Source organism: Leptidea sinapis, chromosome 3 (assembly GCF_905404315.1).
Source record: "Leptidea sinapis chromosome 3, ilLepSina1.1, whole genome shotgun sequence".
Lineage (NCBI taxonomy): Eukaryota > Metazoa > Arthropoda > Insecta > Lepidoptera > Pieridae > Leptidea > Leptidea sinapis.
The window spans coordinates 4396854-4468942 of record NC_066267.1 but is presented as its reverse complement, the minus strand read 5'-3'; the positions used below and the strand labels follow the sequence as shown (position 1 = coordinate 4468942).

The 72089-nt window shown below is 33.7% G+C and overlaps 1 protein-coding gene across 2 annotated transcripts; it reads left to right on the top strand.

Annotated features, from left to right (window-relative positions):
* The first annotated feature begins 36506 nt into the window (after positions 1-36506).
* LOC126979427 (cytochrome P450 6B7-like) lies at positions 36507-48042 on the top strand. Of its 2 annotated transcripts, XM_050828731.1 has the most exons (3): positions 36507-36586; positions 44966-45927; positions 47805-48042. In XM_050828731.1, exons 2-3 carry the CDS (start codon positions 45012-45014, stop codon positions 47960-47962), a joined length of 1074 nt encoding a protein of 357 aa, XP_050684688.1. In that variant the 5' UTR covers positions 36507-36586; positions 44966-45011; the 3' UTR covers positions 47963-48042. The 2 variants fall into 2 exon arrangements, with proteins under 2 accessions (XP_050684688.1, XP_050684687.1); XM_050828730.1 differs by lacking the exon at positions 36507-36586 and having other exon boundaries at positions 44543-45927.
* Positions 48043-72089: the final 24047 nt, after the last annotated feature.

Below are 72089 nucleotides of genomic sequence, written 5' to 3'. Positions count from 1 at the left end.
GGAGGGTGGGGTCCCTGACTTCTTCGCTGTAATAAGAACAAGAATCGCGACATTTTGGAGTCGATTGCGCAGCTCAAAAAATAAAATCCTCACGGCTATATCTGACGATATCAGGAGCCCTATATATAAACGATGGATATCTGTTCACATGGAGAATAACAAAAAATAAAATGGACATGTAATTAATATTATGAATTTTTATATTTTTATATTTTGGACACCACACCCTTATACAGTGATGGTTTTCTAGTTTTTAAGTTTACTTTTAATTATAATAAATAATTAATGTTAACTATGGGACGTAATTGGCCTGAAATAAAAGAATTATTATTATTATTATTATTTATCAAGGGGAGTGCTCTGAAGAGCTGTTTTACCTGATTTCTATCGCCGAATTCCACCTTCCCACGACACGTCACAAGTTAGGACATCATCCCCGCCATCTGGATGTGTGGCGGTCCTCCATAGTGCGGTTTTCAAGGAGCTTTCTTCCACGTTCTACAAAGCTTTGGAATGAACTTCCTTGTGCGGTGTTTCCGGGACGATACGACATGGGTACCTTCAAAAAAAGCGCGGAAATCTTCCTTAAAGGCTGGCAACGCTCCTGTGATTCCTCTGGTGTTGCAAGAGAATGAGGGCGGCGGTGATCACTTAACACCAGGCGACCCTGACGCACGTTTGTCCTCCTTTTCCATAGAAAAAAAAACTATGGTCAACATTGGCACAAGACCAACAAACAGTGACCATCGCGCTTCTCGGGGTAATTTTTCACTTCAGACATTGGTTCTACCTACTTAAGTATCTTAGTAAGAGACCAGCATTATTAGTAAGATATCAAACAAAATCAAATTTTCGTCGTAAGTAATATTGTGGTTCAAATCTTTTTGTAAAGATAGTAAAGTCATGGTCCTTATACAATGATAACATTTGCTTTTAGTAATTGACGATCTATTCTTATTTATCGATTTTAATAACCATTTTAGTGCATTCATGTCATAAATGAAATATTTATTTTTTAAATAAGGGACGAGACGAGCAGGACATTCAGCTGATCGTTATTGATACCCCTTGCACATTACAATGCAGTGCCGCTCAGGATTCTCGAAAAACCCAAAAATTCTGAGCGGCACTTCAATTGCAATCGTCATCTTGAGACATAAGATGTTAAGTCTCATTTGCCCAGTTATTTCACTAGCTACGGCGGCGTTCAGACCGAAACAAAGCAGCACTAATGTTCACACATTACTGCTTCAGGGCAAATTATAGGCGCCGTTGTGGTACTCACAAAACTAGCCGGCATCCTGTGCAAAGCACCCTCTCACTGGTAGATGTAGAATATTTTCAAATAATCCAGTATGTTCTATTCTCCAGATAATTTTTGTATTTTCGTGGCCGCGATGCAACAGTAAAGAAGTTGGGTTAAAGTAAGCGAATTGTGAAAACAGTGATTCTCTTTCATTCAACTTTACAGTTTGCCAACTTGCAGAATATTTGAAGTTTTATAGTACAGGAGATGGCTCAATATGGTTTCACAAACTCTTGAAACTATAGTGAGGTTTCTCTTTAAGTGTGTCTAATAATACATCTGGGCACATATTATAGTATGTTTATTAAGCTCAATAATGGATTGGGGTGTTAAAGAAAACAGAGGCTCAGTGATTGCCTTGCAGGAAGTGGGATCAAAGGCCTACAATAAAGCCAAAGGTATAAAATTCACATTTCAATCCTGTATTCAATAAATTTTTAGAAACTAATATTTTATTCTCGATCTTTACCGTATTATTCAGTATAACAACTGGATCAATATAATAAAGTGTTGATGGTACGTACGACCTGAGAGAATAGCGTGAAATTAAAATAGCGCGACCACTACTTGCGTGTTTTACTTGCATTTGCTTCATTTTGTAGGATGTACCTTTTTCACTCTCCATTGTCAGTACCAGTAGTAAATTGAGCTACATTACTTCAGGACTGATGTATCTTAATTATAAAAATTTTATTACAAGTCCACAACAAGTATAAAACATGAGATCATATACATGTAGTCAACTAGTAGTTGAAAATTTCATCAGACAAGTTTCATACAAATTTTGTCTGTGACAAGTTTAATATTTTTGTATTTTGCAAACATTGCATACAACTTGTATCTGAAATATGCATGAAACTTGTCAAATACATGTATAATACCTTGGTGTAAACGAGGGGTAAGGTAGGCTTATTGGTCACACTATAATTGTTAACGGTATACTGTCAACAGAATTGTTGCACAAACTATATGATTATAGACTTAAATGGTATACGACGATTCTCTAAAAATTTTAAACGACCAAGCGACTGCTTTAGAAAAATCTTCAGCTTAATATGTTTGGTACAAAATCAGGGAAATCAGAATAAATAATGGCAATAATTAAGAAATCGAAAAATTTCCCTACAATACATTAAGGAGGAGAATATTTTATAGAATGTACACACATAAGGAGTATTCTAACACTCTCACGAGTCAAAACAAACTACTAGGCCAAACAAGTAGTCAACATTAGGTGACCCTGACGTTTTTTTAGTTTTTTTTTTTATATAAGAGGGGGCAAACGGGCATGAGGCTCACGGGATGGGGAGGGGTGAGGCAACCGCACATGGACATCCGCAACATCAGGTGTCACGAAATGCGTTGCCGGCCTTTGAGGTGGGAGTATGCTCTTTCCTTGAAGGTCCCTAAGTCGTATCGGTTCGGAAAACCGCGGCCGGTTATTGATTCCATAATAATACCAGACGTCAACGTGATGCGAAATATCGTTATATTCATTTAATGTTACCAAAAAAATATAGAAATTAATCATATCAATATTAGTATTAAAGCATTGTTCTGATTAACCGTAATGTTTTGCAAAGCATGAAAACAAAACGGACGTCATAGAAATTGGGCCAAGAAAAACACGGCACAGCAAAATTGCGGAAATTAGAGCAAAAAAGGATGCCACCTACAGGAAAGTATTTTTTATCAATACATTATTAATTAAATCTAATGGGGTATGGGCCATCCGACTTAGGATCAAGTGGGTCGAGCTTACGTACAAACCTATATACACAGGTTATATATACCCATAATAGTATGACGGGTAATCTAACACTACACTACATTTTATAATAACACAGTCATCGTCTCGTCTTTTAGTTTCATTATCATCATCAGCCGGAAGACGTCCACTGCTGGACAAAGGCCTCCTCCAAAGATCTCCACGATGATAGGTCCTGTGCTGCCCTTATTCAACGTAACATATTTAGTATAACATAATAACACAGTAACTAGAACTAAAATTAAAATCATTAGTACTTATTGAACCGATATAATGATTCACGAGAATTACATCAAAGTGAATCGATTAAGGTAAAGATATATGAACAATTAGGATTATAACAATATTATTCATTCAGTTCCTGAAGCGTGTCAGATTGTGATACTGTATCATAACATAATATCACAATTTAAATATAATTCTCCCCATATTGAATCGGGTTTCTTTCAGATAATTTGCATTTCAAAGTCTTCAAAAATTTTGTATTAAATTTGATATGAGATATCATATATTCTTATTATCCTATATTCACTGGAGTTGCCAGATTCACCTTAAAGAAAATTGATTAAAGGTTTAAGTGTTTTAATCAACTAAAACATTGGTACCAACAAATTCGTTAGTGGAAAAATAAAAGTCACTAAGATCACAAACCTGTTATAATAAACACAGTTCACAATTATTTATTATTTAGTGAAACAAACAGTCTACAGTCTACTTCGTTCTAACTTGAAATGATAACTTTATACATATCTCGTCGTTCAGATACTTTCATGGATTTTTTTATTCTATCAATTATTCAATTATAATAATTACAAGAAATTCTGAATAATTCTTTTAAAATAATACAGTAATAAAACAACAAACACAAAGTTTTAATACAATCAAATAGTTAGCGGGTCTTCTTAATCCTGAGAACGATATATTCAAAATTTATATGAAATCCGTCAAGAGTGCCGGATTCGCGAAGAAATGAAATTAGCTGCTATCTTAAGCTGAAAATTTAATGTCTTTTTTCTTTGGATAATCTTTATGTCACATCCTATTTTGAATAAAAATATTTGAATTTGAATTTGAAAGAAATTCTATGACTTAAATCACACTATGAATTAAACCAGTGGGAGGCTCCTTTGCACAGGAAGCTGGCTAGATTATAACCGCGCTTATTTCTGCCGTGAAGCAGTAATGGTAATGTGTAAACATTACTGTGTTTCGGTCTGAAGGGCACCGTAGCTAGTGAAATTACTGGGCAAATGAGACTTAACATCTTACGTCTCAAGGTGACGAGCGCAATTGTAGTGATGCTCAGAATTTTTGGGTTTTACAAGAATCCTGAGCGGTACTGCATTGTAATGGGTAGGATGTATCAATTGCCATCAGCAGAACGTCCTGCTCGTCTCGTCTTTTAGTTTCATAAAAAAAAAACACGGTGCCCACTGAAAATCGAGTCAAGTGTCGAGGCTCGACGTATACTGAGTTGGCCTCCGATTGGCAACACTAAAGTGATTGCACTGCTCCTCAATGTTACTGTTTTCATATTCCCCTTTTAAAATTCCACTAGGTCTATATTAATTATTCTTAAATATTGTTATTATATACATTATGTTGAAATTACTTATTTTGTTAAAGGTTCCTTTTTTAATGATATTAATTTCGACCTAATACATCCTGCAGTGTAATTATGTTGCTAATAAAGTTTATTATAATTATTGTTATATTATTATAATATTATTCGGTTTTCTACTTATTTAAATTTTTATTCACAAATTGGCGCGATAAATTAATAATGTAATAATAATCAAATTAAATTACATTCTTACAGTTATATCTATGATTACATCTATTATAATAAATATTGCTTATAGTTAGCATTATGTACATAGATAAGAAAAAAAAAAAAAAAAATATATATATATATACTTTTTATTTGTATTAATGACTGTTGTTATGTACTGTCATCATCATTATTGATTGGAACCCTTTCTTGGGTATATGCCTCCTCCAGCTTGTTCCATGCCTCTCTGTCCATTGCTATCTTTTTCAATACATGTCCTGCTGTCACTTGAATGTCTTCTATCCACCTTTTCCTAGGACGTCCTATTTTCCTTTTTCCTATTGGCCCTTCCCACATAGTTGCCTCTGAGGTCCATCTATTGTCTCTACATCTTGCTATATGTCCAGCCCACTTCCACTTCTGTTTCAGAGCGTAATGTAAGTTATCTTAGTTCATCTTAAATTACGTCCATCAATTAATAATGTATTGAACTATAAATAAAGAAGGATAAATAAGCAGAAATAAATAAAAATTATTCGTTTATTGTTTACAACCTTGCAAGAAAAAGAAAACGCAGATAATTGAAATTGCTTATTTATAATGAAAGTGGCGTCTTTTGTTAGGAAAACAGAAAAGTTGTATAACCAATTACTTACAACATCTTTTATTATTTTTCTACGACTTGTGTTACGAAAAATATGTTAATCAAACTCATTTATTATTATCATACGTACATAATATAGTCTACAAGTCTAAACTCTGGTTGAGGCTGGAAATGAGTCGCTAAATTAACAATACTACCGACAAATGCTAAAACGTCAAATTATTACAATTGTAGCATCTGTGAATGTTGAGAATTCTTTGATTTTGAATTAATGATTTATTTATGTAATTTTGGGTGTGTTGAAAAATTCAACAGCTATGATTTTTGTAGATGTTTGCTTATTATCAAAGTTTACTAGAGTTTATCATTATTGTTTACTGAAACTTAGTTGAGTGTAAACTAAGCATAATCTTTCATTCCATATTTATAGTCATTTGACAGCTAAAACTATGCTGAGCTTAAACCAACACTGCCCAATGCTAAAGTCAAGTACCTACCTTTTCCATTACAGCCACATAATTTTGCCTGAGTAAAGTTGAACTCCTTCCCACAAGCACACAGCCGGTCTGAGGTTCGAGTCTCCTTAGGAGACGCCCCGCGACTGTTGTTGCGTAGTCTTTGCGGCCTCCACGGCCCACGTCCTACTTCGCTGTGAAAGCCAGGGCTGCTAACAGCACAGAGGAGGTTTTAGTCGGTATGGGGCGTCCGCTTACGCGGACACTCGAGTCCGACATATTACGCCCCGTTCCGGGGCGTAAATACGTACCAGTATTTCCTCCTCTCAAAAAAAAAAAAAAAAAAACCTGAGTAAAGTTTGAGCTAAGTCCAAGTACGCTGTATAAATCTCAGTCTCAGCTACAAGCTACCATTCAATGAATGAAATATGTTATTTCATTTTTATTACGTGAAACTTCTTTAAATAGCAAATAACAAATACGTAATGGTAAAAATAAACTTATTGGGAAAGGGGATTGACCACCGAAGTATTGGCGTTAGTTTCAATTTGGTTAGTTTCATGATGTGTCTTCATGAAACTAATTACAAAAATTACACAGTAAAGTTAAAGATAAAGGTACAGATGTCGCCTCCGATAATAATTTGTTACAACTTTGTCCGTTCACGCGCGGTTATCACTAATTGACACGTACTCTTGGTACTCTTGAGTCTTCTCAAAATTCGAATCAAATAATGTCCTTCATCGCCTATTTTTGAATGTTGTCTAATAACTATTACATAATTTTTTATATGGCCCTTTGACAAAGGATTAAATTACATCACAAACCAAACGAAATGTAAATCCAATAACAATACTTAATTATATTTTATACTCACAGTAATAGTGAAGCTTAGATTCCATTTAATTGCATCAAAACACGTATTGACGTTAAAAATCTAGTTATAAGTAAGAAACTTGCCCGATTTGACGGATCATATCCCTATTCAAATATTGACGAACAACTATCTCACTATTCACTATGAAAGTAGTTTATTTTCTTTCAATTTATTTTAAAACTCACTAAGTTCACTTTTTACATAACAATTTTAACAGTTTATTGGCAAGTTATTTCGCTTTAAAACATTGAATTATAAATGTGTACTTATCTTATACTTTGAACTTAACAATGGAAAATATAAAAAATCGATTTACCTAAACTTTCTTAAATTTATATGTATCATTGTTGATTAGCATTGGACAACATGAGTTATTCAGTGCTACCCAACAGCGTACTCCATTTTTAAATTTTAATGTGTGCATGTAGGTGTAGTAGTGTTGCCACTAATGCTTGGCTAACCAAGTGGCGTATAAAAGAATGCGCCCCGAAGTCTCACCATAGCACATTTCCCCTAAGACGCAAAACTTGTCCTCCGGTCAACCTAGGCTCCGACACTCTATTTTAGATACCTGTGTTAAATACCTCGGATTTTATCTGGACCGTAGGATGGTATGGAAAGACCATATAAAAAACCTTAGATTAAAAAAACCTACCTATCAAATTTAGGGTATATTGCTCCATTATAAAACTGGTCTGATCTGGACATATGGAATCCAACTGTGTTCGACAGCCAGCAAATCCAACATGATGTACTTCCAGAGAGCTCAAAACAGTATCCTAAGGGTACTTTCATCGGCGCCTTGGTACGCTCGAGACGCGGAAATCCCTGAGTATCTGGAAATCCCAACCATATTTGATGAAATAAAACGATACTCAATCAACTATATCGCTCATCTGACAACTAATCCAAGCCCGCTGTCCAGTATGCCCTTGCAGCAAAATCTAATTAGAACACTCAAGAGAGCCATTGTGCTACCTAACTAAGGAGAGATGGGGCAGTGTCTCTGCCTCGCCAAACCTCATCCTCTTGAAACTCACCTGATTATAGTCTTGAGGACTGATCGCAGGTCTAAATGGAAAAAATGTACTAATGTAGTAGGTGTAAGTGTATTTGTGTGTGGGTATTTGGACCTATAAAGAGGGCACCGTCTTTAATCGTGTGCTTTTCATGTCAGACTGATTAAAAGAACTTTCACTTCATGATAAGAATTGATCAGAATAACAAAGAACAAGATGCTATTTAAATGTGCCTTAAGCACCTGCCAAATTCTGCCTTTTATATTTTTCTTTGCCAACCAATTCTGATGTGTTGGTAACTAATTACTTGTTTCGAAAATACATCATACATTTAAATGCAGGGTAAACTAAGGTTACTTATTGCAACGGCTCGTAAAATTTCACCTGATGCTAAGGTAAAACCTACACTTATATTCTAGGAAATATTTTTTTTAATTTTTGAATTTATTTACTAAGCATTGTAGTTAATACAACTTGAAGGACTTCCCTTTTAAGTTCGCACAACCTGTGTTAGGGAAGACCGCTCTTTCCACCGGATAAGATTGAAAGAATAGTTAACCAAACATAAAATACCTAAATAAACTAATCTGATACATAAAATAAAATATTAATAAATAGTTTTAATATTTAGTATGTACATTTGAAGGTAGTTTAATATAGTAGTCTTATATTAAGGATTGGTCTCCGCTTCGCTTCCAATTAGATACCGCAGACGTAGTCGCAAAGTGCGGCAACTAATACTGTATCCAAATGGGCGTACTCGAACCAGTCTCGAATAATGTGTGACGTTGACGTGCCACGTTCTGTTAAACTTTGCTAATAATTGAAACGAAAATGCTGGGTTGCGTAGTAAAACTTTGTAAAAACAATAGTACAAGAAATAAGAATGAAACTGGGATCACATATGATCAGTATTTTGTATTTTATTAATTTCAATGTATGATAACACGACGCATGTTAACGCAAACGCAATGTTACAATTTGAAAGATGCCATTAAGTGTCAAGATGCCACGCACAAAAGAATCTAATAGTTGCCGTAATAAAAAAGCTATTGTTCTTATCTATTTTATTTTTAATATTAAGTACTTAATTCAAATAATTGCCATGATTTGGAATGATGATATTATTATGCTACTTACTTCATTCTACGCCATAGTCGAAGAGCTTTTTAGCCGAAGGCTAGGAGCTAATTAAAAGTAGCCGCATGTTATTAATTCAGTAAATGCGACGAGGTCATCCAATTTTTAGCAATAGATTTATCTTTAAAAAGTTAAATTAGTGATATTTTAAAGTATTTATTTTGAAATATAACAAAAATAAAACGAAAACATAAATTTCAATCATGTGTTAAGCTTAAATATAAAAAATCGAATCTTACCAGTTTGGTTATATATTATTAGGACCCCATTTTACAATAAACAGCAACTTGCAATGAACATAGAACAAAACTTTGTTAAAATCACATTTTGAACGACATTGTCGCATTCATGATCTAAAAACTAAACTCCCGAAGCAAATTCTCGAACTTTTAATAGAGTCAGCACATACGTATGTGAATGTTGTCTATGATCTAAACTTTTTTGTTAACATTTGCTTCGTCAACATACTCTTAGTAATTGAACTTTCAGTTAAGAGTAACAGGATCCAAATTCGCGTGATATCATTCTTAATTTTCTTTTATAGATAGTAAAGTCAAACTTTATCACAATATCTATCTATTCTCTGCATATAACTTTAATTGTTACAAATAATTTGAGATAAATATTATCTGACATAAAGTTCATTAATAAAAAATGTTTTTCCGTCTGCAAACCTATAATGATTGGTTCGATAGATCTTGATGTAAATAAGTTTACAGTAAGAATTTTGATGGAAGAGGATGACAAGCAAACGTCACCTGAAATTAAGTGATCACCGCCACATTCTAGAACAACACCAAATGAATCAGTGGAACGTATCTAGCCTTTTAGAAAAGTGTACGAGCTTTTTGGATCGTAGATATATCATTTTATTATTAATTTAAATAAAATTAAGTTTTGGTTGGAAGTGGAAGAAGATCTACTGAAATCAGCATTTTAGATTAAGTACTACACATGCAGTTGGTGAGAACTATCCAAGCAAGCAAGACTCCATTATTTGGATGGATCTATGCTTTGTAGAGCGCTAAAATACCAGCAGGCTTGAATAAATGCTGTGCTCTGTTTTTTCACTTCCAGATCATGTCATTGGTAATCGTCCGACATTTCGAGCATTTTTGTCATATATTGCGTGGTGTTTGAGTTTGAATGGGCTTTTTAGTAGTAATCGCGTGCAAAATTGAGTCTTCTGGGGGTTGAATTTACCAAGGTCAATTTTACCTCATTCCGAGACCTTCTCAAGAGAATGCATAACAAGCAATGTAAAAGACACAGTTTTAGGGAACTCCAGCTCTCCAATGGACTTCGGATTCAAACAATTCCGAAAATGGCCAGTATGCTGCGTGCCTTGAGCCATACACGATCGAATTCCTTCAGTTTGACCAGACTAACTATCAGCTCTTCTTCCTTGTGACTAACCAACGTATGAGCTACAATGGATGGCGATAGCCATACCATCAGTCGGTGATCTACTATATTACTATTACTACCTACTGTACATATGCTTACCATGATTTTGTAGAGGAGTTGTTAGCCGGATCTGAATTAAACAGAGCTCGATGAACAGTTTCTTGTCGAAATTGTACTTCCAGCCTAGAGATATGACACTGGGTGAAGTTTGGCGTTGTCTTTCCTACTGCTATGAGTCGAGTTGGAGGCAAAAAAGTGCCCAGAAGATGGGCCGTCTCTTATAATGTATGGGTTGGGTTGTCTTCTGAAGAGCTTTCGATAACACCCAGAATTTACATGTTGCAGACGGGTATATTAAAAGCTGCTCACTGATTTTGACGATGTGCTTAGACTATGTACGCACCGTTAGCAGCTTAAATATTCTGAAGGCACAGTTGTATTTCATCTATGAAACTTTGCAGTTCGGATGATTTGTGCAAACCCTGTTTTTTTGTCGTCTATTGCTTTCACTGACGCTTCGATCCAGACATCTTACACCGATCGACGGAAACAATATTTTAACATTACCCAAGTTTAGCCATTTTAAATTTGTTGGTCGACCAACCGGTTCAATGTTTTCTGTTTGTAGTGTTTACGAGTATGAATTGATTTAAATAGTAACCTGATACTGAAATATATTCAATATAAATAAAAATATTAAATACAAACTTTCAAACCAATGATTTAATTAAGTATTACTAAATGTAAATGTAACAAAGTTTATGTTCGGTACATTAAGAATTAAAATGTAGGAACAGAGGTGCAATTAAAAACAGGTATTAATTGATTACCAGAGGGCATTAGCCCAAACTATGTTAATGTTTGTTTTAAATAACGTAAATAAAAAAAAAAATGTTAATCTAGATAGCTAGCAACTTTAGCATAAGTATAATACCACTTTTTCGAATACAAATCACAAATATTTATATAGTATAACTAAAGAGGAGAACTTGAGCCGTGGATTCGTTAACCTCAAAACACCCCGGGCACCAATTTATGCGTCTATCTAATCACGTGCCGAAACAACCTGAATTTATATTATATTAGATACATAGTCGCTAAAATAGATTGCACAGCCTTGTTTTCGAGCTCAATTATATTGATGCCAGCTAGATTATAGGTACCACAACGGCGCCTATATCTGACGTGAAGCAATGGTGTGTAAACAGGTTCGGTCTTAACATATTATGGCTCAAGGTGGCGAGCGCAATTATTGTAGTGCCGCTCAGAATTTTTGGGGTTTTTCAAGAATCCTGGAGACTGCATTGTAAAAGGCTGTGCGTATGATTTACCATCAGCTGCACGTCCTGCTCGTCTCGTCCTTTATTGTCATAAATAAAGTATATATTGTAAAACTTACTTCTCTATTTAAGTCTCTCTGGCATCTGATAGTTTTTACTATTTATTTATTTATTTGGAAATCCAACAGAAGAACACTAATTCAAAATAAACTTTAAAATTAAAATAGCTTGAGGATTAAAACGCGTGTAATTTTAATTGCATTAGATATTTGTGTAAAATTTTAGTAGTATTTAATTTAACCCAACGTTTCGTGACCTTCGCAGAGCAAGTTTACAAGAGGACTCCCCCTGTCCCCCTATGAAATGTAACTTTTACGCAACTGCCTAATGTATAAATGAAATTCCACGAGTTTTAATACCTACTTAAGAAAGTTGTTTATTTAAATGTGTACCACTCGCGTTAGTCAACAAAATACACTAAAAACGCCATTTTTAACATTAAACAATACTAAAATATATCTTCAGTGTTCAGATATCCTAAACAATGACTTATCGCACTTCAATGTTTGTCAAATTAAAATAAATAAATTGTAAAATAATGTAAATATTTTGTTTTCAATTAATATTTATGTATTGAATAAATGAATTTTACTTCAGTTTTTTTAACTTAACTTTTTAAAGAAGATTTTGTCTCAGACTGAAAATGCCAGCCTCTTAATGGTTCAATAAAAATAGCTTATATTTTATCGCCTATCTAAACCTATCTTAAACAAATTATAAATACTTGTAGCTTCCTGCGAAAGAGGAAAATTCAATATAAAATTGCAGGCTCCTGTTTCACATAAATTAATTTGGAATTTGAGAGAAAAATTTCTTTCAGCCTAATTTCGCATTACAATCTTCTATAACAATATCAGTCTTCAGACCGTATTTTGTACTTAAAAGGTGAGGTAGCTTTACCCATTAGATAAGAAAATTTTTTGAGTGAAATATATCCGGATCAAAGACTCAAAGCTGTAATACTGTCAATCCTGGATATATTATACATTTTCAAAACAAACAGCTATACTTAAGTACAGTATGTTAAGTATAGCTACTCAGCTATACTTGGTTTTATACTTTTAAGCCCTTTAGTAGGTGATTTTTTCCTGCAATTTCCCCATTTTTTCTTGCAATTTTAGCATGAAACGGTAATCTAATGAAAATAAGGGACGAGATAAGCAGGACGTTCAGTTGATGGTAATTGATATGCCCTGCCCATTACAATGCAGTGCCGCTCAGGATTCTTGAAATAACCCAAAAATTCAGTGCGGCACTACAACTGCGTTCGTCACCTTGAGACGTAAGATGTTAAGTCTCATTTGCCCAGTAATGCTCACACATTACTAATTCACGTCAGAAATAGGCGCCGTTGTTGTACCCATAATCTAGCCGGCATCCTGTAAAAAGGAGCCTCCCACTGGTAAAGTGAAACTTAAACATATGGAAGAATTAAAAAAGGAAATCATCACACTTTTCTGTTACTCTGGACTTTGATAATTATGATTATAATCATGTTCATAATCTTAGTAAAAATAATACTTGCTGATTTCAATGAATTCATTCACATTTACTGCAGATACTTATTAATTGTAAGCTTCACTTCTTTCGTGTGTACACTATTACATACATCATTTTTTTATAAACGATGCGGAACTCGAACCCGCAACCTCTCTTATATATCTTGTATCATAATTTTTCATAACACCTAAGTTGTTGTGGCTATAAAAATATTGATATTTTATATAAAATTGCCCTGCTAGGTTATACCTACGAATATAATATAATATAATTTAGAGGCATTACAAGTTTACACTACATAATACACTAGTGTTCTTTAAAGCAAAGTTTATACTTAAGTTATTAAGAAAAGTTATTCTGAGACATTGGTCTTGTAAGCTTTCCACTTTCTTTCACTGCTATTGTAAATTTAAAGATTATAAATTGCTTAATTCTGTTTTGGTTATTCGATACAGCTAACTACTTCGAAACTTTAATTATTTATTGGTAATTTAAATTTCTTGTTTCAATACCCAAACCTTGTGTTTAATATCAGAAAGTTTAAAGCAACTAAATTAAGAGCAATTGCACGAACATTGTGGAATATAGATTACCAGTTTCTTATTGTCATATTTTTATGCTCCGTTACTATCCAGATGATCCTATCTCACCAGGTACCACTGTGTCTTCTTTTTATTTGACGCTTCGATGCCTCCGAAGTGACAAGACAGTTTGGGCCATGGTAATCACATCCCGGTAGATATCCCTTATGTATGTTCGTTTTTACTACTCTTCCTTAAAAAAATAATTAAACAAAAATTTACCTAATTTTTATGTATTTATTTTATTTTAATGGATAAGGAGGACAAACGAGCGTACGGGTTACCTGGTGTTAAGTGATCACTGCCGCCCACATTCTCTTGCACCACCAGAGAATCACAGGAGCGTTGCCGGCCTTTAAGGAAGGAAATGTACGCGCTTTTTTTGAAAGTACCCATGTCGTATCGTCCCTATCGTAATTAATTAGACTAAACTACCTATTATAAAATCTTAGATATTTTAAACGTCTAGATAGAGTATCTTGAGAGAATTAAATTAATGAAGAAACGTTGGAGTTCAAAAAAAAAGCTATAAACCATCTAGGACGAATTTCGCATTGAATGGTGGTAGTTTAATGTCGATACGATCAGTGGTTTAGGCGTGATTGAGCCTCAAACATAGACCATTTTCATTATATATAGTAGTAATAAAAATAATCAATATCTTATCTATCTCTAACAAAACACTTTATTTGAGTTGTTCTGTTTATTCTATTTTTACAACAAATTTCATTGGTATATAAATAATTCAATTCTTCCAGCCTAATGAAAACGCCGCCAAAATTTGCCTCAATTGAAGTAATTCACTAACTTTTGATGACACGTGATTAGTCGGTGTCGTTTGTCATTTCGGCAGCTCATTGAAACTTTGGTGACCAGAACCGGATTTGAATTTGAAGCTGTCGCTTGTTACTTTCATTTGAATAATATGATGAATGAATCATTTGTGAAATAGACTTGTTTGAAATAGAAATAGCTTTATTAACAATTTATCGCCACACATTTATTTTATCAATAGAAAAAATATATTAAACTACTTAATCAAAATGGATAAAGAAATAGTTTAAACATAGTAAAAAAAACAGCACTATATTATTGAGAATTAGAATAATAATATATAAGTCAAACACTGTGCGGCTCGTAATTCACATATGTGGACGGAGTGGTCAAAAGCGGAAATATTGACTTCAGAACTTTGTTCGTCTAGTTAGGGGATAAACTGCCAAACTATACCTAATTTTACAAAAGTTATACATCTGCCTATTTCTACATATGGTACTTATGACACCAATAACGTTTTAACTAATTTTATATCTTAATAAAATAGTGTTGTTAAACCCGCAGTGTGAAGGCGAGAAAAAAAACAATTTCCATCCTTAATCATTCGTTATCTAAACTATCGACAATGTCGATATCATGAGAATAGAAATTGACACATCACTTATATCAATTACCAACAGGGTGTAGTAAAACCCTTTGGTGTGACCACGATGAAAAAAATACTCGTAGTCACACTGGTGTGACCACGAGACGTGAATGGTAATTCATTACTAAAATGATACTACCAACATTTCGCTGGTTTTCAGCAGCCCCTCTAGACAGTTGTTCTCCATTGTAATTAATCTAAAATATATTTCTTATATAATTTATTGATATATTTGAGACAAATTATGGCGGTAAATTATTCTAGCGCTTGGTGCCATTGTATAGAAAACTTCCCGTGAACGCTGCAGATTGATGTCTAGGCGCAGTGTTTAGGGATTATATCTGCGAGTCAGACTTATTTTTTATATTCGTTGCACTGCGTTGTCCTTACCATCCCAGTTTATTATACAAATAATAAGGTATTTTCATATGTTTCTATTCTAAGTTGGTGACTCACAAATCAATACAGTAATAAATGCCCGGTAATAATCAAGAAGTACTTACACTGTGGCCTTTCCTTCCGCCTGCGATGTCTAGATGTTCACATAAACTTAGGCTGAAATGTAATAAAAATAATAAGACATTTCTACAACCCATAATGGATTGCCTATCACGGACTGCTACCAACATGTAAATAAATAATCGCTTGGTGGAATCTGTGATATCCAGAGTATAATATTATTATACGATGTAATAAATGGTGTAAAATAAAAATAATTCTGATTCATATTACTAAACTTGGTCAGTAAGAAGGAAATCGTTAAACTAGTTGACCGTACTTAAAGACCACTCAGAGGCTCTCCTTTTAGCAGCTAATGGATCAGATGTTACGTGACGCCTGTCTTATTATTAGAAGAAACATTGACATTACAACAAGACACTCAAATGGCTAAAGAAGAAATGTATAAAAGATAGCGCATAATGCAAAGGCAAGAAAGAAGATTAGCTAAAAGATTTATATTCGACATCTTCTTCGTATATCTACTATTACATATTATGTTTCAAAAGAACAGTTTTTTGGTATGGATATTCAAAAAAATTATGTTATCATCCAAATTGAAATATTAAATCATTATTTCATTAAATGCTTACATAATTAGCAGCTTTATAAATTAGTTCATCAACAAACCTGTTAGATACCTACATATTACTTTGACAAGGTATAGAGGAGTGGTCTTTTTCTTTGTTTTATAGAACAAAATGGTATTCATTGGATCAGAAATAAAAAATTTAACATCGCAGACTCAAAACATTATCAAGTCAAAATAAGACCTTGTTACTTTTACTTCTATGCTACTGTATGTGGGTGTCATTTCATCTTGTTCAATAACATTTGTGAGGTTGCCAAGAGCAATTCTTAGAAAATGTGCTTTGTTATTCTTGGCTGCAAAATGGAAGAATTCTATGTCCTATGTCTGAATCTATTTTAAAATATCAAAATACATTTTGTTTACAATATAAACAGAACTATTTCAATAACATAAACAATTTTTTTATAACATTACATAGACGATATTGTTTTTATGAATTTGTCCATAATATTTCATAACATCAAGAATTTTTTCGTAAAATATGCTCCCTGCTGTTATAATAAAATTGTTTCACAGCAGAACTGTCAATTAATTCTATCATAGAAAATACATATAAAAAACCAGTGGGTTTTTTAAAAATATATAACGTATATTTGAACATAATCCTAATAATTTATTATATTTTAAAGTAATAACCCTCACTTCTAGGATTAATACACAAATAAAATTTGAAAACAAAATTTTATGAACGACGCAGGGCTCGAACCCTGGATTAAGAATTATCACTTTAAAAACATAAAAGATTGTTTAGCAAGAGCAACAAGAGCGACATCTCAAGTCAATTTCTCAATATGCAATATTGGGGTTGAGCAGGTTATCAACTGAAAGTGGATCCTGAACATGAAACCACAACGTGAGAGTTGAACAAAGCATACAAGATTTTATGACGATACGTCACTCGAACGGTTAGCTCAGTTGGCAGAACACTCGGACGCCACGCGGTCGTGGGCTCGAGTCCCACACCGTTCATAAAATTTTGTTTTCAAATTTTATTTGTATAAATCTAATAAATTGAATTATTAAAAAAAAAGAGCAGTTAAACTTAATTCTGAATAAATATTTTAAAATCTTTGCACCTACCTATACATAATATTCTATTTGATTATGGAAGAGGGAGAGAAACGAGTTTACAGTTGACCTGAAAAATAATTGTATCAAAATATATGGCAACATTTAAATTTGTGCCTTTGGTAGTACTGTAGGTTTTAATGCTCTCACTTTTTCTTTTATTTAAGCTCCATATATAATATATGGCAACAGTTAAATTTGTGCCTTTGGAAGTACTGTAGGTTTTAATGCTCTCACTTTTTCTTTTATTTAAGCCCCATATATAATATATGGCAACATTTAAATTTGTGCCTTTGGAAGTACTGTAGGTTTTAATGCTCTCACTTTTTCTGTTATTTAAGCCCCATATATAATATATGGCAACATTTAAATTTGTGCCTTTGGAAGTACTGTAGGTTTTAATGCTCTCACTTTTTCTGTTATTTAAGCCCCATATATAATATATGGCAACATTTAAATTTGTGCCTTTGGAAGTACTGTAGGTTTTAATGCTCTCACTTTTTCTTTTATTTAAGCCCCATATATAATATATGGCAACATTTAAATTTGTGCCTTTGGTAGTACTGTAGGTTTTAATGCTCTCACTTTTTCTTTTATTTAAGCTCCATATATAATATATGGCAACAGTTAAATTTGTGCCTTTGGAAGTACTGTAGGTTTTAATGCTCTCACTTTTTCTTTTATTTAAGCCCCATATATAATATATGGCAACATTTAAATTTGTGCCTTTGGAAGTACTGTAGGTTTTAATGCTCTCACTTTTTCTGTTATTTAAGCCCCATATATAATATATGGCAACATTTAAATTTGTGCCTTTGGAAGTACTGTAGGTTTTAATGCTCTCACTTTTTCTGTTATTTAAGCCCCATATATAATATATGGCAACATTTAAATTTGTGCCTTTGGAAGTACTGTAGGTTTTAATGCTCTCACTTTTTCTTTTATTTAAGCCCCATATATAATATATGGCAACATTTAAATTTGTGCCTTTGGTAGTACTGTAGGTTTTAATGCTCTCACTTTTTCTTTTATTTAAGCTCCATATATAATATATGGCAACAGTTAAATTTGTGCCTTTGGAAGTACTGTAGGTTTTAATGCTCTCACTTTTTCTTTTATTTAAGCCCCATATATAATATATGGCAACATTTAAATTTGTGCCTTTGGAAGTACTGTAGGTTTTAATGCTCTCACTCTTTCTGTTATTTAAGCCCCATATATAATATATGGCAACATTTAAATTTGTGCCTTTGGAAGTACTGTAGGTTTTAATGCTCTCACTTTTTCTGTTATTTAAGCCCCATATATAATATATGGCAACATTTAAATTTGTGCCTTTGGAAGTACTGTAGGTTTTAATGCTCTCACTTTTTCTTTTATTTAAGCCCCATATATAATATATGGCAACATTTAAATTTGTGCCTTTGGAAGTACTGTAGGTTTTAATGCTCTCACTTTTTCTGTTATTTAAGCCCCATATATAATATATGGCAACATTTAAATTTGTGCCTTTGGAAGTACTGTAGGTTTTAATGCTCTCACTTTTTCTTTTATTTAAGCCCCATATATAATATATGGCAACATTTAAATTTGTGCCTTTGGAAGTACTGTAGGTTTTAATGCTCTCACTTTTTCTGTTATTTAAGCCCCATATATAATATATGGCAACATTTAAATTTGTGCCTTTGGAAGTACTGTAGGTTTTAATGCTCTCACTTTTTCTGTTATTTAAGCCCCATATATAATATATGGCAACATTTAAATTTGTGCCTTTGGAAGTACTGTAGGTTTTAATGCTCTCACTTTTTCTTTTATTTAAGCCCCATATATAATATATGGCAACATTTAAATTTGTGCCTTTGGAAGTACTGTAGGTTTTAATGCTCTCACTTTTTCTTTTATTTAAGCCCCATATATAATATATGGCAACATTTAAATTAATGCCTTTGGAAGTACTGTAGGTTTTAATGCTCTCACTTTTTCTTTTAATTCACGAATATCAATTATTAAGGTCGTCGAAAAAATAATTACTTTTAACTAGGCCAAACCAATTGAATGTGACAGCTTTGGTCTCTTTAAATGTACCCCCGGCTTTAATTGCAATTTGCAATAGCAAATGTCTAAGCCTGACTAGACTAGTGACAATGAACATTTGATCCCTTTTAAGGGACCGCAGGGCTTACGAGGTTAAGACATTTCTTTGAGGAAAGAGAAGTTGCATCGAAACAGCAAATTTCGTATCATTTTTCAGTTTTATCAGTTTTAATACCCCACAATCATTGCTAGTAGGTATGTTTTATTTTAAAAGGTAACGGCAACACTCAGCCTCAGCTTTTTCTTACAAATAATATCCATAGTAAAGTTGTACAGTCACATTGGAAAGCTTGGTAAAGTTTCGTATTTAAAAAAAAATTAAGAAAAAAACAACCGACTTCACAAACACTATTCCAGAACAATACATATAATATGCTCTAAAAAGTATAAAAATAATTACGTATTTTTATACAATATAATTAATTCATCTAACTCTAGTTACGATTATTGTAATTTTTGGAGTCGGTGTCATCAAAGATAGGTTTGTAACTGCATACATATTTATAGGTGAGATGTGCTTGAGTCGTGAGGAGGCGAGAGGCGAGAGCGGATCGCGACGGAAGGACACCGATTCCAAAAATAACAATAATCGTAACTAGACTTAGATTAATTAATTAGGTTGTATAAAATACGCAATTATTTTTATACTTTATAGTGCACATTATATCTATTGTTCTGGAATAGTGTTTTTGAAGTCGGTTGTTATCTTCTTAAATTTTATTTAATTTTTTATTTTTAGTGAATTGCAAGTACACTAACTTTCAAATTTGTCTAAATATGTGTAGATATACTAAATTTTTCAATGCAGCAATGAACGTAAGCGCTTTCCAATTTGATTACAGACAGTTAGAAATACTGCCACAGATGCCGCACCCTTACTGTAAGTCGTTAAGGAGTCCCATTGATCATCATATTCGACTACGACAATTACTTGACCATAACTATGTTATGGTAGATGACTTAAATATACGTATAGCATAAAAAAAATCGGCCGAGTATCTAGTTAATTTGCTCCTAAGAATTGAAAATTTCCGTTACTTTGTCATGGATTCCGTAATCAGAATCTAACCAAACTCTCACCAAACTATATTTGAAGTATATCCTTTCCAATAAAAAAAGAACCATCGAAATCGCTTCGCGCGATATTGAGTTATTCGTAAATTTATCATCCACTTTGCTATACGTATGTATAGCAAAATCGGTTCAGCCAGCCGAAAGTTTTTAGGTATCAAACATAAAAATAAACCGACGAATTGAGAAACTCCTCCTTTTTTGAAGCCGGTTAAAATATAGAAATGATCCTTTTTCATATATTATATTGGATCTTCTTTTAGTCTCTTGACTAAAGTTATACTCAAGTGATTTAGAATCTTTAATTTCACCTGCCTCATTTATTATTTGAGCATCTGAGTAGTCAATAAACTTTTGAATGACGATTAAAATAAATCGATAAATAAATTTTACTGCTATGGTCGCATCACTTCTTTTTTACGCTTCTTGTTCCATCTAATTTGTAATGGGGTACAGCAGATATTAAATCCTAATATATTAGTGTGTTCTATGTTATCGTTTTAAAGTTCAAAGTTCAAAGTTCTATAACGGCTAATTCAATTTTCAGAAAAATAACAGATGAACCAGGGAGTGATTCTGTTGTTGTTTTGTTGTACTTTTTATCGCTTTACTACAGTAAGTTTTTTTTGCATCAAAAATAGCACCCGGGTAGCTCGTTAGTAATACAGATAAAATAACTTTCGGTGCTATAAAAATATGAATGTGTATTTAAGTACCAGTTATTTGTCAGACTCTCGAGTAGAAACGTAAAATAGGTCAAAAGCGTTTTACACTGGCAGTTCTCTCCAATATATTTGAAAATGATATTGATCAATTTATATTGATAGAAAGTATGAAATTTTAAAGAATATAGTGATCTAAACGTAAATCGTACGAAATTTACATTATTATAATGGCATGTCGTATCCATCTACTATCATATCTTATATATAAAATTCTCGTGTCCCGGTGTTTTTACCAAACTTCTCCGAAACCGTATATTTATGTGTATATCGGGCAGGTCTGAGAATCGGCAAATTTCTCTTTATCACACCCTAAATGATAAGGGTCACTCACCTCAAAATTTTTAAGCTATTGCATAGCTTCTATTGCGGGCCTTGAGCGTGGAGACCGAATCCAGAAATTCCGTAAAGAAAATAACCTAACACTTACTTACTAGATGTATATAGATATTTCGCCACGGTCAATTCAGTTGCCGTGGAACAGCGGTTATCACGTATGCTTTTTGTGCAGAAGGTCCCAGGTTCGAGCCTGGGGTACGTCTTCATTTTTATTTAATTTCTTTATATTTTTATCACGTTTTTTTATTTTTTATTATTATGACAAGCATTTTTATTTAATTTCACCAGTCCCGTTGTCTGTCTGTAATCAAATCTTGCAAGTTAAATTTTACTCACTGCCCGTTTGCTTTTTTTTTAATTATTTTTATTAAAAACAATACTGCATAAATAAAATAAATAAATAATTATAATTGCATAAGTTGATGAAAAATGCTATGCAATAGCTTTACCGCGGCAGTCCCCGAGTGCCACACGTCTTTTTTTTTAGTTTTCCATCCACAGTTACGCAATAGAGTTGCAAGATGGAAATCGAATATAATAATTATTTTAGTACTATAACTTTTATGTACGATATATTTTGTAAGTCTGAGAATCGGTCGTCATCTATTTATTATACCCTAAAAATTTTAATTATTGAATTTTTTATTACTTTTACGGCTATACAACGTTTAACTAATCAGATAGTTTTAATATAGAACATGATGCTTTTATTTATTAAAAATTACAAATTATTTATGTTAATTAAAAAAAATAATAAAGCGTGATCTAGCTGTACCCACTACTTTATCAGCGTTTAAATCAATCTTTGAATATGAATATAATGTTTTACTATGGTGTATTGTAGACTGGTTTCGAGAATAAAGGGCATTTATTTTCTCTATATTGATTCCTCTAGAATTATTTGTGGTGTCATTTCTAATATAGTAGATACTACTACGGCTTCGGAAACAAATGGCACTCTGAGAAAGAAGAAGTGGCGCAAGAAACTCTCCTGGTATTATTTTTTTGCGCTCCTTTTAATAAAAATATACAACATTGTACTGTCGTTGCTATTGCTATAAAATTATTATAATCTAGTCCCAGGCTGTTCCATCACTTAGATATTCAGCTGTGGAGTAATAGGATTTACGACAAAGCTATTTTTTAATAAAACATTTGAAATTATTTATAGATAATGCCTGAATAGTGGCTGGGACTTTATTATATAAGTTTATACATTTAATACGATGCATAACATGGATGCGTGAAGCCAAAATAAATGCTAGTTTGCCTCTAAAATTTAAGTTGAATTTCCAGAAAGAGAAGATAGAAGCTATTTGCATGTTTCCCATAGAATAAGAGGCCATTTTGCCTTTACATGATTTTGGGTAACCTAAACTATGCTGTGTGTAACTGCTAGTGGGAGGCTCCTTTGCACAGGATAGGCATCCGGCTAGATTATGGGTATAACAACGGCACCTCTTTCTGCCGTTAAGAAGTAATGTGTAAGCATTATTGTGTCTCGGTCTGAAGAGCGTCGTAGGTAGTGAAATTACTGTGCAAATAAGACTTAAAATGTTTTGTCTCAAGGTGACGAACGCAGTTTTAGTGCAACTCAGGGTTATAGGGTTTTTCAAGAATCCTGAGTGGCACTGCATTGTAATGGGCAGCTGAACTCCCTGCTCGTCTCGTCACTTAATGTCATAAAAAAATGCTCAAATGGACTCGCTTTACATAGACAATTTCAAACTTAAAACAATATATTAGGTCCTTACATATGAAATTGGCGTTTTGTATGGGAGGAACAAAAAGTCGAATATTTTTAAATATAATATATTTAATTAATCAAAGTATGAACCATTGTTTTCTATGCACTTTTGCCATCTCATAGGTAGTTCATTGATCCCTTTACTAAAAAAACCAGTTGGACGGAAATCAATAAAATCTGTGAAGGCGATTTGGACTAACCCATCAGAGTTAAATTTTTTCCCTTGCAAGAAGTTGTCCAAATTTCGTAAAAAATGGTAATCTGTTGGAGCAAGGTCTGGGGAGTACGGAGGATGTCTTAAACATTGCAATTGAAGCTCTTCTAATTTGGTAGCCGTCTGTTGTGCAGTGTGTGGTCTAGCGTTGTCGTGAAGAAGCAGGGGCGTGGAGCGATTGACCAGCCTAGGTTGTTTAGCCGCTGGCTTTTCCATCATGGTTTGCAATTGCTGATAATAGACATCAGCCGTAATAGTCTAACCAGATTTGAGAAAACTGCAATGAACAATACCGGCACTAGTCCACCAAACGCTTACAAGTAACTTTTTGGGGTTAATTTTCGCTTGGGGCAGGATTTGGCTGGCTGGCCAGGATCCAACCATTGCGCTGAGCGCTTCCGATTATCGTAAAGAATTAATTTTTCATCACAGGTAATGATTCGGTTTAAAATACCTTCATTATTGTGCCAGTTCAGTAATGTAACGCAGCAGTCGACGCGCGTTTGCCGGTTTGCTTCAGTCAATTCGTGAGGTACCCACCTTTCAAGCTTTTTAAGCTTCTCAATTTGCTTCAAGTGAATTAAAACAGTTTTATCACTAACACCGCAGCCTGCAGCTAACTCGGACGTGGTTTGTGATGGATCCGCTTCCACAATAGCCTTCAATACTTCATTATCAACTTGGGTCTCAGGCCGTCCACGGGGCTTGTTCTGCAGGTCGAAATTTCCAGAACGAAAACGTTGGAACCAAAAACGAACTGTGTTTTATTTTGCAACATGACCGCCATACACATCATTCACCCTTCGAGTCGTTTCCGCAGCACTATTGCCACGGCGGAACTCGTACTCGTAAATAATGCGATACTTTAAGTTTTCCATTTTGTAAAATGAGTGACGCAAACAGAAAAAAACAAATGAATGACGGTCATCGAAGCACAAATACATGAGTAAATAGCTGTGCAAATTTGAATTTGGAATTCCTTACCAAAGAGGAGAACATCGTGATTAAAGTGGCCAGTACGAAATACGCCAATTTACGCAGAAAGCCGAAAGTATTTAGTACTAAGTTGATACAAAAACAAATTCACACTTTTGTATTAAACACGTGACAATACATTTTACGACACATTAATATCGTATTACGTGGATCGAGGTAAAACAACCGACAACATTAACACGAAATACACAAATAACAATTAAATTATAATTTAATGTAACTGTATTCTATTTCATGCAGTTAAGTGTGAAAATTATTACACGAAACTCTATACATTTTAAGCTTAAAATGGAGCTACGGATCAGACTCTTACCAAGTATCAGATTTCGTCTATAACTTACTAAGCAGCATCTGTTTATGTCTTAGCATAAATATGAAGGGTAATAATGAATACATAATATTTTTGGAAGTGTAAATTGCTAAAAAAATGTTTTATACACATAGTATAATATATGACGCGATAGTTAAAAAAGACGTGTGGCACTCGGGGACTGCCGCGGTAAAGCTAATTCATTGCATTTCTTATCAACTTATGCAATTATAATTATTTATGTATTTTATTTATGCAATTATTTTTTTGATAAAATTAATTTAAAAAAAAAGAAAACGAGTAGTGAGTAAAATTTAACTTGCAAGATTTGATTACAGACTGACAACGGGACAGGTGAAACTAAATAAAAATGCTTGTCATAATAATAAAAAATTAAAAAAGGTGATAAAAAATAGTAAAGAAATTAAAAAAAATCAAGATTTTCCCCGGGCTCGAACCTGGGACCTTCTGCACATAGAGCATACGTGATAACCGCTGTTCTATGGCAAATGTAATAGCCGTTGCGAAATATCTATATACATCTAGTAAGTAAGTGTTAGGCTATTTTCGTTACGCAATTTCTGGATTCGGTCTCCACGCTCAAGGCCCGCGATAGAAGCTATGCAATAGCTTAAAAAATGTTTATCTGGGTAAAACCTGTGAAATGAGTCTCGTGGCCTTCCCTCTAAAATAATTATTAACTGAAATTATTAACGCATTAATAATAAATACTTAACACTCTATTGATAATAATAAAATAAAACTCAAAAATCTTAATTAATTACCCAATTACAAATAGTATACAGGGTGGTTTTTTGAGAAGGGCGGTGATGGCCAAGTCGGAAACTACGAGTATTAGGAAAACGTCGTGAAAGGAGTCATGCCCTCGATTTATAAGAAAAAAATAACTGCGTAATTAGTTTTTTAAAATTTCATGAACTTTTGACGGAAAACGACCCGAATGATTTTCAAAAAAAAAACACTTTTTGGACCAATTTATTTTGTTTATAATAAAGATCAAACTTTGGAAAGATATCTATTACTAAAAATGAAAGCAAATAGAACAAATTTACAAATTGCTTTTCATATTTCTCTTTTACCTAACAAATAAGTTGCTCAAAATGGATTCCGTTCACATTGGAATGAATAATTTTGGCATAAATTTGGGCAGAAGTTATATGTGTGAATGACCTTATTGCATTTTATACCATGATAGGATTTATCAAAAATAGAATATCAACAAAAACGAAAAGATTTCTAACAAAATAGAATAGGAGGTGAGTTTTGAGTGCCAAAATAGTCAAACAAAAAAATTTGGTATTTCCTTTCATTTTTAGTAATACATATCTTTGCAAAGATTGATCCTTATCAGCAACAAAGTCCATTGATCCCATAAAACAGGATGTATCTTTTTTTCAAAAATCATTTGGGTCGATTTCCGTCAAAATTCAAAAAAATTTTAAAAACCAAGTATGCAGTTGTTTGTTTCTTATAAATTGAGGGCATTACTCCTTTCACTACTTTTCTCTAAGTCTCGTAGTTTCTGACTTGGCCATCACCGCCCTTTTTAAAAAACCACCTGCATAATACCGTGAAGATCACGGTCGGCAGGTAAGGTTCCCATGGAGCTGGCAACATTACCTCTTTGTATGGCCAAACTTATCCTCTGACAGAAATACGTGCGTACGTAACAGGAAGTCTACTCTCAAAATCGACAACTATACATCCGGAACGTACGATAATACTCCGAATATATCGCACTCTAAGAAATGTACGAAATTTCTTAATCGTTTATCGTAAGCATACCTACTAATATTTTGTACGATGTGAGAGTGAATGAATTATGTGCAAACCTTGTAAATGTTAATATTATCTGTGCTATGTCGCTGTCAAGTGTCAAGTATCAAAAGTCACAACATAGCTGAGACGTTTAGGCGCGTTAATTCAATTTGTTTTGGATTGGCGTTGTAAAGTAATTTTCTGCATCACAGAACTGTAACAACAATTATTTTAAGATGCACTATTTTAAGTGGACAAGAGTTATTATTAGTTAGTAAAAATCAACTAACAATTTGCACTTGAAATAATGGTAACCTTCCCAGAAAAATTAGCACAGGATCTCATAAGCTCATCATAGCCATAGCTACACTTTATATAATATGAAAACTATGACTATACAACTGTTTTAATTCTCATGTCGTCACTTACCTTTACATTAATTAATCACTCTGCAAATTAGCAAAGTCCGTTTATGTTATGGCAACTTAGAAAATACCATAGGCGACTATAATACTACCTAAACCACGTAACTACTTACACCAAAATACTCATGAAATTGACTCCAGATTCACAACGATAAAAGCAACGACAGCCCTGAAGGTGCCTTTGCTCGTAAAAGTGACGTATTATTATTTGTCAAAGTCGAATATTCGTCACTGACATTTACAACTAAGAGTAGGGTTATGACCGATAATATCTAATAATGTTTCGTTACTTCAATCATCAGATATAGTCGAGATTGCTAAGTGCGAGGTTGTACAGTCATACATATACTTAGGATCACTTGTCGCTAATACTGGTGGCTCGGAAGACGAAATTAGAAGGCGAATTGCTATTACCAGATCTGCAATGCAGAAGTTGACGAGGATATGGCGGGACAGGAATATCACCAAAGCTACTAAAGTTCAGTTTGTAAGATCTCTAATGTTTCCCATACTACTATATGGTGCCGAAACATGGACAGTCAAAGAACGAGAGAGACAAAGAATTGAAGCACTAGAAATGTGGTGTTGGAGACGAATGCTACGAGTATCTTTGACACAACGCTGCACAAACGTCTCGATACTTGAAGAGCTTAAGGTGAAAGAAAGGCTTTCATCTGTAGGCAGAGCCCGTATCCTCAGATACTTCGGACATATCACGCGACGTGGAGAGCATACCATAGAGAGACTTGTTGTTCAGGGAAGGGTCAACGGCAGTAGGTCAAGAGGACGCTTCCCTATGCGCTGGACAGACCAGATCAAAGCCCTAATACCAATAATCCCCTCAACACATGTGCCAGAGAAGCAACAGCCAGGGATAACTGGCGTAGAATCGTTCGTCGATCAACGAGACCACGACTGCTCTGTCAAGAGTAATCCGACGAAGAAGAACTTCAATCATCGTTTCGACAATGAATACGATGTAACTAATAGAAGGATTTGACTCGACTAATGCCGCGATATAACGAATATCGGGAATATTTTAGCATTAGGCCCCCAGACCTTGGGTCACCGTCAAATAAAATAAACGCCTGGATATGTTATGAGTTTTTGTGCGGATGAACCCCACGGACCTATCGTTTCCACCCAAAGGGAACAAATATGTATCCATCACTGAGTTATGCATATTTCCTATTTTAATTAAATTAAAAAATTTATGTTCTAAGTTTTAATGTTGCTTATTTAATCAAAACAAATCTTATAACTATATTTACAATACTACGACTACATAAAATTAAAACTATCATTACGTAGAAGCGTACCAAGAATACTGGCAGCATTACCGCGAGGCTGATCCGTTGACCGAAATAGCTGCCAGCGCTTGGGTTTCCAGTAGCCTTATTGAGGCGCGAAGATAGTATTTTGAATATTCTCCGCGCCTCTGGGCCCCACGGGCCAAGTGTCTCGACACCAAACGGCACAAAGATGTATGACTCACTGAGACCAACATATTTGCGACGCTTGCTGTCTTCGGCAGTCGAAGCAGCAGCCCCAGCACCAACTGACGTAACTTGGACATGAGAAGGAGCCAGAGTGTCGACGCAAGTAGCGTCCCACACCAGCGCTCTTCCCCGTGCCCAAGCCACCAGCGTCATTCCATCAGGACGCTTGCCATCGCGGCGGGTAATACCATTTGGCTCTAAAACAGCTGGTATATTAAGAGCGGCAAATGCCCTGCGGATGACTTCATTAATGCTGGCGTGACGACTGATACGGCCTGCCGATTTTAGGCAGGATAACCCGTGGCGTCCAAGAGCATCTACCTGAACGCCACATCTACATTGATGTGGTTCATTCAGTTTTATACCTAGCCGGAGTGATACGCATATTGACAATGTCATATTGTCAAGTAGCGTTCCAATCGGCGCAGAAGGCAAGGCTTGTAACCAAAAGCCCGACTCATTTTGTGTCACGGCCAAAAGACGAGCACGCTCTGTTATGTCAGTAGATGAGATCAAAAGATCATCAAAGGCTGACTTACAAAGAAGTGCGTCCCATGCTTTTTGACACTTTAAATCGTCTGGAAAATTTTGAATGTTTGCAATATTTTGCCAAGCATTGTTAGCTTCGTTCAAATACACAATCTCTGAGTTACCTGGTACATGATTTACAATTCTAGTAACCAAAGTCTCGATACTTGAAGAGCTTAAGGTGAAAGAAAGGCTTTCATCTGTAGGCAGAGCCCGTATCCTCAGATACTTCGGACATAATAATACCATTTGGCTCTAAAACAGCTGGTATATTAAGAGCGGCAAATGCCCTGCGGATGACTTCATTAATGCTGGCGTGACGACTGATACGGCCTGCCGATTTTAGGCAGGATAACCCGTGGCGTCCAAGAGCATCTACCTGAACGCCACATCTACATTGATGTGGTTCATTCAGTTTTATACCTAGCCGGAGTGATACGCATATTGACAATGTCATATTGTCAAGTAGCGTTCCAATCGGCGCAGAAGGCAAGGCTTGTAACCAAAAGCCCGACTCATTTTGTGTCACGGCCAAAAGACGAGCACGCTCTGTTATGTCAGTAGATGAGATCAAAAGATCATCAAAGGCTGACTTACAAAGAAGTGCGTCCCATGCTTTTTGACACTTTAAATCGTCTGGAAAATTTTGAATGTTTGCAATATTTTGCCAAGCATTGTTAGCTTCGTTCAAATACACAATCTCTGAGTTACCTGGTACATGATTTACAATTCTAGTAACCAAAGGCTGCGCACTATGAACTGAAGATAGAAATGCTGGTAAGGCAACGCCCGAAACTTTGCGAGTACCCAAACCACCAAACCGTATCGGTAAAGAGGCTTGAGACCATGCACGATCTGTAAACGCGCATTTCAAAACGGTTTCTTAAATATTTTTAAGTGAAATATCAATCACATCAAGCAAATTTGGAAATTTCCATAACGGGCTAGACCTTAAGAGGTACGTAAATTTTGGAACAAATAAACAAGACCGAATTATAGTTAAGGCCATATGAGAATTAATTTTCAATAATCTGTCCGAAACGTTATTAAATTTTTTAATGTGATCGTTTAAGATCGTTGGAATTGAAACAGGAAATAATGGCGCTCCAAGAAGGTCAAGTGAATTCTTATCCAAAACTTTAATATTGGGGGCCAGAACATTAAATTTATTGCTAATATCAACCCGGTCTGAAATTTGGAAATTTTCGCCGATAAAAAGATCGCATTTCGAAAAATTTAACTCAAGGCCGATTGAGCTAAAACTTTCTATTACAATTTTCAAATCATCTAAAACAGAGTCCACTTCACCACCCAAAGTACCATCATCCAAGTACCAAACATTAAATTTTGATTTTAGTTTTGTTATGGCGGAATGAATGGCAAGGATAAATATTGCTGGACCAAGAGGGTCGCCTTGCTGACAGCCAACAGAAGACCAAATATTATGATTTTTGAATAATAATTTAGATGGTTTACTATAACATTGCCAAATATAATGATAGATTGAAGGAATTGAATTTTTAACTTCTCTCAGCAGAGCTCCCCTATCAACAGAGTTAAAAGCATTTTTCACATCTAATTTTAAAAAGACATCACCAGAGTTCCTCTCCAAAAAAGTTCGCGCAGCGTGGACTGCAGCTTCGCAACCACTTTTGCAGCCGAAACCCAACTGAGTTGGAATGAATTTAGTTGATAGGAAAGGAGAAATATGTTTACAACAAATTTTAGAAACAAGGCGACGAAATGTGCAGCCCACGGCTATAGGACGAATACCACCATCTTTTTTCTTAAGAGCACATATATTCGCACCACATAAAATTTCGGTAATTTCGGTATTAACTTTTCCAGAAAGCATGAGATTTACTAAGAGAACAATGTCCTCATGTTCTAAGTTAAGCATAATATTAATTTATCTCATCATTACCTATGTTTGTACAAAAACCGAATTTCAAAATAGTAGGTAATTTGATAGTTATGAGCCTCGAAAAATCGGCATTCAACGCTAATTGTAACCAAACTTTAAGGTCAAATGGATCGGGCTGATACTCAGACCAGAGATGACAGCAATACTCTTTAAGTGGCCAGACCGTAGAGTGCTAGAATGTGGGCCTTAATAATTATTTTCTAACATATTTGTTGCTCGGAGTAGATTATAAGTTTCGTTGTATTTTTACCTAAGAAAGAAAGTTTCGATGTAAGAGGTGAATAAACCTTTTACGGGCTGTCTGTGAATATATTTCAAATTTCAAGACATAGTTGTCAAGACGTGTTGAAGACTACTTGAAAGAGTAACATAAAATATATGGCTGGGATAGAATAGTTATTTCTGCAATTCACAATTTTGTCTTGCTGCGCTTTTGTCAAATTGAAGACACTTTTTTGTGATGTTACTGTTATCATTAAATACATAAAAGGCGTTTATTTTCTCAAAATTGATTCCTTTAGAATTAAAGGCATAAAAGGTATTTATTTTCTCAAAATTGATTCCTTTAGAATTCTTTTTGATGTCATTTCTTATACTACTAGATACTATTACCGCTTCGGAAACAAATGGCGCTCTGAGAGAGATGAAGCGGTACAAGAAACCCTCCCAGCATTTTTTTGCGCTCTTTTTAATTTAGTCATTCATTACCTCCAGTCTCACAGTGTATTGCGGTACCTAACATTTTATAGTAACAGTTAAAGATGGGAAAACGTAGGGGTAGATAGGTATAAAGTGGTTTTTATGATAATTATATTTATTTATTTAATGCATTAAACTACACAATTTTTTATTTTTTATATTGCCACTGCAATCTGTCTCCTAGTTTGGGATATTCATCAGTATGTTGGATAACAATCGATTCTTTTAACATGCACGGTATGTAACCTCTGTCACACCCTCTTCATTTAATTTATTATTACTATATATAAGTGGATCAAATCTTGAGGGATCTTTTGCTGCAGCCTTGCCCTTTTGGCTGTGCCCCAGGGCGCATTTTTCAGATTCACAAAAACCGAGTATGCCGTACGGCATCCTACTTCCTCGCCCAGTTCTGACCCTTATTTTATTTATACGATGGTTTATTTTGCATGGTCTAATAGCTTGTTTCAATAGCTTTCTGATACATTCACTCAAATCATCCTAATTATAAGTACTATGTTGCTCCATGTAAAATAATACTGATTGATAGAACGCTGCGCATGCGCCAAAATCGAGCCGATCTAAGTAATTTAAAACTATTTGATGGACTTACTTCGAACATTAAAAATAAGTAACCAATAACTTAAATTTTATTTGTTCACTTCATCCGTGGCCATGTGTATTATGACATGCGATAGAAGGACGAAAAAATGCAATGTGAAATATATTCACTTTGAATACATATATTATTTGGTGCTAGAAAACTTCGATTGAATCATAATGTATTTAAATATAATAATGTAATATAAATTTAGCATAATGTGTTTAAATTTAACAGCACTGCAGCAGCAAGTTAAGTTACTAAGCATTAGCCTCTATAATTTAAATGTCTAATAAATTTATGTAGAAGCGTCTAACTGTGTACGTCTAATGATAGCTATTAAGTTCACTCCACACTGGCCGCATAATAGTAACTTAATTACAACCGGTTCAAGTTTGAGGATAGTGCAACAGTTTAATAGTTTAACTTAACACAAGTTAGTCAAGTTAAAAATTGTTGAACTTCGGTGCACATAATAAGAGAACTAAATTTTGTTATAGACAGAACATCGAAATAAAAATATATGGTGCAACGTGCAACGCTCTTGTGATTCCTCTGGTGTTGCGATGAGAATGTGGGCGGCGGTGATCACTTAACACCAGATGACTCAGAGGCTTGTTTGTCCTCCTTGTCCATAAAAAAAAATTAACAAAAATAAACCAACTTCAAAAACACTATTCCAAAACAATAGATATAATATGCACTAAAAAGTATAAAAATAATTGCGTATTTTTAAAAAATCTAATTAATTAATCTAATTCTAGTTACGATTATTGTTATTTTTGGAATCATTGTCTAAAAAACATACCGACAAATTGAGAAACTCCTCCTTTTTTGAAGTCGGTAAAAAAAAATTTGCAAGCTACAAATGAGACATAAGGGTAACAAGTCTAACAAGATAAAGTAGTCTTCATAGCTCCAAATACAATTTTTTCACCATAAAAGTTATCTTAAAACTTTTGTTTGCGTGATTTCCCTTTACTCTTCGCCTTAACGATGAGAGATATTCAATTCAATTCAAATTCAAAATATATTTATTTTCTCTCACAACAAAAACTTACAATACACAGTTAATTAAAATCTATATTAAAAGATTGTTATAAGTGTGAGAGACCGGCTCTTGAAATAGGTAACGGATGCCTGTGCGTACAAAGCACATGGTTAAAATGATGAAGAGAATATTAAAAAAAAATATTATAATGAAACTTAATTAAATAAACAAAACTTAATTAGATAAAGAAAGTAATTGGTGTTAGTGTCTTCTTCTTCTTCTTCGGCGTTACACTCTTGTCAGAGTGGTCGTGGTCGTCACGTCGAGGTTAGCGGCCTGTTTCACAATGCGACGCCACTCGTCGCGAACTGCCGCTCTTCTCGTGCATTCATGCAGAGTACCGTCGACAGCTTGCCTCACTTGGTACGTCCACCTCATCGGGGACCTGCCTCTTGGTCTAGTGCCCTCGACTGGTGATAGTGTGGATGATGGTTATGTGAAGGTGTGTGTGTGTGTGTGTGTGTGTGTAGTGACTTGGTGTAGGTGTTGTAGAAAATTTTTACCTTATAATATTAAGTAAGTTTTCAGTTTCAGTATAGTAAAAGTGTTTCAGCCATCCAAATAGATTTTTTTCCCTTTTTTGATATTTAAATGAGTGTAATTTTAACTATTTATTTATCTTATTAAAGTAATGATAAGTATAAATTTCCATCAACGTAATTATGGCTTCAGTTCTCGCCAACAGCTAATGTTAAAATTATATAATATTCCTTTCAATATACATGAAAACATTGATAATATCTTCTTTTCAAATTTTCTTTATTTTAAAAAAACAAATTTATATTGATCTCCTAAATTTGTAGATTTTAGATTTTAAAATATCACATGTATTTAATATAGTAATGTTGTGCCGACCTTTAATTTAAGTACAATTAAACTATTTTATTATATTTGTTTAATTCTCAGTGCATAAGTTAATAAATTGTATTTAGTTGGTATGCATGTGACAGCAAAACCAACTAAGATAAAATCGCGGGTAACAGCAAGTGTTAAAATAAACTCAATACAGTTTTAATTAAATAGTCACCCTCACTGTATGGATATCCTGATTTATTACATAAATTCTATAATTAAAATTATAATCTGGTTAGATTGCTGCCCGCTTCCGAGGATCATATTCCAATTAATCTATTGAAAACTTTACTGACGATACTGCGAGTACTAATACTAGGAACTTATGAATGGAATGATGCTGTTTCAATTGAAGCACAGATATATTTAGTCAACTTCTATCAAATTAGATTAATTTACTGAGTAACTTATAATTGGGGTTTAAGTATGATGTTGCCACTTTAACGCAATGGCTCCGTTGATATTATTGATATGAAATGAATATGAATGAATGAATATGATCACGTAAGACCTTATTGGGCTACAGTAACCACACTTAGAAACCCTCCAAAATCGTCCGTATTAGCCAGGCCAGACCCCAACCAACTATAATTTTTCCGCATTTTGAACAATTTTTTACATGATAAAAGTTTTCATCTCAAGTAAATAGCTCATGGCAGACATTTATAGGTAACGAGATTGATTTCTTCGATTATGGGAATATAAAAATAATAAAAAGGCATAAAAGGCATTTATCTTCTCTATATTGATACCTTAAAATTTTTTTTTGATGTCATATCTAATATACTCGGAAACAAATCGCGCTCTGAGAGAGAAAAAGCGGCGCAAGAAACTCTCACAGCTTTCTTTTTTTTGCGATCTTTTCAATAAATATATACAATATTGTATAGTAATTTCTATCACTATAAAATAATCATAATCTAGTCCCAGGCTGTCCTATCACTTAGGTATTCAGCTGTGGAGTAATAGGATTTACGACATTTTTTTATAAAACATTTAACTTTATTTATAGATAATGACGGAGCAGTGGCTGGGACTTTATTATAAAAGTGTATATATTTACCCTTAAAGCTATTATGTGTCGTATGAAGCCTATTTGAATTAGTTAGAAACAATCCCTTATTTCTGGTGTTATATTTTATAAATTATTATTTGCCTGCCTTCTCCGGTTTATCCCCAAAATCAAAAGCGCGTACTCCTTCCTTTAAGGCCGCCAACGCTCCTGTGATTCCTATGGTGTTGCAAGAGATGGTGGGCGGCGGTGATCACTTAACACCAGGTGACCCGTACACTCGTTTATCCTGCTATTCCATAAAAAAACGGATGAATTTATTTTTACAGGAGTTTTTCAGATATTTCTTGTTGTTAACAGTAACAAAACCTACTATTTTGAAAATGCGTAACAGTTGAAACTTTAAAAATTTGGACCCATATAATTGCAATCTAATCACTGGTATTATGTGTAAGTTACGTTTTCGTGTAATTTATAAAATACAGATTTTTTTTTTAAATATGATTTCCTCGTGCATTAACACTGGAATTAGAATATTATTTCTTACAGGAAATAAACTTGTTTCAGTACATAACTTTTATTTTTTAATGCAATTTCAAGAGGGCGTCTCAATATGTTTTAGTATTTTATTTATTTGTGTGATAAAATCAAATTCAAGAAATAAAGTTAATTAAGGACTATAATTTATAATGCGTAAAATATGTTTACCCTCCTGACCTCCTGATATGTACCTACATGTAATAATTATAATAGATTTATTGATCAAAAATTATATAAACTTCACTGAACGGTTCTTATACTTTATTACAGATGCATGAGTTTTTTTTTATGTTTTTCTGCCGTTTTTCTTAGCTTACTCTGTGTATGTTTCTGTACAAAATTTGTTAATTTAATTTATACCACTTTCCTATTGATCGGTTGACAAATGATCTGATATTTGATGCATCTTTAATTCTGGTCAGCCTAGTGAAACTCTGAGAAAAAAAGCGATTAACTCTATGAAAAAATCAAAATCAAATGACGGTTATAATCTTGTATAAAACGGAGATAGCCGAAATCCACTCGTTTTAAGCAACTGTTCGCTTTCAAACTTAGCCGGACTATAGGTACTTCCTCGCCAATCGCAATACTATAATTACTACTATTTCAAACTTATGTCAAATTACTGCACGTTTCATATTAAACTAAATTTAGTATTTACATCCTCTTTGATTCTGTTGCGAATAAAACTGAATTGTATTATTCAATGTCATTGTAAGTTAAAGATGGCCGCCGCTACGAAGTGTTGGAATCCAAATTATTTCACATAAAAAAACTTTGAGCCCTTTGATTGAGAACAGGAGTCTAATGACTGACAACTACATCAATATTTAGGTACATTATACAGATTATTATTATCTTTCTTTTCAATCAAACTGCATAATTTATAATAAATATTTTAATAACCTATAATTTTAATTGATAGTTAATAAATATTTAAAAAAGATTGTTTCGTTACAAAACAATGTGTTTTAATGAACAAAATACCTAGAATGTGTATTATACATACACAAAAACAACATTATACATAAACAAATTACAAACTTAATACTTCTGTGACGCAAACACAAGCTATTAAAAACTAATGACATTCAAAGAATGATTCTCGATAAATGCTCGCATTATAATACAGAATTCTAAATATAACTATAAATTAACTTCTACAATCTTCACTACAATGTTAAAAACATTATTTGAAAAACATTGTTGAATTTAACGACTAAATACCAAGCTCTAGGAGCTCACTCTCCAACTTTTAATAGAGCAAGCACATGTATAATCGTCCGTGATCTAAGCTAGTCAACATTTGGTGTCCACATTTGATTGCTATGTTAGCAACGTAAGGATAAGCTTGTTGAACTTGCTGAGGTCACGGAATATGTGCATGCATACGATATTATTGTGGCATCGCATAGGACATAAAACAGAATCTTATTGATAAGAAACTTATTTATCTACGTTTGAGAAAATTATATAGAAATGTCGTTACGATTTTCGGCTACGCGCCATGTTGTTTTTCTGACATTCGTTATTCACTAACAACATTATATTCACATGTGCTAATCTAATTAAATTTCTTATATTCCATTATTTAATGATTGAAATTTTATAAAAATATGTGAAGTTGGTATTTATTGATGTATTTAAATACAATATAAAATAACAAACAGTGAAATGAAATGGCGGAGTCACAGGAAAATTTTACTTTAGATCCTGAAAAGGACTTGAACTGCAAAAAACGTAAGTGTTAATTTTTTATGAATACCTAATGTGGTATTAATATAATAATAATTTTATCATTCTTTGAAAAATATATAAATCTCAATTGTTAAAAAAAATACAAAGGAAATTTTTAATTAAGTTTTATTATTATTTTACGTTTTTAATGGATTTATTGAATTTTGAATGGAGACTTATTATAATATAATTTATTTAAATATTGTTTTTTAACTAACAACCATGTTTAGTTTAATCCAAATCATATACTATTGGTGGGCTCAAAATTTCCGATGGTCTTTGAGATGCTTCAGTATGCTCATAGAAATAGTTTTATTTATGGTTTCCCTAAAATTAGCGATATTCATAATTATACAATCATACATTTCTTAAGGCTTCTGTTTCTTTTCTTTGGTCTGTTTTGCTTTCTCGCCAATTATTACATTGATCTGAATTCTCTTTTCTTCTTCTCAAAAATATCTGTTCAAAATTTTATTTGTATATTGATCTCTCCTAATATTATTTTGATATCTTTCGTGTTTGAGAACTTATTTCATTTTATTTACTGAATTTTAAGTATATATTCGAAGTTATATTGTGAGTTTACATGAGTTTGTTTAGTTTGATTTATACGCGAAATAAGAATCCCAGTGAATTTATCATAAACTTTGAAAATTTATCATGATAAGAGGATAAAACGGTAGTTATATGATTTGATTAAACTCAGATCATAGCATTTACTGCTAATAATAATTAAGATTTTGTTACGAACAAATAGCCATTATTTCAGTCACGTGTTAAAGTTTAAGATTTTACCTTAGATTAAGGATTGGTCTACGCTGCGCTCCACCTAGCTACCGCACTACCTAAGAACAATTTTTTAAAGATTTTTTATAACGGCGACTATCAGATGCTTGTGTGCGTAGCATCGTGACACTCAGTGAGATCTTTCAAATTTTGTAATATACGCTTCGTGTTATTTTACATTGAAATTAATATAATACTTAAAACTTACTGATGATATGTGATCCCAGTGTCTTTCTTATTTCATGTAGTATTATTTTTACAAAGTTTTACTACGCAACCCGGGATTTTATTTGCAACAACGCCTGCGGTTTTACTTTGGATATCAAGAATTATTTTATACAAGGTAAATCACTGTTTTGTTTTCATTATAATATTATCTTAAAAGTATATTAAAATTATGTATTTTAAAATCTAAAAGGTGAAAAAAAAGGAAAAAGTTGCGAGGAGAGGAACTAATGCTAATAGGCCGTGTTAATTAATCATTGTATTTTTTGGATGCGATTACTAATTGTGACAGTAATCACGACCATCATGTTCACCAAACATCCTTTCAAAAACAATGAGTTCCAGCTCCAAAGGTTGATGCATCCAATATACGATAATTTATATTTATACATTTCATTTTTCCTTTTTTTTTTAAATAATTTATATTATTTAAACACGTCTAAACTCTTATATTGGATACAGTATCTTACAAATTAATTTGTTTTGTATAATAACAGCGATTGTAAAATACTCTATTTGATTGAAAAGAGTGGAGTTTCTTATATGTTCTTCTCACGAACTCAACTTTTTACAAACATAATATGGTAATTTCAGGAATTTACAACAAATACTTATAGTGACGATTCAGAAGTGCTTAGTTTAAGCCTATTTGAATAATGTTTTGACTTTGAAAATGAAATTTTATTCTGGATATTGCCTTGATTAGAATAAAATTCTTCCGAACTATTATGCTTCTATGAAAAGCTAAAGTAGCGAATAGCTACATACAACCAAATCTAAAAATTATAGGGTTAGATAAACTATGAACCCATGAAAACCGGAATTTTAGTTTCCTTATATATCATAAGATACATAATAGCTTTAAGGAAAAAAGGGATACAATTTAACCCTACGATGGTAACATAATTTAAATGAACACGCATAGTAACAGGGGTACCACGTCACCCTAAGATAATAAAATTAATAAAAAACTTTTTTTGATGAAAAATAAAACTTTTTATTCTTAAAATAAACTAAAAGAACACTCTTCTCGAGATCAATAAGTAACTAAATGGAATTAGATTATAAAAAAAAGTTTTATGGGCACTTAAACACAACTAATACTAATTTCCATACGATGTTCAGAGCACTCAAGTCTTTTGCATTTTGAACAAAAATTCTTTACTTTTTTGTCCTTCTTACGAGGACACAATGAACATAGCTTGCTTTTGTAATTTGGCGGGGGGTTCACATGCTGGAAATTTTTCGGTGACATTTAGAATGGCCCTTATATTTATTTAAAATTTAAAGAAATAAATATTATGACTATTCATTGTCAGTACATTTATGAAAATAAAAAATAATAATATATGTTCACAAAAATCGTTACCTTTTTGCTCTTAATAGTGATTTTCATTATTATAACACTAGAAAAAAGGTATTGCTTGTAACTACTTCTAGTAGGCTTCATAAGATGCATAATAGCTTTAAGGGTAAATGTATACACTTTCATAATCAAGTCCCAGCCACTGTTCAGGCATTATCTATAAATAAATTTAAATGTTTTACTAAAAAACGGCTTTGTCGTAAATTCTATTACTCCACAGGTAAATATCTAAGTGACCCGACAGCCTCGGGCTACATTATGATTATTTTAAAGCTACAGCAATGACAGTACAACATTGTCTATTTCATTAAAAAGAGCGCAAAAAAAGGAATTCTGGGAGAGTTTCTTACGCCACTTCTTCTCTCTCAGAGCGCCATTTCTTTCCAAAGCGGTAGTACTGTCTAGTATATTAGAATTAATTTTGAGAAAATAATTAATGCATTTTTTATTATTTAAAAGAAAATCAGGAACCTTATTTTGAAATTGAAACAAGAAAATAACGTAGATTTCCTTATCACCTTAAAGAAAACTTGCAATAAGGGACTTTTCACGAAGTTTTCATTTCGAAGACTCCATTGTGTGCGGAACTGAATGGAATACCGGATAATTTGCATCTGAATCAACTGTTCAAAGGCTTCATATAAATCATTTTGTAAAGAATATTTTGTTTCATTGATAACGCTGTGCTATTTAAATATACATTTTATGCTAAGAATTGTCGTCGTAAGATTATTGAAGGGCCAGTTTATTAAGCTTACAAAACATATTAAATAACATAATAATATCATCCTTGATATGCACTACAATAAGTATGAATCTGCATTTTGAATCAGTCTCGATCGATATAATCTTTTCTAAGTAAAGAAAGTGTAATTTGATGAAGACACACTAGTATTGTAGAGTAAATGAAATTCAATGAATCAACATATGAAGTTCTTTAATAAACCAGCTGTTTTAAAGCCAAATGATGTTAACCTCCGCGATTAAAAGCGTTCTGATGGAATGACCCTAGTGGCTAAAATACGGTGAAGGGCGCTAGTGTGGGATGCTATAACGTCGATACTCTGGCTCCTTCTCATGTGCAAGTTACGTCAGTCGGTGCTGGGGCTGCTGCTTTGACTGCCAAAGACAGCAAGCGTCGCAAATATGTCAGTGGGTCTTACATCTTTGTGCAGTTTGGTGTTGAGACACTTGGCCCAGAGGCGCGGAGAATGTACAAATTACTTACTCTCTTCGCGCCTTAACAGGGCTACTAGAAACCCAGTATCGGTCAACGGATCAGCCTAGATATATATGACGTGGAAAGCTGCCAGTATTCTTGGTACGCTGCCCCGTAATAATAGTTTTAATTTAATGTTTTTTTTAGTTTATTGGCCAATACAGAACAAAAACATAACATTTTTATGAAATTAGTACCACGAAAACATCACGGGTTTTTGTAGATACCCAGAGCCCTTCAATTTATTATTAATTTTCAAAACCTATTCTTTTTTCAGGAAGTATCTTTTAAAGCAAGTTTTGATTTTCGTGGTATTTATGTACATTTCTTGCAGCTCTTTCGGCAGTTCGTTGATGTAATCTGGTATTACGTATTGACAACTGTCTTCCCATATTTATTATAAATTTTTGGTATGTGGAATTTGTGATTTATATCAAGTTGTCGTAAACCTAAGGATGGGATTATTAATTTCATAGTATTGTTAATATAGTTATAAGATTTGTATTGTTTGAATAAAATAACGTAAGTTCTTTATGTTGGTGCATTTTTTTTATTCCTTTCATATATTAAGTACAACTACAAGGTCGCAAACTTACATGTTATTATTATGTTTGTAAAGTCGTATTTTTTTTCGTAACATAAGCTCTGCATAATGAAGACAAATGTTAATGCATAAATTTATAATTTTAATTTACGTCATTATTATATAATTATTTTAGAAATATATCGTCATACTTTTTCTTAAGTGCATATATTTTATGATGCATACTTCAAACCTATATTTAATTACTGTAATTGCAATACATCAGATAGTATCATAACATGGACTTAATTTAAAAACGTATATATCAATATGTTTTTAACAATATATGTAAGGGTATACATACTTTGAATGAAAATCTAAAATTGCCTTAATCGCTCTTCCCTAAATTCTAAACAATTTTTCACAATACTAATGGAAAGCCACAGACTTTTTCGACGTTGTAACATTTAAATAACTGCGCAAAATAGATTTATATTGAATTCAATTCCCATCACTTTTCATTGGTCTATAAAATGTTTTAGATTTAAAGCTTCAATCGAGTTGATTGGCTTTCTGTATGGCTATCTTTTATATTTTTCTTTTGCATAAAAGTATTATATACTCGTATAAATTATAATCGTTACTAAGGGTTTAACGGTTTTTTTAATTTTTATGATACAGGTGTAGAAATACAACTGTATAATTTGTTATGTTTTAAAAGTGATAACCCTCAAGGTGAACGTTGAACAAAGCATACAAGATTTTATGATGATACGTCACTCGAATGTTTAGCTCAGTTGGTTAGAGCACCGGCACGGAACGCCGGAGGTCGTGAGTTCGGGTCCCGCATCGTTCATTAAATTTTGTTTTTCAAATTTTAATTGTATAGTTATCCTAGAAGTGAGGGTTATTACTTTTAAAATATAACAAATTGTTTAGATTTACAAGAGCGACATTTCAAGTCAACTTCCTAATATGCAAATATTGGGGTTAGGCAGGTTATCAACTGTAAAGTAGATCCTGTAGATGAAGCCACAATCTGAGAGTTGAACAAAGCATACAAGATTTTATGACGATACGTCACTCCAACAGTTAGCTCAGTTGGTTAGACCACCGGCACGGAATGCCGGACGTCGTGGGTTCGAGTCCCGCATCGTTCATAAAATTTTGTTTTTCAAATTTTATTTGAATACAACTGTATTTTCAAATTGGATTATACAATGTTTATATGTCGATATACAGATCCTATTTACGTTATAAGTTGAAAATGCAGTTTCAAGAAGATTAATAATTATGTAATCAGTACTCGAATGCTAATTCTAATTACCATAGTTAAGAACTTAATATGAAGCAAATAAAATATATTGAACTAATTTTATGATTACCTACTAACAGTACAAAATACCCATTAGAACTTTATGATAAGAACTTTAAATTATGACATATCGAGACCACAAAATAAGGACTACGTGTCACCTTACATAACAGTGTAGCACCAAAACAAGCCGATTAACGTGTAAATACATAGCCCCACGCATACACTTACTTTACTACAAGCCGATAGGCGGCCATTATGAGAATTGTCATCGTCTGTGACAGATCAGTTTGCGTCTCAATGAAATATTTTAAAATGTCGTCGTGCGTTGTGAAAAAGTGTAAAAACGATACTATATAAGTATTTGTGGCCATATTCGATTATTTAAGGGAGAATAAATTGTGTAATTTGTATCCCCCATAACCGCACACACACTAGCATAACGGTGCTTCACTTGCATAATATCACGGCGCGAAGTCCTTCTTTTTTTACTCGTCCGTGATCGAGACAAATAATTATTAAAACTATTCATTGTCAGTACATTTATGAAAATGTCATATACGTTTAACTCTTTTAAATCAAAATTTGTATTTTCATCGTTAAATAAATCATTTCAATTACAATACAATACGTAAGGTGATGCAACAAATATACTCAAACGTCAAATAGTCAATGCCTCACACGAGTGAGTCAAAAAACTTTATGTAAATTAATGCAAAACAGAAGTTATTGAGTTTAGTAATTGCATCATCCACACACATCGTAAATAAATAAAGGTATTTTGAAAGCATTTTATAAGCGATTATTAAAAATATATAATAACATATCATAGTATTGATATATTCGGTGGTGGGCTGGTCAGGTTTAAAGAAAGTGTTGTTAAACACTTAGCTGGTACTCAATCTGCATTTGTCAAATAAGTAGTTTTTCTTTTTTTTTTCTTCTTCATTATTTTAATAAGTTAAAGTTATAATTTGTACTTTCATTTTTTATTTTTTTTTGTTTTTATTATAGCTTATATAGTATTAGTTCTATTTTTCAGAAATAATTAGGGAGTATTCTTTGTAATTTTTATGTTCACCATAATTGTCGTATACTTTAGAACTACTAATTGTAACATTAGATTAAGAAAATTGTATTGTATATGATGTGGTGTGCTTTAATAAATAAATAGTAATGATCCCAGAATACAAAGCCAAAATAATATAACATATATCATACAGTCGTCGATTCCTGATACTTGTTAAGATTGTTCTTGGCATACCCAGGCGTAAACTGCGATTGAGAAACTGGAATTATCGAGAAGCGTTTCTATGATAGTCGAAGGTGTGGCCTCCCAGCCAGTATCCTGATTATCTTAAAATTTATACGAATATTTAAATTAAAGTATAATAATGATTTTATATTAAAGATAATGATGATAGCAGTATCATTAATATAAAATTGAATTGAATATAGAACAATTAATTAATGGTCCATCATTAATTGTGCATATCACGATGAATAATATTTCAACATAATAATTCAGCACAATTCTAACATAATTTACAAGTAATGTGTAAACATTGATATCTTTATGCTGTTGATGCTTAAAGAATATTAGCTTTTAAATTGTCTATTTGTGGCAGTATGAGTTAGTTAGTTTAGAGTAAAGGACGTATTCAAGTGTAGATAGATGTGTTTCATTTTAGAAAAATGTTGATTATATATTTGTTTTGTGCCTGTGTTTTCTTATTTCTTGTAAGTCGTTTTAAAAATTATAATTACTGGAAAAAACGCAATATAGTACAAGTGAATGGAGTTCTAACGAACTTTATGTTTAGTAATCGTGCCTTGGCTGAAGTAATTAAAGATTTATATGAAAGGTATACATCTGAAAAATACATTGGTATATTTCTTGGAAGTAAGCCTGCAGTAATTGTGAAGGATCCTAGAGATATACAAGTGGTGACGGGACAATTTGAATCATTTCATAGCAGAGGATTAATGACTAGTGAAAATGATGTTCTCGGTGACAACTTACTGTTTATGGATGATTACAGACGATGGAAACTCATACGGACAAAACTCTCACCAGTTTTTACAAGCATGAAGTTAAGAAACATATTTTATATTTTCGATAAATGTGCGAGAGACTTTGTAGACTATATTCAAGAAAGTGATGATTTCAAAGTTAGCCCTCATAAAGGCATTTATTCTTTTACAACTGGTTGCATTACTGCATCTATATTTGGATTGAACGAGAAAATAAAAACAATGGACTCTCCGTTTTTAAAAATGATACAAGAAGCAGTAAACCCATCGCTCTTAAATAACACAAAGTTTATGATACGAAATATATTACCGAAATTATTTAAAATGTTGAATCTAACGGTATTAGGTGATAATGAAGAGTTTTTTGTTGGTGCCATTAAAAAAGTTTTTAATGCGCGTAAAACTTCGAGTGATAAACGATATGATTTTATTGAAACATGCTTACAGTTAAAAGAAGAGGGCATTATGCGAGACGCTTCAACGGGATATGAACTAGAGCCAACTGATGAAATATTGGCAGCTCAAGCATACTTCTTCTTTGTGGCGGGAGTAGATACATCGGCTACAGCAATCCATTTCACTTTAATGGAATTGGCTTGCAATCAACATATTCTTATCAAGCTCCATAATGAAATAGACACAGTATTTGAAGAATGTCATGATAATTTAACACCTGACGATGTTGACAAGTTAAAATATATGGACAAGGTTATAAATGAAGCACTTAGAAAATATCCTCCTATTGGTATGATGCAAAGACGTTGCACTAAAGATGCAATACTTCCAGCTGGGAACTTAGTAATTAAGAAAGATGAAATCGTCATTGTACCAATTTTGGCATTACATCGAAATCCACAATATTTTCCTAATCCTGATGAGTTTGATCCGGAACGCTTTGACAAAGAAAACGTTGGAAGCATTGAGAGCTCTTGTTACTTACCTTTCGGAATGGGGAATCGTGTTTGTTTGGGTGAGTTCAATTCAACTTCTAAACACTATACGTTAATATTATTAATTATTCTTTCAAATCTATCTTAATTTTTTTTATTACTCTTTCCTGATTAAAGCTCTGTTCAAACTGAGGCGAATAACGCGCCGGACGCGGGATGCGTTTTAGAGCAATTCGGTCGATCGCTAAGCCTTTCAAACTAACGCGACTTCCCGCGTGTCATTTTTGGTTCTTCAGTGGAGAAATATCATGCATTGTTAGATTAAACAATCCCGCAGGGCGTCCCGATCTTGTTTGGCTTCAACTTGAGCAACTACTCGCGTCGATTTGAACACGTCCATACAGGTTAGCTGACACTATCGGCGCAAGCGACTTCCGTCCCGTGTCCCGCGCGATAGTAGTCTCAGTTTGAACAGAGCTTTAATCTTACATTTCAATGGATATCTAACGTTCCTCTACGGTGAGTCTTTCTTACATCCATAATCAAACAAAGCAATGAACTTTCTTGAATGGTTTTTCCAGGTTGTTATAATATGCGTAATACCTTAAAAACACGCGAACCCACATAGCCTGGTGGATTTTTATTAAACCTTAACTATTACCCTTGTATTATAGATAATATATAGATAATAAATTGGTAATGCATTGAAATTGAGTATAACAATGCCTTCAACATATTTTGTGCAAATGCAAGCAATAAGTTTCAAAACTTTTATCGCAGTCGGATGAACGGCACGAACTAATAAACATGAATTTTATATTACGCAAGATGTAATAACTCTATGATTTCATCAATTATGGACATAAATATCAACGTCTATAGATGTATTTATAGATAATCATAATAAAATGCAAACGATAGAACTCTGAGTAATTATATATTATAATGTATGCATGTACATAACTAGTCTGTGTTATTTATTGATTTTATTAATCACCACTACATTTGTATGAGTGGAAAATTTTCTAGTAAACACAACATCATATAGTGTATAATATTGTACAATCTGTTCGTCGAGCTATAGGTAATCGTAACTGAGAGATTGTTTGGATTCTTTGGCTTAATAGATAAATTAAATCATAAGTTTAATAGGTAATACGCTTCTTCGTACAAATTAGTCTTCTAACTTTCTATCATTTTCGCCTTGGTTATATATTCCAACCTCGGTCTGGTTTTATATGTTTATCAAGAAATTGTTTCTTTGTAAGTCAAAGTCCATTGGAATAATGATATGTGTCAATTAATCTCTTGTTGATAACAATATAAAAGTATTGGTCAATAAGCGTTGATTTGTTGAACATACAATAAATTAATATTATTTTAACAATTATCGAAATGTAAACATTAAAATCTTACTAGCTTTTTATAGAAGAGGAGGACAAACGAGCGTAAGGTTCACCTGATGTTAAGTAACTACTCACCGCTGCCCACATTCTCTTAAAATACCAGAGGAATAACAGGAGCGTTGCCGACCTTTGAGAATACTGTACGATTTTATACGAGAATATGTACATTTTTTGAAGGTACCCATGTCGTATCGTCCTGGAAACAACGCACAGGGAAGCTCATTCCACAGCCTTGTTATCAAGCGTATAAACGTGGAAGAAAGTTCCTCGAAAAGCGCACTGTGGAGGAACGCCACACATCAAAATGTTGGGGATGATAACGTTATTTGTGGCGTGTCGTGCGTAAGGTGGAACTCGGCGGCAGGTATCAGGTCAAGCAGCTCTTCGGAACACTGCTCGTGATAAATGCAGTATAAGACACACAATTAAGCGACTACTCTACGCAACGCCAAGTGATCTAGCCGTTCACACAGTACTGGATTATAATTATTATAGCTTCACTATTTTATGATACCACTCTATAAGTATTTTTAATTTTTCTTTATTTTCAGGTGCCAGGTTTGCACGACTTCAAATGAAATGTTGTTTGGCATGGATTCTAAGAAAGTATACGCTTAAATATAACAAATGGAAGCCACACTTTGAACCAAGTCCATTTGCAGTGCGAGATACTAAAGCAAAATTTGAGCTTATCCCGAGAAAATTGTAGATAAAATATTACACTTAAGTTACTAGGTTCGATGTAAGTTTCTTATTTGTAATCTAATAAAATAAATATTTAGGAATGTATCTGTCTGTCTATTATTACCCTTACCCATAATTTGATTAGAAATAATAAAACTATTGTTAGTAGAATGAGAGTTCTGAGGCATTTATGCATTATTTACATGTTTTTTTTTATTAAAATAAGGGACGAGACGAGCCGGACGTTCAGATAATGGTAATTGATACGCCCTGCCCAATACAATGCAGAGCCGCTCAGGATTTTTGAAAGACTCAAATTCTGAGCGGCACTATTACGCTCGTCACCTTCAGACATAAGGATGTTAAGTCTGAATTGCCCAGTAATATCACTATCTGCGGCGCCCTTCAGACCGAAATACAGTAATGCTTACATATTACTGCTTCACGGCAGAAATAGGCGCCATAACATCTATATATATATATATAAAAATTATTTGCTGTTGGTTAGTCTCGGTAAAACTCGAGAACGGCTGGACCGATTTGGCTAATTTTGGTCTTAAATTGATTGTGGAAGTCCGGAGAAGGTTTATAAGTTAAATAAATATGAAAATACTCGGAATTAAATAAAAGCTCCAGTGTTTTTTTCCTTTGATGTGTCCCGCGTCGTTCAGAAATCAAATTAAAATAATTGTTTAAAATGAACAACTATATTAGAATTTTTATATCTTTCCACCTTTCTTTTTATTTTAGGTAAATATAGTTGGTAGATTAACTACAGTTGTTAACTACCGGCCAGATTATTTGCTTGTGATAAATCTTAAGTTATGTCAAAAAATAAAATTCCTGAACCTAACCGCACCACAAAAAAAAAACAGACTGTATCATATCTGTGCGTGTCTGTCAATATCAAATTGAAACCTTAGAAATAGCTAGTATTTTAGGAAAACTGTAAGTAAGCAACATCATGTGTAATTTATCGAAAATAATTATAATATTTTATTTATACCGAGCATTTTTTTATTTTTTTAATAAAAAAGGGTTCCTTTTGTTTGTTTTAAGTTTATTTTATACCAAAGTTTAGGTCTTTTATTTATCCATTGAAGCAGTACGAAGTATGCATGGTCAGCTAGTTTGCAATAAAAACTGACGTGATAAAGTGGCCAAACGCTGCTCTGTGCCGGCATAGGTTGTTGTCGAGAGTCGGTATAAATAATATGTGTGTTATTAAGACTATTAATTCAAACAAACACTTGGTATTTATTTAATCAGAATCAGTTTACTAACTTACTATTTACAAGACTGATTCACAATTTTGCAAATCAAATTAAATACCCACTTAAGATATGATGTACAGACATTAAAAGTGTTACAGAATAACATGACAGAGACACAGTAGACACAAATGAGGACATCCGTAGGAGAATCAAATTTACCGACATAGTCCAAATGATTGCGGAACTGAAGTGGCACTGGGCAGGGCACATCATAGACGGACAGACAGCCATTGGGGCAGTAAAGTCCTCGAATGGTAACCACGTACCGGAAGACGCAGTGTTGGTAGGGGTTTTTAGGGGGCTAAAAGATGGTACTACGATCTGGTTAAGATCACCGGAGTACGTTGGATGAAGGCAGCGCAGGACCGATCGTCGTGGAAATCTTTGGGGGAGGCCTTTGTCCAGCTTGATGACGTCTGCCGGCTGATGATGATGATGTCACAGTAGACATAATGTGTCCGTCTACTATGGCAGGGAGAACTGATTTTAAATTTGGAATAACTTTACTTCGCGTTTATTAATAACAGAGTAATATAATAGTAAAGATGATATAAATATTCCTGTGTGTATTAACAGTTATTGCAAAATACACGCTAGAATTTTATGCAAGTCATTGATGACACACAATTACGTATTTTTTTTTAATGAAAATAAGGGACGAGACGAGCAGGACGTTCAGCTAATGGTAATTGATGCGCCCTACCCATAACAATGCAGTCCGCTCAGGATTCTTGAAAAACCCCAAAAATTCTGAGCGGCACTACAACTCCGCTCATCACCTTGAAACATAAGATGTTAAGTCTCATTTGCCCAGTAATTTCACTAGCTACGGTGCCCTTAAGACCGAAACACGGTAATGTGTAAGCATTACTGTGTTTCGGTCTGAAAGGCGCCGAAAGTACAGTACAGTATTGCTTACACATTACTGCTTCACGGCAGAAATAGGCGCCGTTGTGGTACCCATAATCTAGCCAGCATCCTGTGCAAAGGAGCCTCCCACTGGTATCTTATTATATGCGTACCTATATTCTTAACAACAGAAACAAGTCTAAGGTAGGTTTATAATTACATATTTTACAGTGTTCTTATTTCTTGCAATTACTTATAAATTAAAGGTAATGTGTCAAAGCGAACCGTGAAATAATTTGTGTTATTATTTTGAAGTGATGAAAAGGAATATAATACTGAGGCCGCATTCTTCGTTTAAAAGTACACTTGAGTTAAGAAGGGCACGCAATGTTCTTTGTCGTTCCTCATTCGTTTTCCCTAATCAATATATATTTTTGAAGTTATACTTCTTTAGGCGCGTTATGAAAAAATTATGAGAGTGAAATTTTAAGATGCGCGCGCATCACTGTAACCCAAAATTAACAGGGTGAACTTGGTTCCTAAAATTTTCTGACGTTTGCGTCATTCGTTATTTTTTTTGGTCTCTTCGGAGATTCGGTCTTAATGGATTACTGGTTATTTGGTTGAGTTCTTGTGACAGTTTTCATCATGCTCCCTTAAACGTCACTGCTTGTGGCGGCGACGTGGTGCGGGTCATTCCCTTCCCTAAAATATGGTTGAGGGAGGCGATGCTCGTGAGCGGGCGCTACTTGTGGTGGCAGAATGATCCTGTTGCCGGGGGCTTAGCTTGAGATATTTAAAAGTTATTATATATATGTATATCTACCCCTAAGTGCACCCCTTTTCAAAAACTATACCAAAAAAGATATACATCCCAAGTAAACTTTAATTTAAAAAACGTTTTAGGATTCAATGACACCAATTCATTGATTTAAAATAAAAATTATTATAACCAATGCAATCTTCACAGACTATTAAGCTGAACTTTTGTTAATTTTTATCGTTCAGTTTTATCTCCAAAAAAGTGTGTTTGTGTAATCTTTACGCGCGATTGAAGTAAAACTTAATTATAATTAACTTTATGAATAATTAACAAATACTTATTTTGCTTATCTAAAAGCTCATAGATAAAATATGTTATTTTCGTTTGCCCTTGTTTGCCCCATCTATTCTTGGAAATCCAGTATATAACAAATATTCTTAAAAAGTAGAAAAACAAGAAGATTTAATTTATAGCATTAAATATATACTTACATTAGTTAAAGTCGTGTCATTAAAAAACAATTGAATAAAAATAATTTCATTATTAATATCACACATATCAACATAACGTTGTTACTGAATATTAACAAATATGGCTCTATGGGCTCGGACCTTTGCCTGTCCGATGGACGAAGAAAAATTAACGAATGTCGCAAACGTCAGACTGATAACTTTAATTTATTATTTACTACAAAGAAGTCATAAATAAACAATTAATACACTTGGATATTTTCAGAAAATATTACTGAGAAATTTGAAACAATTTTAAACGATTAAATTGTAGTGGTTAAAAATTGTTTCAATTGACTTTTTTCTGTCCGAAGTACTAACGTTACTTTCGTCAGAAAAATATTCTGAGTTACCCCCAAGTTTTACTACAAAAAGTTTAGACTTACGTACTTCTTACTTACTTATTCGTTTAATTTTTAACATGTACAGAACTATTTCAAAAAGCACGACGACAAACTCTTTTGAAGACCTGGATGTGAGTGTAAGTTACTCTTCGTGTTCTAATATAATGCGCACATAACTTCTATTTTGGTATACAGAGAAGCATTATTATAAGGTGCGGTAAGTTTTGCGGTTTCACGTTCGCAAGTCATAATTGAATCCAGTCTACATGTGCCTAATTAACAAACACCAAGACAATGTTTGGTTAAAACTTAGTATCCCTTAGCACGAATTTGGATGTAAAAAATATTGTAGTTGATAGACCTTTAGTCCACGATTACATTGATACCACTCTTATTACAAGGTAATGCACCATTATCGAGAAAATAACGAAAAAAATTGTAACCTAAAACAGATAAATCACGTAAATAAACACTACTGACATCGCGGCGGGAGTCTAGAAACTGTCATAAAATGATTTTGGTTTCTTCCTAAAATATTTGGATAGGCAAAGGGTTTAAGCCCATACAGCCATAAATTGTATAAAAAACAGTGAAATGAAATGTAAAAAATAGTCTATGACAGATTAGACGGCTTCATCAATAATTATTTTTAGATAAAAGGAAAACATTTATAAAAGGGTTTATTGTTCATGTTCATCAATCCCCAAACATCTATCACCGCTGCCGCGGCACGCTACACTCGGCTCGTGCGTTAATTTAACTGTTCTAACATAACTTAACCTAACCAATTTTAATCAATTGTAGTTGATAGAGCTTCGGTCCACGATTATAGTGCTACCATTCTTATTACAACGTAATACACAGTTTACAAGAAAAACCAAAATAAAAGTCTACCCTCCCCCTCCCTAATTTGTTAATGAGGGAAACGCCTACAATTTGGTTCTGGCACTCGCCGGCCGCTGCCGCGGCACGCTACGCTCGGCTCGTGCGTTGTTTTAACTGTTCTAACATAACCTAACCTAACCAATTTTAATGAATTGCAGTGTATAGAGCTTTGGGGATTTATTACTTTTACTAATTTATGGCTGGATGAGCTTTGCCTGTACTTATATTTTACTAAGAAACCAAAATCATTTTATGACAGTTTTTAGCCTCCCGCCGCGATGGCAGCGCTCATCTAGTGTTTATTTACGTGATTTATCTGTCGTAGGTTAGAATTTTTTTCGTTATTTTTTTGGAAACGGTGCATTACCTTCTAATAATAGTGGTATCATTGTAATCGTGGACTAAAGCTCTATCAACTACAATATTTTTTTCATCCAAATTCGTGCTAAGGGATACTAAGTCCAACCCCAATGTTTTAAATTGTAATACTAAGGAACAAGTAATGTCATGTTTCATTTTGTCTTAAAGCAATATGCTGAGATAGATTTAAGTTCATGTAAGTGTAATGAATTTAAGATTACTTATTATTTTTTTACAAATTAGTCAGTTAAATCAAATTTATTTTTATTATTTATATATAATTTATAATACACTATTCGATGATTGTAATTGATTCATATGTTTAAATCGATATTAGTAATGTTGTTTGATTCGAAATGCCGTTATGTGGGTAGTCTACGAAAAACGAAAGGTTCGATTTTTTTGAAAGGTGGTTGCATTCTGATGGAGCGTCTAGTCGGAGACAGACGTCGAATATTAAGCTGTGAAATTGTTAGTAATTGAGTAAGAAGTAAAAGTAAGTAATAGGCAAGAGTGATAAAAATAATAATATAATTGATGTCAAGAAGCACGCAGTTTTATTATACAACAGTAACTTGATTGTGAGAATTCAGCACATAAGTGACGTAGCAGGCACTGCTAGTAAGTAAATATAATTCAAGTGTCCGTTGTAATGTCTTACTAAAAGCTTTCTTGACTTTAATACAGATGGGTTCGGCATATATTTCCAGTATTTGGATATATGCAGGCCACTTTCCCGTTTTTCACTTTTAAAACAATCATTTTATTTGTTTAAGGCGCGGTCATACCTCAATATCAACAAAAATTGGTTTCTTAGAGAGTCAATTGCAACATAACGCAATGAAAATATTCCGACGCAAAAAATACAGTGCACAAAGAAGGATTTAATGATAATTTTTAACCGAATGGAATATTTATATATAATTTGAAATATCCAATAAAAAATTTTGAAGTTGCTTCCCAAAAATAAACTTTGGAGTTAAAAATCTCCGAATTTTAAGCGATAACAATATTCTTTTTTTAAAGAATTGAATAGTATTAGTACTTTTCTAAAACTTAAACTGAACAATTTTTCGATTTAATATGTAAATAATATGTTTTGATTAAACAAAATAAAACCAGTTAAATAAATGCCCATTTGCAGCTTAGCCACATGATCAACACAAATATTGTAGGGTTGATTGTAGCGTTTACAATCCTAGTCAGTCCGCGCCTTAAGGGTGCTGTATCTGCCAACGGCCTTGAGTGTCTGGGCGGAGCGAGATGTTGTCCCCGCAAGTTGTCCACGCAGCTTACCGCGCGGCTGTGCTGCAATCTGTTCCCGTGTGGGCCTATTGAATTCAAGTATAGTATATATTGCTGTGTAGTATACTATCTATAGTATTGCTGTATGTCGCAAATATCGATAATATGTACAGCAAAAAGGTTTTTGTTTCCGTTTCACTTTCCCGTACGAAAACGAATAATATTTTTATTTTTTGAAACGTTCAATGTTTGTATATTTTTAAATAACATAGGCGCATAGGTTTTAGGTAGTAGCTTGTAGTTATCATTCGATTTATATGAAAATATAAATAAATACAAAATAAATATGTGTAAAACATAAATTTTGGTACGCACGTTACGTTACATTTTTATAAAAAAAAATGAAAGTTTAGTATCATTGTATAAATATATTGTGAAACTATCATTGATAGATCTACCAAAAACATGTTTTTTTAATTTTGTCTATGTATCTGTTTGTTCCGGTTGATCTTTAAGGGAAAAAAGTACTGCTGAAATTGTGGACAAAATCTGATTTGATTCTTAAATTACCAAGTAATTGAAATTTTATAAAGAAGAAGAAGATTTATTTCATACCAACAACATACCAAATAATATTATGAGAGCATGACATGTTCTTTTGCCTCCCTCGCGATGTTCCTCCACTTTTGACGGTTTGTAGCATTGCAGGAGCACTCCACCACAGGTGTCTAGGTCACTGTTTTGATTAGATCCGTCCATCGCGTGGGAGAGCGTCCTCTCGCTAATTTCCCCTCGACCTGGCCCTGCACTATCAACCGCACAATCGATCTTTCATTTCTGGAGATGTGACCAAAGAACTTCAGAATTCGTAGTTGCACAGTAGACGATAGCCTTTTTTATCTTCAGTTCTTTTATGATGTTGGTTCGGAAAACCGTCCTATATTCCAAGATGTATAATTAAATAAAAACAAAAGATATAACCTTATACGTAGAGGGTTTTATAGCTTGTATACCAAAACTCGCTTGTAGCAAAAACTAAAATTTTTATTACATCTAAAAAATGTTTTCGATTAGCTAGCAAACTTTCACAATAAAGCTCTGAAACTTGAGCCTTTTTTGACCAATAAACAAGACATTCCACCAAATGCGAAAATATGTGATTCGATCTCGCAGGGAAACTCCGATCATAGCCCTCTCCATTGCCCTCTGAGCGACCATGAGCTTTCTTATGAGGCCCATAGTAAGTCATCACTGGCAACACACACTGGTTGAAAACCTTCGTCTTCTGACAGTGTGGTATTTGGGACGAGAAGATTTTACGGAGCTTCCCGAACGCGCAGCCCATCCGAGTTGGATTCGACGAATGACCTCTTTCGCGAAATTTGACCTGCCTAATTAGATTGTTTGTCCGAGGTAGACGTACTCGTCGACAATTTCGAGAGTACAGTCCCCATTTGTTATGGGAGTAGGTGCGACATGGACATTTGCCATGATTACCGTCTTGTCCATGTTCATTTTGAGACGTACTCCTTGGGAAGCTTTATTGAGGCCATCGAGCATATGGTTTAAGTCTTCCATGGTCTCTGCCATGATTACGATATTGTGTGCGAATCGAAGGTGATTAATGTATTCGCCGTTGATGTTCATGCCCAGTCCGTTCCAGTCCAGAAGCTTAAAGACATCTTCCAACGCAGCAGTGAACCGCTTGGACGATATGAAATCGCCTTGTCTGACTCCCCGCTGCAGTCGGATAGGCTTCGAGATCTGATCCTGGAGACGGACTGACATGGAGGATTTGTATACAAACACTTTACTCGTATTAATACTTTAAGACTATTAACCCCAGAATTTAATGACGCCATATATCGGTAAGTAGCACACGGCCTCTTTTGTAGTATAATACTTATCGAAGGAAAAAGATACGAAATAATAACAAAAACAATGTTTATGAAATGTTATCTTAATATAAATAACCTTTAAACTCCGAAGAATAAGCATCGATTTTATAATTTAAATTAAGGATATATTTTATATATTGAAGAACAATATAAACATTGACATCGTTTATAAAAACTACATACAATTTTGTCGAAAGTTATTAAAGCTTTAATAACATTGAATATTAATAGTAACCGTAAAGTAGTTTTACCAGTTCCAGTACCAGTAGTTTACCAGGGAGGTTCCTTAGCACAGGATGCCGGCTAGATTATATGTACCACAACGGCGCCTATTTCTGCCGTGAATCAGTAATATGTAAACATTATTATGTTTCGGTCTGAAAGGCGCCGTAGCTAGTGAAATTAGTGATCAAATGAGACTTATCATCTTATGTCTCAAGGAGACGAGCTCAATAGTAGTGCCTTTCAGAGTTTGTGTGTTTTTCAAGAATCCTGAGCAGCACTGTATTGTAATGGGCAGGTCGTATCAATAACCATCAACTGAACTTCCTGCTCATCTCGTCCTTTATTGTCATAAAAGAAAATTATTCAATTGTATAATTATTTAAAATATATAATATATAAAAGTTTGTTCTAAATTCATTTAACGTACAATACTTGAAAAGGCCAGGGAATATTTATCGCTAGTATATAGCTCTGAATATATCATCGAAGACAGTGTATCCAATCTTTAGAAGTATTTATTAAAACGTGATTCGAGATATTTTTTTAACAATTTTTTCACCGTCTAACTTTTACGGAACAATAGAGGTTTGTAATTAATTTTGACGTTCATGTATGTACGTTATATCGTTTTCATATTAAAAGTTTATTTTTTGTGTAACCTATGCATGTTTGGTACGTGAGTCGTCCAGCCTAGCGAAACTTATGATATTTAAAACTTACGTACGTTACGTTAAGGTTACGTAGACAACATTCGGTGGGAAAATGATACACTAACGCACACATGAATAATTAAACATTGCAATAGCACACTACATTACACTTACACGTCAAAGAAGGATAGTAAATGCAATTATCGCAAGCGAAAAAGAGATAAATCTAATTTGCTAATTGCTTCGTATTTGTATAGAGAAAAAACAGTTAATTCATCAGATATGATTTTTTACCGTACACCGTGATTTATGCCTAAATTACGATTCATTCATGAGTTCATGTAGTAAAATCTATAAAGTAGTAAAACTGCATTGAAATTAGGTAGATAATGTATCATTTATTTTATAAAAAAATTATTTAATATTGATTATAATATATAGCCACATTGGTGATATTAATTATTTATATATATAATAATAAAAAAACATACAGACACCAAAACAAAACCGAATGGTATCTACAGTAACGGTCCCATTTTTACAATTTTACTAACAACGGCTCCCAAAAAGTTTTAAGATTACAATTATAATTTTTTGTATCTTATATTATTTATGAATGTCTTTTTATTGAGGGTTTATTTCAATAAGGTAATGGGAGAAGAAGAAAATGATACATTGATTCTATCATCTGATAGCAAGGGATATACTGAAAAAACTCCTACGTAAACAAATAGCACTCACTGTCTACATCCGCTACCTACCCTAAAAGTTGTTTTACTAGTTTGATAGTTCAGCTACCTATATACGCACTTGTTTATTAAAAATTATTACATTCACTGCAACAATGGCTTTTTTGCATCATTTCCTCAAATATTCTACCTCGATCATCCCGCAACAGACAGCATCAATATTTTGTCATTTCTGTACGTTAATCTATAATCGGCTTGGCGGCGATCGGCGTTGTCATGGCAACATATTTATTTTGTTAGATTAATAATGAAATCAAATAAAATGTTATAATTCATGATTTCTTAACTGTGGTATGTAATTATATGATTTTTTTTTACTTTCGTAATTAGTGCATCTTCCCATAGCACAAGACGGCATTTTAATGTTGTACCTATATCAAATTGTAAGCAATTCTGTCAACAACAAACGCGTGTGTACCGTTTTCGTATCGAGAGAGCGACTACGACAAAAGGAACCAATTGACTCAATTTAAGCGATTGATTTTCGGCGCGCTAGTGGCATATCTACCTCTTTAATTAATACTATAATATCATTGAGCGAAACTCTGTTAGAAAAAGCGATTGACGCGATTGTATGAAACGTGCAGTCATTGATAGATTGACTAGGGACGTATATAATACTAATAATATAGCCTAAATCCACTTCGTTGTGAGCAACTGTAGGCTTTCAACTTAGCCGGATTATACTTCGTCGCCATAATATTGTATTTACAATTTCAAACATGTCAAATCACTGCATGTCTCATACTAAACTAAATTTAAATTTTTACTTAGGCAGTCCCACCTCTCAATACGTAGTTTTTACTTCCTCGTTGGTTGTCAGTATTGACAGAAGATCAATTGTGTTAATGTGTAAAAATAACTTATTATAATTAACAATAGTTTCATGAAATGAAGTGAATTTAATGAAGTGAATTATTTAAATATGAAAATTAAACAATTTGTTATTTTTTCAGTGATCTGGTGAGGGATGTTGATTTGAAAGTGCGACATCTCAAGTCAATTCCCTAATATGTAATTGAACAGGATATCAACTGTTAAATACATCCTGTAGTTGGTACAGTAGCCCGACAGTTGGACAAACAACAAAGATTAACGGATGATGCGTCACTTGGACGGTTGGCTTAATTAGTACTTAAGAGCGCTGGGGCGTATCTCGAAAGGCGCGGATTGGAACCCCACATCGTATATAAATTTTAGTTCAAATAAAATTTGTATAAATATTTAAAATTGACTGCACTTATCTTGTACTATTGACAAAATTGAACCTGATTCATGTCATTGTAGTACAGTCATCCAATCTCCAATTATGCACAACCACGATACTCGGTTGATGTCCGCTGGTGAGTTCGAGGTAGGTACCTAGAATCAAAACTACTACGGTGATAAAACTTTGAAAAAACGCCTACCGTATTTATTAAACAGCTAGCCTGAGGACATCCGACTAGAAACCAATAAAAGAAAATTTAAAACTAAACTTAAGAAATATTTACTGTCAACATTGCCTTACAATTAAAATTAGATTTTTTATTATATTTTAATCAATATTTGTTAATTACACTTGTATAAAATCAATGTTCTAATAAGCATTAATGTATGACAAGAGACTTTATCCTGCAGTCAAACTGTCCAAACAGTTTTGTGGCACTATGTTAATTTAAGATTCTTTCTGTAAATGATTTATAGTATAAATAAATAATAAACATGTAGGTCGAAAATCGCTTGAATATACATTTCCTAAGTAACTGTTATCATTTTATTAGAAACTGACAGTTCACTAATTGTCATACAATCTTTTTCGTGCAAATATAAACCTAACTGCTTTTGTGATATTAAAAGAATTGTCAGCAAAGTGGATCCATGAATCATGAATCAATTTTGTCGATAATACTTCGTTTATAGGCAAGATTCCAAAAAAGGAATAATTTATACAAATTTTCTTACTTAGCTTCTCAATATATTATTATTTTGTGAAATAAGTCTGCTTCTGATTGATAAATCTGTGTTTTCTCTAAAAGCTATAATCTAGTTTGTTACTACGTCAATTTAATTAAACTATCCACCTATTACACTTTTTATTGAGTCAGGCTGAATACTTTTATCATTTTTATTGAGAATATTATTGATAGAAGGTGAAAAACAAAAGTTAATCCAATTTAAATAAAATATAAAAGTAAATTGATTTAAATATTCAAATGACTTGAGTTTTCTTTAGTGTTAATTCCGCCAATATTTGTCTATAAACAATTCAACACATGTTTCACCTCTACACGAGGCATCTTCAGGACATGTTGAGTCGCCAAAATCTGGCACGAGACTGAAACAAACGAGTTTTTTTTTTGCGCCCAAACAAGGGAAAGGGTAAACGACGAGAGGGAGGTGGTGAATGCTCATGCATACCAACGCAGTCTAAGTCTGCGTTGGTTATGTGGGACTCACGTGAAAACCTAGGTGCCTACCCACTAAACACCACCTGCAGTTGGCTTTGGTCAGGTGCCCTCTAAGCCTACATCGAAAACACTAAATAAAACTCAAATCATTTGAATAATTATGGATTTCCGCAAAGTAACGCCTACTTCAATAAATTTTCTTGATTTAAATAGTTTGTTTTCTAAACATTTTGTAGGCTGGAACAAAATAAAAAAAATATTTATTGTTCCCTGTAACGCATACGGCAGCGGTAGGCAGGCTCCTCCTCTCTCACTGTAACCAATTGTTACTTTTATAGGATTAAAAAATGATACTAATAATGTACATACACTAAATTCTCATCTACATATTCAGTAATTGTAACTAAGAATAAAATATATTTTATAGCCAATAAAAGATTTTTTTAATAAAAAACCTTTCCTTACAATATCATATTAATATATATAAAATTTAGGTACGCTTTAAACTTGTAAAGCTTTCTATATTCTGAAAAATAATAGGATTTTTTTTGATGATCGGTCCTTCTGTTAAGCGAATAGGGATTGCAATCTACCATTTATGGGTAAAGGTACTAAATTTCAAAATACCTAGGTATTTTGAAATTTAGAACATTTGAACTTGAATTCAATGCACAAACACTGCCTGAAATTACTAAAAAACAACTGACTAATAGGCAATGGGGCAATTATTGCTTTCTTTGTTTTGGGATCTGATTCTACTTAGTAATAATGAAAATATATGGCTCCACTACCTTACTGTATTAGGAGGGACTAAGACATACTAGCCTCTGTTTTCCTGTGGAAAAAACATTGAATAACTTTATCTGGTGTATATTTGCTTCTAATTAATGAGACAGCAGCGAAATGCTATGTATACTATAAGAACATTTACTTTTAATTACTTATTATAGATACGCGAAATAATTCTACGCATATTTTCTACTAGGATCTGTCCGTGTAGAATTCAATTATATCAATTCAATAAAATTTATAAATCAAACTTACAGTAGCAAGAAAGAGAAATGTGAATAGAAAAACATATGAAAACATATTAATTAATAACTGGCTGTTTATCGTAACTTGCAAATTCTTCCCTGAAATGCTGTTGTAAATTTCTAGAGAATTAAATCTCGCAGCTAAAACAAATTTATTTAGACATTAATAGTGTTGCGTAGCAATGCTGCAACGTAAATGACGAGAATGTCAAACTTCAAGACATTGTTAATTTCAACAGCTCCGTTAGCAATACTCGTAGCTCAGCGGAAAAGTGTTTACTTTAGACGCTGTAGACCCAGGTTCGATACACCTACCAGTGTATGGGATTTTTTGGGTTTTAAGTTAATGGAAATTTCTAGTAAGTTCAGGATCAAATCGAACAGAAAAAAAGGGATGGAAAATGTGTAAGCAGGATAGAAATAGTTAAAAGAATTTTCTAGTACAATTTAAATTTAAAGATGGAATGGGAGAATCATTTTAAAAATAGAACAGATCCGGGGGTATATAAGCCGTACTAAGTGTGGCCTACGGCAGTTCTAGTTCTGACTCGAAAGTGTAAAGAAGAAGAAGAAGAAAAGAAGTAGTGAAAAGTGGAAGTGTTCCAAGAAGAAGAAGATAGAAGAGACTTAGTGTTCGGTGCGGTGACGGTGACGCGTTGAAGGTACCGCCGCCCACAAGAGGAACAGCGGCAGACCGGCGAAGTGCAAGTTCAGAAAAAGTGAACGCAAATAAAGACTCGTTCCTATAAGGGGAGTATTATTTCCAATCCCTTACCCACTCCCGTGTCAATAGTATACATTAGACCGATTTCGCGAAAGATGTCACTCGTCGAATCCAACTCAGATGGGCAGCGTTCGGGAAGCTCCGTAAAATCTTCTCGTCCCAAATACTACGGTGTCTAAAGACGAAGGTTTTCAACAAGTGTGTGTTGCCAGTGATGACTTACGGTACGCAGACGTGGTCGCTCACTATGGGCCTTATGAGAAAGCTCATGGTCGCTCAGAGGGCAATGGTGAGGGCTATGCTCGGAGTTACCCTGCGAGATCGAATCCAAATCGAATATCCAAATTCCTGGCGCGTCTTGTGAATTCGGCGGCAGGAATAAATGATAAAGGTGGTTATTAACGAACTTCCTCCGCAGAGAATTTGAGTTACTAAAGTTAAAGAAATAGGCGCCATTGTTAAAAAACAAGAAAGTAGTTTTTGCAGTCTTCTATGAGAGCCTGATATTGCCTAAAAAATTTCGAAAAGACCGAAACAAATCTGGGGGTGCAAGATCAGGGCTATATGGCGGATGCATTAACATCTTTATTTTAATTTACTTCTATCTCCTAGCCAAACTTTTTCATTTTTGCTGAGTGGCTAAAGATGTGTGTGATCTTGCGTTATCGGAACCAAACATACATATGGTTGTTATGATATCCAAGTTCTTGGTGCGTCGTGTGAATTCGGCAGCAGGAATAGACGATAAGGGTGGTTATTAAATAATTTCTTCCCCGGAATATTTGAGTTACTACAGTTCTATGAAATTTTGTTTAAACCTTCAATTAATAATTGTGAGTATCAAAGAATCTGGAGGTTATTAATAGAGCAAGGTTTAAGCCGTCAAACATGCTGGCGCTCTACGAAGCGCAGGTTCAGCCTCATAACATTGAGTATAGCTACTATGTCTGTGCACCCCAGCGTCAGCTCTAACCATTGGACTGCATGCAACGTAGATCTATTTGAATTGTCTGGCATCCAGGGCTCTCTTAACGACGTTTTGGCATTGGGTAGAAATGATACGTCTTCTACAAAATTTTACTCAAAGCTTTAACGAAGCTTCCCAATGAAGATAGAGGGCAAAGTGGGCACTATCCGACTTGACAGTGATGGTTTAGTGGGGTATTAGCTATGTAGGAGTAACTAAGTCATACTTTTGTGAAAAAGCTATCAAAACACTAGCACAAATGTATCATGATACCATTCTTGAGAAGGTTGTGAAGCCCCTTAACAACACCATGTTCAATAACCAAGAATGGTCCTTCCAGCAAGATTCGGCGCCGGGTTATAAAGCTCGGTCTACGCAGTCTTGGTTGGAAATGAATTTTTCGGAAGTCCGAAAAATTTCTCATGAAGTCATCAGAGCTGAAGACTGGCCGTTGTGATTTGATGAATGATTTTCTGTCAATTTTAGAGAGTACGGCTTGCTCTAAACGCCATGATAATTTGGAGTCCCTAAAACAATACGATTGGAGGTGACGGAAAAATATTTCCCAAGGAAAGAGTGCGTGCTTCTATTGATAACTGGCCTCAACGTTTAAATGACTGTATTGCAGCCATTGGAGACCACTTTGAATAAGCTTTTTATATTTTAAATTATTTTATATTTATATATTAAACTAACACACTGTAAAAGTTATAAATGTTATTAAGAATAGATTTTTTTTCCTTTGATTTAGTTTTTATGGCAAGACTAGGCATTAAGGGCAAAAAAAATCTTTAGAAGCGTTCAGATGTTATAAATTTAACACCACTGATGTATCAGCAATAATTATGCATAAAATAAATAGAGCTAATTTCAGCAGGTAATTAAGTTAGACGTATAAATTGGTGCCCGGGGTGTTGTGTGGCTAACGAATGAACAGACTTTGCCCGGTTCTATGAAATATACGAGTTAAAATATAAAATATTGTGTGTACATAAAAAAATGGTGAAATGAATATGTTGTTTTTGTCTTTCTATTGATTTTTATAAAGATCATTTTTGCCATCTTGTAGGTGGTAATATATAGTGTAGCTGTGTTGCTGTGTAGAAATTTTGAGACTTTTATGAAAATAAGGGACAATAATTGGTGCGCCCTGCCCAATGCAAAGCGGTGTCTTCGAAATTCTTCAGCCAATGTCAGGCTGTCATAGACGACGCCAAAAACATCTTCTCGCGTTTTTTATCAATTTACCAGTTGGAGGCTCCTTGATTATGGGTCCCACAACGGTGCCTATTTCTGTCTTGAAGCAGTGAAGCAGTTTCGGTCTGAAGGGCGCCGTAGCTAGTGAAATTAATGGGCAAATGAGACTAAAGATCTTATGTCGCAAGATCACGAGCGCAATTATTGTAGTGCCACTCAGAGTTTTTGGTGTTTTCAAGAATCCTCAGTGGCACTGCATTGTTTTGGGCAGGGCGTATTAATTACCATCAATTGCACTTCCTACTCATCTCGTTACTGCATAAAAAAAACAAAAGAAAGAAGAAAGAAAGAAAAACGAAAGAATAAAGAAAAAAAAAGATAATTGTTATTTACTTTATAAAGACACAACACATGCTAAACTGACATCCCTCTATCATTATGATATTAGAACCTGTGCAATAAATTTGGCATTATATTAATAACCTGTAACATTTTCGTGTTTTAAATCCCAGTAAAATTCAGCAAATATGGGCACAATCATTACCCCAATAAGGATAAGCTGTTTAAGTATACAAGAGAAGTAATTAATGTAGCTGGTGAATAGGACGTGCAAGTGAGCGATATTTTTGCTTAGCAACTGGTAAGTCATACTACTCGATGTATTAATAAGTTGAGTATCATCAGCGAATATAAAGGAAGTTTATTAAGTTATGAGCTCTTGGTACTTCATTTGGTTTGAAATATAAAATTAAAAATAAAATTTCTGGAATATTTAAAACATTTTACTTTTAAAGAATATTTTTGATTGATATTTTTAACTTGCGTGAAGCGTGATTGAAGAGATTTTAAAAAGTGTGAAGTATGAGTGAAACACAAACATAAAAAGGTATATTTTTGAATGATGTAGATACATTTGAAACAATACTATTAACTTACATACAGTAGAGTTTCTTGGTGTTGTCTCCGTGGCCACCAATTTTTTGTATAACTTTGCCGGATAAATTCAATCTACTTAGGTAGGAGTTTTGGTGGTAAGACAATAAAAAAAATGTGGGAGTATTTTTGAAAATGGTAAAATACTGTAATACATTGTTGTAGCGTCACATTATTTTGGTACATCGGTAATATAAAATTAACAACTACGTTTATTAAATCATGTTTAAAATTATAAATAAAATCTGATAATATTGTATTGTTATAAACTATCAGCAAATAACTAATTCAATCATTGTTTTAAAATAGTTTGTCTACAGAGTCCTGGGTAGTAGCTGAAATTTGGCATTAGAATCTCGCAAGGCGAAAGGACTGGGTTCGTAGTGTGGTTCAAATTTTTCATATTTCAGTGTATATTTCCTGAGTATCCTCGCTAAGCCACATTTGATTTGTAAACGTGCAAATCTTGCTCCTGAAAAATTCAAATTTAGTAATTACAATTTAAAGGTATCTGCATAAAAAATTGCAGTCTGTAAATCATGTGAAACATCAGTAACATTAAGTAGTGGTGATTTACTTTTATAACTGTTCAAAGTCTTCAGTGCCTCTACGAAATAGAAAGCCAAATACATAGTTACGGAGTCTTAGATTGCTATTGTGTAGGTTGCAGTACAGTCGTAAGAAACGATAAATATCTAATTAGATTAAACACGATATTCAAATCACGATGGGCACACTAATGCTAAATAAGCACCTTTTAACAATCCGCGAAATGGTCAGCCCCAAGTGTAGATGCCTGGCTGAGGACGCAACCGTTACTCATAATGTAATCCTGTTAGGGTGGCCACCTAATTGGCAAAAACCTTAGGCTTGAGGTTGCTCGGAGAAGTCTGCAAACACCCCAGCAATGCTGTGAACTTCAGGAAAAAGCTGGGCTTGTTGGACTAGTCAATACTGCACGCAACATAGACTCAAATAGGAGGTTTAATTGCCTATCGTGTAACTTACACGATGGTAAGGCGTTAACGGCGACCAACATTATGAATTAATATTTTAAATGCCTAAATTTAAATGTCACATTTATCTTTAACAGTAGTTATTTTTATAAATACAGTACTTCAATGATAATTTTTGATAGCGACTATCAAAAAAGTATGTCATAACAAATCAAATATTGTTAAGCATGGGTCGCATGATAAAAGTTTATCTGAGGCGAAAAATGTTAACTGCATCGAGTGAAGATAATGAGATATTTTGTTTTATAATGAATATGTCAATTATATGATATATCATGCCCTCAAACAGTGTGAATTAAGTAGTGAAAGACGCGCATGTAAGGGTTATTTGACAGTTTAATTTTTATCCCAAGTTGTTGCAGGATTTTTAGTTAATTTGGCCGTCCACAGAATGCACAATATCCTCTGACAGTACCACACTTTAAAGGAGTCAATATTCTTTCTTGCTAATTTACTGTACATGATTCCTAGCCGAAAAGCAAGACAGAAAACACTGAATTCGGCACGAGCCCTTCTTGTTTTTATTATATATTTTAATGATCGGGTCAATTCACGCATTGTAGACTTGGCCAGAATTGAGTTGCTTGAAGTGAGTTGTTAACTTGTTTCTACCGAGGCCTTTCCTTACCTAATTAATTACTTTGTCTGGCTAGAGTCCTTTGGATGGTAGCAAAATTACATTGGTGCATATACACGCACGAAACGATCAGACATCGTACGCAATGTAAGTTCTATGTCAAAATACACACATCATCATTAAAATATTCTAATGCGATACAGCTAGATAATATATAATTAAATTTTACCTTTTTATCCTTAAATTTTACTACATTAGATAAATAATGCTATGTACTCTCGTGAATTAGAATAAAAATTATACTAAGTCATCTCTTTAGAGTACTGGAACTACACAGCTTATGTTCCAGTACTCGGGATTTAAAGCTGCATTTAGAGATCAGTTATAAATATGCAGCAGTGGCTCCGCTCACACTAGTCAGCAATACTTAGTCCAATATATAATATGGTGGTATATAGTCAAGACCTGCTCATTTTTTCGGTTTAAGTGACTCGAGCCTTCTAGGGATGTAATTCTTTTCATTACTTTCGGTGGATGCCAGTTCTTCAGATGTGTCGCAATTTAAAAAAGCGTCGCTTTTATTTTTATTTTTAAACGCTTAGCCAGCTATTTGGAACTAATTTGTGGTTCTGTTACAGGTACTGGATTAGGTCCTCAAGAGAGCGTGTTCTATTTTTCGTAGGTACAAAATTTAATGAAATGAGTCGCACACGTGACACGTCGTCGATGTTTTATGTCGATTGTCGATAAGCAAGAGGCGGGAAAAAGTAAAACGTTCTGTCGCTAGGAGGACCTGGCACAAACTGAACGGCAAATAATTGTGTAAAATAAATAAGTTCTTAAAAAATACTAACAAATATCTGTTTATTTAGTAATACCTGTATTTAGATAAAATAAATATTGCCTGCCTATTTGCAAATACTGGTAAAAATGTTAAAGTGAATCGATCTTGTATTTTTTTTATATTGATTTTTAATATAATTTAATTGGCATATTTTTGTTATTGGGCTCACTCCTGCACTATATAACTATATGTTCCGCTTAACGAACGCATTAAATAAAACATTATAGCACATAGCAATGCTCGTATGCGTCCTGAAAGATAACTCTTAGGTAAATTGTCATGAAACCCTACAATTACAAAGAGCCATCTCTTTAAAAATCTGTCTCTCAAAATTATATTCTTACTCTGTAGTTTTCACCGATATAATATTATAATTATTAATTAATATAATGTATAGACTTATCATTCTCTAAATTAATAGAGTTACTCATTATGATATCTAACTATGTCCAGCTGTATCGGAGATCAGTTAAAACAAACAGACAGATAAACAAAAATTTTAAATCCATTCATAATTTTTTACATTAGACAAATAAACAATAATAATATGAATAGGGCGTTCAGCAAAAAAAGTAATGAAATAATTTATCAATTTCTTACATTTTATAATATACAATAGACAAAGTAAAGATTTAAATTATAGTCCAGTTATATGCACAATTTTTTTCGTTCGATTTATCGATTATTTTCAAATTTACTTAGCGACTTACCTAAACAAATACGATTTCCCATTCCAAAGGGTATGTAACAGCAGTTTTCAATTTTTCCAATGTTTGCTAGATCAAACCGCTCTGGATCAAATAAATCAGGATTAGGGAACCAGTTTGGGTTATTTTGAATCGCCAAAATTGGCACTATTACAGCATCACCTTTTTTAATTCTAAGGTTCCCTGCTGGAAGTACCGTATCTTTATTGCAAATTCTTTGTGTAAATCCAATAGGTGGATGCTTTCGTAGGACTTCACTGATAACTTTGTCCAAATACTTAAGCTTCTCAATATCATGATGTGTTATTTTACCATCACAATCTCCAAAAACCTTATCAATTTCATGATGTACTTTCGAAAGTATGTTTTGGTTCTGTGCCAATTCCAAGAAAGTAAAATGCATTGCCGTGGATGATGATTCAATTCCTGCTACAACAAAAAAGAATGCTTGAGCTGCCAACACTTCGTCGGTAGGCTCAATTTCATATCCAGTTGAAATATCTCGCATAATTCCTTGTTTTTTTAAAAATAGGCAAGTATCAATGAAATCGTTTCTGTTGCCGCTTTCAGAAGTTCGTAGTTTGAAAATGTTTTGAATGAAACCAATGAAAAAATCTGTATGGTCCCCTAATATAGTAAGGCTTAACATTTTAAAAATATCGGGGAAAATGCAACCTAGCACAAATTTCATATTATTTAAAAGATTCGGCGCTACGGCCTTTTTTGCCATGTCTATAATAGTTGATTCCATTGTTTTACTTTTATCACTCAATCCAAATATTGATGATGTAATGCTACAAGTTGAATAAAAATAAAGTAATTTGCGAGGGTTGTTCATAAGATCTTCACTATTACCCACACAGTCCATAAGATCTCTCGCACATCGATCAAAAATATAAAACATCTTTTTAAGCTTTATACTCGAGAAGACTGGCGAAAGTTTCTGTCGGAGGATCTTCCATTTCCGATAGTCATTAATGAAAACCAAATTATCACCAAGAACATCATTATCACTAATTGCAAAACCTCTGCTGTGGAATGATTCTATTTTTCCTAGAACCATCTGTACATCTCTAGGATCTTTTATAATAACAGCTGGATTTGTGCCAAAGAAGATTCCAATGTATATTTCCGATGAATTTTTATCACATAAATCTCTAAAAACTTCACCCAAAGCGCGATTACCAAATAAAAAATTGGTAAGAACTCTATTTTCTTGTACTATTTTACGCTTTTTCCAATAGTTATAATTTTTGAAATAAAACACCATAACCAATAAAATGCACACATTAATTATTAAAAATGTCAGCATATTTATAAAATGCTTAAAGTTCAATACGTCTGTTTATATCAACACATATGTCAGCGTATGCGAAATTCGGTCATATATTCATTCATTTTGATAAAGCTGTTATTGTTATGGTTACCTAGATAATATATGGATTTTAAGTGTGGTTAGCTATTTTTTGTGTAGTGTAGCGTTAATGATAAAATTTGTTACAATTCTTTGTTTTGAATATTTTAGAGTATGATGCTCTTATCTATAATTTATCAATCAAAGAACTTGCGGCTTAAATGTACTCAAACTTGTTTGATGATAATGCAGAAAATGAGATATTTTGTTTTCGAGAGAAGAAAAATTCATTATAAGGCCCTAAATCCCCCTACACCGCCCGACACGCCCTAACCATTGCAGGCGCCCCCCTTCAGTGCCACTCAGGATCTTGAAAAAACAAAAATTCTGAGCACTACTACAATTGCGCTCGTCAAGATGAGACTTAACATCTTTTATCTAGGCGAAGTGGTACCCATAATCTAGCCGGAATCCTGTGCAAAGGAGCCTTCCATTGGTAAAGATAGGCTCTTATGTAGTCTTGCACTCCTAGTTGAATACAGCTGGTATATTAAGCCCATGTACAGTACCTACAGCCTAGAATGACATCGAGAAACAAGGCTGCCGTGCTAGTTTGGAATTGACGCTGTTTGAGGATGTACTCAGTGTATCAAAATAGAAAATATACAAAACAATATTCTTACGCTTTTTATGCTACAGTAATAACAATAAGTCCTGTGAGCAACATTTACTAGCTCTTGAGAAATGACGTACTATGATCTCTGGACATTACATTCTTCTAGAAAATAGATTGAGACCTTCGTCGAGTGCACGGCGCCCATAACTTGTTATTGTATGTACCTCAAACATCAACTAACTCCGAAACAATAGTTATATTTATATTCCGGGCTAGCTCTACCTATAAAAACTATAACTAGCGTCACTGAAAACCAAAGCGGATTCGTCGCCGGTCCACAACTGATGCTATACATTCAGTCAGAATACTGATGGAAAAGTACAGAGACAACAAACAAGACTTGCACATGATATTCATTGACTTAGAAAAAGCTTTCGACCGGGTACCGAGAGAATGAATTTGGCACGCTCAGGGCCCAGAGTGTCCCCGAGCATTGTAAACATAATGATTGTCACAGATATGTACCACCAAGTATAAACCAAAGTGCGAAGGCTGGAACAAGCAATGAATTTGATGTTAAAGTTGGCGTGCACCACGGTGCCGCACTCAGTCTTCTGTTATTTAATATTGTAATGAACCATCTCACCTCAAATTTGCAACGAGCGCCACCATGGGACATCTTATACGCATTTATTATTCAGCATTAAAAAATACATACAATTTCAAATTTTCACTTGTCAGCGATCAACACCTATTTTTGTATGTATATGATTCTATTCCATCCACAGATTTGCAATAGAGTTACAAGATGGCAATAGAATACAATAGCTGTAGTACGATATCTTTGTCATGTCTGAGAATCGGTTCTATTTTTTATAATATTATATAATAATATTTAGCATCTATTTTTAAAACCTCAATTTTTTTTATTACTTTACATGGCAATATAAAGTTTGCTGATTTAGCTAGTATTCCAATCTAATTCTTTCATTTCTGTATCGATTCAACAAGCCAACACAAGTTTCAACACGCGTTTCTTTCTGCAGATCAGTCAAATCATGAGGCACACATTTTTCATATTTTTTATTTTATGGATTTGACGCAAATGAGTCAGTAGTGTTGGAAAGGTAACGTTACAACATGGTGCCAATTCCTGGGTAGTTTGGCTCAGACCAGATTCCACCATTTTTTAAATTAATTAATTTAAATCATTGCTATTCTCCTGTGTGGTCTTCCACGTCTACGTTCTACAAATCAAAGTTCCCATCACGAAACCGCTTAAACCGATATCGCACGGTGCATTCATTAGTTCTGCCGCATTAGTTCCGCGTCAGAACTCGTATTCAAAAATCACTCAATCAAATTTTTGAAACATCCACATTCCGTGTCTAAATTGAATAAAAAAAACAACTGAAAGTTGATAGTGGAATGTTGCACATTTTTTAAAAGAAGAACAACATACTAATTAGCGTCGGGCCCGGGTGTTATTGGAGTGAAAGAAGGTTTGCGTAGGCCACCTCAGGGTCTCAGAGCGGAGCTACGTTCAACTTCACGGGCAAACTTCATCAACGTGGGTCAGGTCGGTTAATGCATTCGAAGAGCAATGACTCTCGAGAATGTCGGCGAGGTATTCCGCATTGTCTTCGACATCGAGCGCCGGAAGCAGTGCCGATCCTAATGAGGCAATGAGACGGTTCCTGTTTGGTGGCGTGAGGCAACTTGCAGAAAAACACATACCGAGGCTTGAAGTTGCTGAGCAAGTGGTACTAATGCTCACCGCAGAATTCCACACTATGTCACTTGTAGATAAGAATAAGAATAAGAATAATTTATTTAAATTGATCTTTTTACATAAATTACATTAACTTTAAATTTTTTACAAGCTTATATATAAGTATGACTAAATTATTATTGCCATTGAATCACCACACTAGTCGGAGACTGTATCGTGGGATCAAATAAAGATATGATTAACAGTAAACCATTATCTTGGTTGTCATCATTGGCATTACTATTACAAATTTTGAAGACACTATATACAA

Bases quoted from the DNA above. Each gene is read 5' to 3' on its own strand.
- LOC126979427 (XM_050828730.1), top strand. From the start codon at position 44,619: ATGTTGATTATATATTTGTTTTGTGCCTGTGTTTTCTTATTTCTTGTA. The intron at 45,928-47,804 runs GTGAGTTCAATT...CTTTATTTTCAG, and splicing joins GGGGAATCGTGTTTGTTTGG to GTGCCAGGTTTGCACGACTT.